This window comes from Trachinotus anak, unplaced genomic scaffold, assembly GCF_046630095.1.
Source record: "Trachinotus anak isolate AG129_WGS33_773 ecotype Australia unplaced genomic scaffold, CSIRO_AGI_Tana_v1 ptg000034l, whole genome shotgun sequence".
Lineage (NCBI taxonomy): Eukaryota > Metazoa > Chordata > Actinopteri > Carangiformes > Carangidae > Trachinotus > Trachinotus anak.
The window spans coordinates 2,702,865-2,774,953 of record NW_027273885.1 but is presented as its reverse complement, the minus strand read 5'-3'; the positions used below and the strand labels follow the sequence as shown (position 1 = coordinate 2,774,953).

At 41.7% G+C, this 72,089-nt stretch overlaps 3 protein-coding genes across 4 annotated transcripts; 1 reads left to right on the top strand and 2 right to left on the bottom strand.

Moving 5' to 3' along the window:
- Positions 1-12,507: 12,507 nt before the first annotated feature.
- zbtb44 (zinc finger and BTB domain containing 44) lies at positions 12,508-29,633 on the bottom strand. 2 transcript variants are annotated; one of them, XM_071472050.1, is made up of 6 exons: positions 29,208-29,633; positions 23,798-24,901; positions 23,258-23,342; positions 22,190-22,341; positions 19,582-19,882; positions 12,508-17,197 (listed from the first exon to the last, which is right to left on the bottom strand). In XM_071472050.1, the coding sequence occupies exons 2-6, from the start codon at positions 24,861-24,863 to the stop codon at positions 16,771-16,773; spliced, it is 2,031 nt and encodes a 676-aa protein (XP_071328151.1). In that variant the 5' UTR covers positions 24,864-24,901; positions 29,208-29,633; the 3' UTR covers positions 12,508-16,770. The 2 variants fall into 2 exon arrangements, with proteins under 2 accessions (XP_071328151.1, XP_071328152.1); XM_071472051.1 differs by having other exon boundaries at positions 19,799-19,882; positions 29,208-29,623.
- Positions 29,634-31,941: 2,308 nt separating this feature from the next.
- On the bottom strand, positions 31,942-49,122 carry LOC139614618 (A disintegrin and metalloproteinase with thrombospondin motifs 8-like). Its single transcript, XM_071472049.1, has 9 exons — positions 48,126-49,122; positions 45,697-45,936; positions 40,975-41,107; positions 40,705-40,872; positions 39,616-39,908; positions 37,154-37,340; positions 35,879-36,051; positions 35,508-35,683; positions 31,942-34,384 (listed from the first exon to the last, which is right to left on the bottom strand). Exons 1-9 carry the CDS (start codon positions 48,843-48,845, stop codon positions 33,643-33,645), a joined length of 2,832 nt encoding a protein of 943 aa, XP_071328150.1. The 5' UTR covers positions 48,846-49,122; the 3' UTR covers positions 31,942-33,642.
- A 1,281-nt stretch (positions 49,123-50,403) lies between these two features.
- On the top strand, positions 50,404-68,352 carry LOC139614617 (A disintegrin and metalloproteinase with thrombospondin motifs 15-like). Its single transcript, XM_071472048.1, has 8 exons — positions 50,404-51,628; positions 53,873-54,005; positions 55,729-55,896; positions 59,277-59,560; positions 59,634-59,811; positions 60,234-60,409; positions 61,635-61,810; positions 64,008-68,352. The coding sequence occupies exons 1-8, from the start codon at positions 50,669-50,671 to the stop codon at positions 64,783-64,785; spliced, it is 2,853 nt and encodes a 950-aa protein (XP_071328149.1). The 5' UTR covers positions 50,404-50,668; the 3' UTR covers positions 64,786-68,352.
- The last annotated feature ends 3,737 nt before the right edge of the window (positions 68,353-72,089 follow it).

Genomic DNA, 72,089 nt, shown 5'->3' with positions numbered 1-72,089 from the left:
AGAGCCTCTTTCAACACATATGTGAACTGGTCGGATCCCTCACAGCTTGGGTCAGAAAACACGCCACAGAATGTGAATGAAATGACGACGCTGCAGAGTGAGAAAACAGACCCTCGCTGTGTCGTACACGCCTGTGCCGGATGAACTATCCAGGTGTGAGTGTCTGTGAGCTCTCCGCTAAGATTATTTGGGAAGATGAGACCGTTGTTTGACGTCAGATTCCCCGTCAGGCAGAGATAGTGTCCTTAGCAACAGCTGAAAACAATAGACCACAAATACGATTTTGAGAGCAGCGCAGCCAAGGACCTCATCCCAGTATTGTTACAAGAATAACACATTCCTGGAAATTACTTTGAATAGCTCAGTTGTGAGTCATCAGTTTGATCCCTACACCCCCCCCCCAGCACTGGAAACCTCTGCTGATGAGAGAAATGCTAACAGGTTCCACTCTAGTGAACCAGACTGTTGTGGATTTGGAAGCTTGTTGTGATGCCATTTACAGTAACATTACTAAAAGCTATGACTTCATGGTCGGCTCATTCTCCTCTGTCGTTCCACAGTAACTGGAGGATCATGACAAATAACACAAGACTTCATGTAATATAGCTCATTCTCACACTGATGATACATCAGGGGCAGTTTGGGGTTCAGTTTCTTGCCCTAGCACAGCTCAAAATGAGGACTGGACGCACTGGAAATCAAACCATCGGCCCTCAGATTAGTAGACGACCCGTTCTACCTCCTGAGCCACAACCCAAGATGCAGATGTTACTGGACTCCAGCCAGTAAAGGCCCAAACAGCCCATCATCAGATGAGAGGAGGCTCTGAGACTCTCTTCTGATTGGCTGACTGTTTTCTGACTGACCTAACAGAAATGTAGCAGATTTCAGGTAAACACTCAGAGAAACCAAATCCTGCAAGGTTGGACGGTGGGTCCAGAGCAGTGACTGCTTTGTTGTGACATCACAAAGTCCTGACAGCTGGTTTTAAGGCTCAGTTTCTGAATACAGGCTGTGTGCATTTCTCTGTGGACTGAAGCTTTGATGCTTTCACAGTATTAATATAGAACCTAGATCTGCTTTATAATCACAAACACATGGACATCTCCCTTTTTGCAATATGGGACCTTTAAAATAATCCATATTCAGGTGTGTTTAAGTGCCTCACTGAGATGAAGCAGGAATTTAATGGTGTTTTCACATGTGCAGATGCCCTGAAAGGACATAAAGTGAAACCATGAAACTTTTATTTCTCTATAGCCTACAGCCTTTCCTCTTCAGCTTATGTAACTTTATGTTATTTGCCACCTACTCATGGAAACTTTCTTCTCATCACCGGTTATGACAGGAATCAGGATTGGATGTTTTAGTTTTCATTTCCTTCGTATTTGAGTTTTATTTCAGGTCCTTAATTTAATCTTGTATAGAAGACACAGCTGCAGGCAAGCAAATAAAAATAATCCTCTAGTTATGGAATTAGTTATTCAAACGTTGAGAATCTACAAAACCATTCTCAGTTGTTTTTTTTTTTTTTTTTTCTGGGTGAACTTGCCGAAAAAGAGAAAATAACTGTCAATACTTTTTTCTTTCGCATAGCAAAGATGTGACTGAATTCATGAGATTTTACTCTCACATGTGTCGGCGCGTGCCAGCTATCTCTCGTTGTGAAAACAAGTGATTCATTCTCTCCAAAATACACTGTTAGGTTAACGCCTTTAACTAACCATGAATCTCTGTGGTTGTCAAAGTCAAATAAAAGTTGTGCGTGTGTCTCTGTCCACTGTCATCAGCTCGCTCTTTCACCAGTAACACAACATGTTCTCAAAATGACCAGTGTGTTAAATACACAAACAACGGGGGATGTTTAGATATCTCATTCAACCCTGTCTGCAAGAAATTACTTGTATATACAACTAAACAGCAGCAGCCAATATGTCTTGAAGGAGACGTAATTTGATTGAAGATATGTTGTTAACTGAAGTATTTCAGGCCGTAAATATGTTGAAACTGAAATATTTAGACAAAATTTCTAATCATGCAGCACAATATCCACATGTGGTGACTCCAGCATCATTAAACTTTCCATGGGTCTGTTTAGACTCACTAAATGTGCAACGTTTCATTCACTCCAATAACATGTTGCCTGTCACCATAATCCAGCCAACCATCTTGTTTCCTACAAAACAAACACTCACCAAGCACTTTATTAGGAACATCTATACTCCTGCTTAGTCGTGTGGTTATCCAATCAGCCAATCATGTGGCAGCTGTGCAATGCATAAACCCCTGCAGATACAGGTCAGGTGCTGAAGAAATGATGTGATGCAGTCACGTCAACACGGAGCCGAGTCTCAGAGGAGAGTTTCCAACATCTTGTGGAACCTACGCACTGAGCAGAGCTGCACAAACTTACTGCAGATCTTGCACAGAGAAGATGAACCAGTGTAACCTGCTCGTTTACTTGCTAATGCTTAATGCATGCAACATCATAACTGATCTCAGAACAGTAGAAGCTGAGTCAAAGACAGTTTGACATGCACACTTTGGCTGTAGCTAATCACCAGTCAAAGATCTCAGGGTTAACCTTAAAGTGCAAACTCCAGATTAAGCTGCAGAACCAATCAGTGCAGCGGCTGACAAGACAAGCTAGCTTCCAGAGAGAATACGCTGCTGCTGCTGCCCCCACAGGTGGGCAGTAAATTACATGATGGATGCAAACATGCAACAGATCCTTTATGAGACAAAAAGCTGTTCTGAGATCAGATATGGATTCCACATCAGTATCGTTCTGATGTCTGTTTGTAGCTTCACTGTTGCCTTCTTGCCCTGGCGACTGGCCGCTGTTTTGGTTTGAAACATGACTTGAGATGAACGCTAATGTTACTCTGCATCTGCTTTAATGTAGAAGGACCAACCGCTCATATGTCTGAAGCCACAGCTAATACAGTCCTGTTTGAAGTACGACTGTGCTCTGTTTAAAGAGTCAGTGATAACAGCAAAGGTTTTAAAACGCTGACTCACCTTTAAACAGAATACTATCTGTTTCTACCAACTGTGCAGATTTACATACATTACACATACTATAAAAATCATAAATGCAAACGTGACCATTCAGACTTCATACAGAACAGGCCTGTCATACATCCCTGTGTCATCTCTACTTAGATGGTAAATAAACTGCACTTCAAGAGCAGTTTTCTAGTCTTACTGATCACTCAAAGTGCTTCATGATATTTACAGATACTTGCCACATTCACCCATTCACTCACACACTCATACACTGATGGAGCAGTCAACACACAGCCTGGAGGAGCCGGGTATCGAACCACCGACCTTGTAATTAATGGACAACCTGCTCTGCCAGTCAGCTTTGATCTGTGTCTGTTTCAGTAAAGGCCATCTGCATCCATTACTTTTATGCATCACTGCACATCGTTGCAGCTCAGTGTTCAATAAAGGGAAGAGCTTCTATGGACTGAGCTGAGACACAAGTCACATAAAATATATTAGGAATCAGGCTCATTACACATTCAACTGGATCTGCTCCTGTACTTTTAAAACAATTCTCTTTTACTTGGTCACATCACATAGGAGCGACCCTGACCTCCGCTGCCTCCCAAACAGGTGGTTTCAACATTAAATGTCTGGATCCCCAACCCCCCCCCCCCCCCCCCCCACGCCCCCAACACTATCAAGTTGAATTAATGAAGCTTTTAGGGCTGAGTGGTGAAATGTCTTCTGCTGCTGGAGCCCAGGGGATGTTTTTTTTCTTCTTCTGCACTGAGATAAATGGATGATTTCATCTAAAAAGCAAATAGTGCTGACATTAAAGATCCTGGAAAGAATTAGATGAGACAGACTACGTCTCAAAACATTGGCTTTCAGGTCAACTCATCTCCATTTCTGCAACTGTGTAGAGTAGGTACACACAAATACACACATGAACCCTTGTAAAGCTCCTGCCAAAGAGTACTCATGCCTGCAGAATCATTTTTCCTGTTCTTCTGAGGAGAGGATCTGGTGACACTTTTGCAAATGAACACCCAGAGTCATCAAAACAGAGCGAGTTCAGCATTACTCCTGGAGCAGTAAGTGGCAGGTAGTGATGTTAGGCTGCAGTCTGCAGCCAGGCCAAGTTTTGCAGAGCTCTAATGTTGACACTCTGTCTGTGTGAACCCGGTCTATGTGGAGTGTGAAGTGAATAAGCAGGCAGGCAGTCAATGAGCCCATAGCCTTGTGATGAGGGACCATATAAGGCAGCAGTCTGAGGGAATACACTGCAGGGAAACTCTGCCAGCTATAAAGGAAAGGCTCCACAAGTCACCCAAACACACACACACACACACGCACACACACACACACACACACACTTTACCTAGAAAGTCAATGGAACTCCTCAGATGAACAAGTTTTGTTTTGAAGACCCAGTCCTGTTAACCAAACTGTGCAGTGTGACAGCAGAACCATTAAAGGAGCCTTTAAGAGCCAAATCATTAATAAATCAAGATTACATAACTACCTACGAGTACTATTAGTCAGCCTGATAAAGCATGTCTTACTCTACAATACAAAAACATCACCGTAATGTTCCAAACACATCTGACATTTAAGACGCTTAAATTGCCAAACATCTGCAGGACAAAGACGAGACGCAGCAGCAGAGAATCATCCGAAGCTGAATGTCCTCAGACTCCAGAGCCACTGTCGCCGTGCTCTCCGAGGCACCAGGCCTGGCTCTTACCACACCAGGCAGTGTTTCTATCTGTCAGCCTGAATGACAAAACAGAATCAAAATGAAAAGAACACCTGAGGGTTGCATCATAGATCATCCTCATAAAATACGGCAGGTACAGACAGTGGTAGAGCATCATCATGTAGAAGTAAACAGCAGGAAATGTGCGCTTTTAAACTGAAAACCAGACTGAATGACAGGAAACTCAACAACCTGGCAGGTAAATATGGAAATAGTGTGATTATTGTTCAATACTGGAATTCAAGCAGTTTTAGTTAAATGAAAATTCTGGTTCATTATTAGTTTGCAAGTTGAGATAAAGCAGAATTATCCTTTGTTGCAACTCTCAAAACCACTTAAACAACATTTAAAGCTGCTCTAATCAATATTTTAATGCTAAGTGTTAATGTGAAAGGCGTCTGAAGTAGCGACAAACGACATCTTTCATCCTGGGTTCAGGAGGCAGACCCCCTCCACGTTTCAGAGCAGCCTTAAAACAGTCTTTTCTGATAAAGCTCATGGTTGGGTCTGGCTCAGGCTTCCCCTGAACCATCCCTTAGTTATGCTGCTATTGGCCTAGACTGCTGGAGGATTTCCCATGATGCACCAAGCTCCTCCTGTTGCTCTCTGCAGGTATTTCTGCCTCCACAGCTGTAGAGTCTGGATCTGTGACCTCAGACCACTGACTGCCCCATGATCCTGCTCAACAGCCACTGCTACAATTACTATTATTAGTCTTATCATTAGCAGTATTATTAGTTTTATTATTAGTCTTATTATTATAATAAATCTGTATGTGTATAACAATATTTAACGTGCACTGTGCTGTTCCTGCAACCCACTCACAGGATGGTTTTTATTTTCTGAACTCCAGAGACTATTTTTCCCTCGTTCTGATGTTTGACGTCAACATTAACTGAAGCTCTTGTCCTTCATCTGCAGGATTCTGTGCACTGCACTGCTGCCACATGATTGGCTGATTGGACAATTGCATGAATAAACAGGTGCTCCTTGCAGGTATGTTGATGTCACCATTCATTTGTCACAGAGGGAAAACGAGACGGCACATGAAGAGACTTCACTACATTAAAGTCAAATTTAAGATGAAAAAGAAATAGATATATGATGATCAGTATGAAAACTATAAAGTATCTCGTTCATGCTGTTTGAGCACTGCTGCCTCCAGTGACACACATCTTCAGTTTGACCAAACACTGCTGGAGACTAACTGCTCCTTCTGTAAAAACCCTGAAACACGTAGTAATATTTCACCCCATGGTTTGGGTCAGCGACAGGAGTCCACACTGAGCAGCTTCAAACTGATTCTGTGTCACATAAGTTAAAGCAGAAATGCTTTAAACTGCTGCTCTGATAGCTCTACCTTCTGCATGTGAAATGAGTCTAGGGGCAGGAAGCCAGCTTCCCAGGGTTGCACACCGTGGCTGTGCGGTGACCAAGACGTGCATTAAAAGGCTGATTTTATTATGTAACTCACTGGATGTCTTGCTGATACTGTGGAAAATGTGCTCCTGGCCTGAGCAGAGACAGGTGGGCGGATAAGTCCTGGAAACAGTAGCTGAAAAAGATTTTTCAAGTCCAAACCTGGAACATTTTCATCTAAATAAATATGTTTTACTACTTACTATCACTCAACGGTAATTGAAAGCTTTTACACTGACCATTGCAAATTGTCTTTCCCTGCATTCAGAAAGTGTTTTGTAATATTGTATAATTATATTTTTGATAAACAGAGGAGACACTGGGTATTTTCTGTCAGCGGTGTTGAGAGCTCAGAGCGAAACAGAGCTGCCAACAGAGACACAAAATACAAGAGGATAAAATCACTCGCACTGTTAGTGACAAGACAAGAGTCCTGGAGAATTCACTGACAACCAGATCACATTCAGTGACAATGTTTTTATGTCTCAGTGTATTTACTTCTCTTTAATATTTACACAGTAAGGTTGAGCTAAAAAAAACTGATTGTGACCAGAAGTAAAACTCAGCAAAAAAACTGATCACCTGTAAAAAACTTAACGACAACAAGCAACAGTTCTGAGATATTTCACCCCGAATCCCAGATTTCAGCCTGATGCTGTTGGTGCTAAAGGAAGAGTTTGTGCCAGTTCATCAGGTAGATGTTGAAATATATTATTGCATAACTGAAAACTGGTGGTGTGAGTTAAAAAGCCAGGGGACGACCAAAGTCCTGAGGATGGAACCTGGATCTGTATCACAGACATTTCACTGCGACACAAACACGTCAACTTCGTGGTGACACCAGAGGAAAATCACCAGAATCAGGAGGATCCAGTCTCTGGGAAACATGAATGTCTGTGTCAGATTTCATGACCATCCCTGTCTGGAGAGAGTTATACAACAGACACACTAACAAACCAACTCCACAACAGCTCAACAATAACAGTAACAACTCAACAAGAGCGAGCAGGATGGATAAATGAAGCAAACCCCAGACTTCCACATTAAAATCAGATGCTGCTCGGCTGATTGACAGAGCAACAACTTCACACTGATGACCTAATGATGCAGAAAATAACAATTAATCAAAAGATTATCCAAATCACAATATGGCCAAGTGCAATATCCAGATCACAGGAGCTGCAGTTTTGTCTCTAAAGGTAAAATGTGTCACAACAGACCATAAATGAAGCATCGTGGCTCCTCAGAGACGCCCCGGGAACATGCTTGTTTGGTATAAGACCCAACAAAAATCACATCATCATCATTTTTATCGTTTTTCAGAGGGAATAAAATGCAAAACAATAACCATTCCAACTGAAATCATGACTCGCATCACAATATCTGCCAAAGTAATCGCACCACTGGATACCTGTATCAAAGACAGGTCACCAGAATCAGTAGCATCCATTCTCTGGGGACCATGAATGCCTTCATCAGATTTCATGACAAGCCATCCAGTAGGTGTTATTTCAATCTGGACCAAAGTCATACAACAGACACACGAACAAACCAACTCAACGAGAGCCAGCGGAGCAGCTAAAAGAAACAAACACTGACAGGACGCCCACACCAGACTTCCACATTAAAATCAGATGTGCTGCACACTCACTGTCGAGCTCGCTTCATTAATGTGAAACTGTTTCCTGCTTCGGTAACGACTGCAAATCACGAGGCGTTGATTCATCAAATATAACATATAACATCACAGTCAGGCACGCAGCAGAAACACACAACAAGAGGTGCAGCTGCTGGTGGTGTTAATTAACCACATGGTCCTCAGAGGAAACTCGGTCTGAGGCTCCTGTCACCGTCACAAAGCAATTTACTTTTGATGCAATGAAATAACACAAGCTTTGCTTTGGCCGGTGTGATGTTAAAGTGTGTGTGTGTGGTTATTAGTCCGTAGCAGCTATAATTAGAGGGTGGAGCAGCAGGGTGAGGTATAAGCCAGTGGTTAATTGCTACAAGCCCTGAGGAGAGCCCCCTCACATGTTTACCTCCTCTTCCTTCCTCAGTCCACGACACTAAGGGACGTCACGTGAATCAAAGGAATTTACACTGGAATGAAGGCTGGATGTTCCATGTCTGGCTAAAACGAGGCTTTTCCAAAACCTGAGAGCAGATTAAACTCTGAGCTGTAGTGGAAAGAATCAAACATCAAGCGAAGTGCTGAGAAGCTCATTAGAAATGAATGGAAACTGACATAACGCTGCAGGAGGACGGCTTGATTTTCTTGTTGCTTCTATCAGCAGGTATGTGATACCACGGAGCTACTGGTGGACAGACGTGAAGCGAGCTGAGGAGAGGGGAGAAACACTGGTCGATGCTTTTCAGACGGCTGTCATCACCGTCCTTGGATCTTGGAAAATAGTGGAACAAATGTATTCACTTTTGGCAAAGCTGCAAGATGTCAGCAGCAAGAGCGGCCAGTAACATTACCCAGGTCCTGGGGTCACTTCTGAATGTCTAACTATTATTTTCTGTGGATACAAAAACCTAATGAATCTGGCAAGGATTTGATTTGTGGAATATTCCATTGAATCCAACCCGTCCATTGATTAGGAATGTATGACGTGTATTAGTCATGCAGTGTGTTTTATTTTTCCTGGCAGGGAGGCTCACCACAGCATTATCACTCTCCTCACAAACTGCTGTATCCGGTTTGTCTGAAATCCCCCTCCGGCTGTGCACATCCAACAGATAAGCCCGAAATGTAAACAAGCCATAAATGCATCTGCAAAAACACGTTTGGCTCTGCAGTAAAAGTTTACAAGGATCCAAGTAAGAGCCCAGCGTTACGCAACGGGGCTGTAATGGAGGCAACGCATGCACGGAGAAGAGGGGGTGAACGGTGGGTCCCAGAGACTCACATCCATCCACCTGGATTTTTCCCAACAGAGAAGCTGCACCTTTGTCTTTTAGACTGCAGCTGTTGAAAACAGTCGTTCCACAAAATATATTTGCACAGAAATGACAGTGAGGGATTTAGGAATATTCTATTTTATATTCATACATATACATTTCCATTAAAAAAAACAACACAATTTTACTCTCTAAATTTTCAGTAATTGTCCTCATCTTGGAAAGCACAGGTTTGGGTTGCAGGGATGATTTTTCTCTGATGGATCTACAATCTACCAGAGGCCAACAGCAACAAAGTTCTGGCTCTGTATGATGGAATAGATTAGCTTCATCTTGCCCATCATCAGTCCCACCAATCTGTGTCTTCCTCATCAAAGATTTCCAGGAATATAAAAAAAAAAGTTGAATACGAAACAGATTTACCCCAGATTTATGTCACACATGTTAATGGTGCTCCCTCAAATAAATACTCCCTAACTGTTCTTTATGAGATAAATGCTGCTTTTAAAAAAAGTGATAAATTCATAATGACTGGTTTATTTATTAATGGTTCAACTCTGTGAGTTATTCCAGACGACTGTCGAAGCAACATCAATAACTGTTCGTCTTTTTTCCGAGAGCAAAAAAACACTAAACCGAAGCACTGAAGCAATGCACTGCAAGTGAGGAAAACACAAAAAGAATACACAAAACACGAGCAAATCAACTGATCAGTGAATCAATTCATCAATTTGACAACACATGCGCTGCAAATCCTCACAACACAACCTGATACACAACCTTGCTGCAAGTAGCACAGATGACAAGTGTTTCCAGGGAACACAAAAAGGTGATGAACAACACCCGCACAGTGTTCATCGATGTGTGATAATACACCCCCCCCCCCCCCCCCCCCCCCTTACTGTAACTAATCAATCATATTGATCGATAAAAACATCAATATTCAACCATTTTCTAAAACCAGGTTATGTTCAGTGACTACATTTTTATAAATGTCACATGAGAGTATTTTTTAAATGTTCCCTTTCTGCAACATCTGCATATGGTCTGGTTAAAGTTTACACAGGTTCCATGGGTTAAGTTAAATATTATGGTGAAGGTAAAGTTAGCTTATAACACTTGGTTACTGCTAATTACAGATCTCTGAAGACAGGTGGATTCTGGTCTCCTACATGAAAACCTGATGTGCTACATGTCCATGCACCACCCATATAGCTTTTTAGCCAAATGTTAGCTCGTCAGGTGTAAGGGCCACAGACGAATCGGAATTTAAGGAACAATCTAATGAAATCCTTTTTAATATATAACTATACTGAATTATGCAACATCTCTTTTGTACCTTCTGTGTTTACAGAGACAGTAACTGTGGTTTTTTTGTTGTTATAAATTAGAGAGGAACACAGTTAGCTTTGGCGGCAGCAGTCATCAAATCAGTGAAAGACAGAACTCACATTTCATCAACAAAAATCAAAGGAAGAAGAAACAGATGTGTTGCTCACAGGCTGCTCACTGTGACAGCACACGATTCGCAGTGAAAACATTCTGTACTAGCTGAGCCTTTGTTTTACCACAGACACAGTGAAGACTCCAAAGGTAGCAGCTCTGTTTAGTGGACGCTGTCCATCTGTGGACTGCTGAGATTTTAATGCCTTATTGTGCAAATATCTAACGGTGCAATACTTTCTCATGCAATAATAATGCAAATATCCTCTTTTTCATTTGACAGCTTATTTTATACTATTTATCTCTGAATGTCTGCCCGATTTTATGTATGTCTGTCTATTATCTATTGTACTTGTTTGCTGGATTGTCTTGTTTTGCACCTAACAGATACAGCACTGCTAATGTTGTTGTCCATCCTTATGCACAATGACAATAAAGACATTCTGTTCTATTCTATTCTAATTTTGAATTTAAGTAAAGCCACATTATAGTGGTGTGCTCAAGTCACAAGTGTCCACTGCTGGACAATGTATGACTGTAGAATATAACATTATATATCTATCTATATATATATAGATATAGCTATATATATATATGTAAATTTATTTTATTCTTTTTAATTTTTTTAAGATAACATGCCATGTTTAGCTTGTATGTGAATAAAGCTGAGAGACTGTTGTGAGGTGCTGGGCCAGTAACAGCATCACAAGCCAACTGGGAACCAGCTCCTGACAGGCAGCAGCTTCAGGAAGTAAACAGACCCCTTCACTTTATTATGATCAAGATTTCATTGTCAATTGACAAATAAATAATAACAGTGACAAAGTGAAAACATGTTTTTAGAAAAGAAAAACTATCTTATTGAATATAGACTGACTGAATGTAGACTGTTGGGCAGTTTGCTCCATTTAAAACTAAATCTACAAAAACCCACCAGGTCTCCGGCGATCCGTTCACAAAGTCTCAGTAAAGTTTGGTTGTTACAGGTGTAAATGCTTCCACTTCCGTCCACGCTGACATACCACACCTGGATAGACCCGTTAGAGTCTCCACAGTTCAACTATTTTATACTAACCATGAGCACAAAAGTATAATTAGTTGATATTTATCTGCAGTGGTCTTTTTACGCAGCTGTGAAGTTGGGTTCTCTGTCCGTTCCTCGATTATTTGTATTCCTTTAGTCCGTAAAAGTCCACAGATTAAAAAAAATCAACAGGGTTTTTCATTGAAGTATTCCAAGCTGTGAACATGGTCATACTGCTGACAGAGGAGACTCTTCCCCGGCACGTCGGCCATCTTCCCTCCTCCCGGCTGTCGGGTTTGGGTTGGCTTGTTTCCGTCAGCTAATTGGATGTAAACCGCGGGTCTCGGGTGAGCACAACGAGCGCACCTGCAGCCAAACACCGGATGACCATTTTCTGCCAGTGACAAAGTGCACTGCTATCGGTTACTGCGTCTGTCAATCATTCAAGCTTGAAGCCCTGTCCAATGAGGGCAGGCAGAGAGGAGTAGGGCGCTGCTGAGCGAATGGACAAGCGGGTCCACAGCTCACATCAGGTCAAGAGGCCTGAACTTTCACTCACATGTTTTTGAGAAGATAGAAAGGACATGGAGATTTTAATAGTTCTTGCATAAAGTCTATCCTAGTTATTGTTATTAGTTATGACTTTTGTTAGGTCAGGACAAAAAAATACTGTTTTGAGCCATGTAGCACATTTTCAGAAATAATATATTTCCAAATGTACAGGAGCTCTCAGGAAAATCAGGAGTATGTAATTACAAAAATGTAATTATAAATCAACTGGAAACCTCCCCTCTACAATTCTTTATCTTAATGACATTTAAAAACAGCCTTTGCTCTGTGATGATGTGGAATATATTAGTAAAGTTGTGTATTATCAATAAAATATAAATGTGTTCAAATTAACTTTAAGTAAACTTAAATATATTACAGTGACAACAAAAACAACTTGAGACAAGTTTTAGACTTATTCTGACTTTTAGTTTTTTTATTTACATTTTATACTTTTACAAAAACGACTCTTTTTAATAACAACAGGACTGCAAAGCCAGAGCACTAGTAAAGATTCAGAACAACCATAAACCCTAAAATACAGAGTGGTCTTGTCAGTTTTTAAAAGCCAACTGTGGAATATGATCCAGTTAAAACACTCAACACCACAAACATCAGTTCTCCCTAATCACTGTGCAGGTTTGTGTTACTATCTGGGATGTTTTTGTACAGTTTCTCCAAACTACAGTTTAAATACAGTATCAAAGACACAAAATACAACATCTGTCTCAAAGCAGGTTGTAATCAAGTAGCCTACAGTATAAAGAATACGCAACATAGTATGAGTGTATATACTGTATATTTATATATATATATATATATATACACACACTGCAGACAGTCACAAAGTGAAGACTACCAAGGCCCCCATACTCCCAGACTAAGCTGTTCTATTCACATTTAACAAGAATATCCAAAGATGCCATGAAATAGCACCCATACAAAAGTCACCAAAAATATATATGCCATTATGAAGAGCTACCATGTTTTTTTTTTTTCTTACATTTTCCTACTTTTAAATAAAACCATAAGGACTGGAAAACATATACAACATCAAGTGTACATTGAAAAGGCATGTCCTGTATATATTCGAGATATTTTTAAAACATTGCACATAAAAAGGGAAATAACGTACAGAAAAGAAGAGGGCATGCTGAACAACAGATCGAAGCTATGCTGGATGAAGAGTCGTCAACGAATAAGGCCTTGACAGAACGCATCGCCAACTGGAGACATGCTCTCCACTTCACAGAACGATATGAACATGCAACTTCAGAAACAAACAGAAAGGAACTGAACAGAACCAGTCACTTGATATCAAAGCCTTGTTCCTTGTTTCACAGATCAAATGGGGTCCTTGCCTACCTTCAGTCACATTTGAATAAAACAAAATGATACATTCTTTTTTTATATATATATGTGTATATATATATATATATAAAATTCATCATTCCAAAGACAAAATTAAAACTTTTAAAACACCACCTGTCCATTTATTGCACACCATTGGTTCACAAAAATATTTTGGGCACTTTGCGTTTCAACAAACAGCAGCATTTCATTATAAAAACGTTTGAATACAGACACCGAACACAACAGATGAAAAGCATGACGTACAAATGGAGAATAGAAAACTTTTTTTTTTTTAATTCAGATATTGTGCAACTAGAGTTAATAGGTCCATTTACTAAGGCTAGCCTCTTAAATGCACAACATCATACAGTGTTTTCAGGGGCGAGACAGCGGGACCCCTTTTGCGAAATAGCATGGACCACTTAAAAATGATTATCTCTTTATTTTATTATGTGCAGTTACTGATTGCCATGGCAAATCCCCAATGACATAGAGGACATTTGGTCCTGGAGGAAAAAAGCTTGATTTGTACCCAGATAAAAAGGGCAAATGGCACAACTTTGAAAAAGTGACTGATCAGATGGCACGGGGGGAACACAAGCTCTTAGTAAGATAGCTCTCAGTGGATTTCAATGATCAGGACAGTGCAAGATCGATGCCCTTATCACAGCAATTTTCATCTTTGCATTTACAATCAACCCTGCGTGTGAGGGCTTACATCCTGCTGTTGGGACATTAGTACGACTCTCGGGAGGGGGGGTGACAGAAAATAAAAAGATTTCACTGAACGAGAAACCCACTCACAGTCAGTAGCATTCAACTCATGGATCATCACCATGGGTATCATTATCTTCTCAGAAATACAGGCACAACAATGTCCAAGTACAAAATTACAACCATGTTGGCACAACACAGGAAACAGGAGTTGAAGGTTTGACCCAAAAATCAGCTTTAAAAAAAAAAGTCAACGAAATTAGTAACAAACTGCCAAACTGTGTTATCAGCTCTTGCCTGAAACAACAGATTTAAGTTCTCATTTATAATGATTCGACTCACAGTATTTGCATTCACACACGATCATGCTCCCGTTGCTTCCAAAGCAATATTAACACATAACACCCGACGTCTTCGTAATCTGCTCTGACTGAACACCGGCCATCACAGACAGCAACCGCGATGTGTTCCATTCACTTCCTGCTTCCCTGGCTGCAGGAGTACACTCGTTTTCAAAATTTAGTCAGGGAAATCTTCACAAAATAGCTGTGACGTTTGCAACAACTTAAAGTGACAGTTGGGGTTATTTGAGGTGGGGTTGTGTGCGGTGTTTTACCTGCAGTAGATTCAGATCAGCGCGAGAAGCAGCAGGATCATCTGCAAAAACATGTTTTAGCCACTTTTAAAAAATGATCCCAGAAAAAAACCTCATGTCAGTTTAAGTATACGCTTTATTTTGAATATTTTCGTCACGTTATTTTGCCATCAAACAGTGCTTTTCTTTGGAACTACAGTTTGTGAACTGTTGAACTCCTGAATTACTACAGCAAAGGTGGAACTACACTAAGCTGTTTGACTCAAACAGCTGTAATACAGTACACGTCGTAGTTGCACTTGAGGGCAGCAGCTATATGGTAGTTCAGCGGCTGACAAACTGTATTTCCAAGGCAAAGTTCTGTTTCCTTTGGAAGTGGTGAAAATACTCAGAATAAAATCTACACTTCAACTGATATTAGCTTTTTTCAGCTGTATTTTTAAACTGGGAACGCGCAGACCTGAGTCTACTGCAGGTGATACACTAACTATAGATAAGTACCTCACATAATCCCAGGTCAAATAACCCCAACTATCACTTTAAATAAAAAAAAGAAAACAGAGAATGCTGGTGGTCAATCCACACTTTTGGGGTAACGTAATATTCTTGGTTTATCACCCACAAAGTCTCACAAGGGTAAAAGGTTAGAAAAGACAATCATGGTGTACCGAAATGAAACATCACTGTAACAGTCATGCAACATCAGCAGTGTACCTTGGTAAATCAGACGACCAGAAGTTGAAAGCCACGTCAGATATCAATAACAAAGCAGGCCTAACTTCAGCTTGGATGAGATGCTACATTACCATATCTTAGAGCCCATTTGGGACGACAACACTGCAGTTGGGAGGAAACCTTATTACTTCAAAATTTAAATTTAAATTTATTTATTTATTTTTTTTTAGATAAAATGTGGCTGTATTTTCGCATTTATCTATTTGGATTTTTTTTTTTTAAAGATGCATCAGTGCTGAGTTATTCTAAACTCCTGGAGTTTAGCTTTGATGTAACAACAGTGTTCATTGAAAAAAAAAAAAAAAATACTTGTCAAAGGTCAGAAAAATCATAAACTGCACAAACATCTAAAGGGAAAATACTCTGTCAATATAATTTCAAGTTTTAAACATTTAAAAATGAAATGTACTGTGTTCATATTGATAAAAAGAAATGCACACACACACCTGACGTATCATATTTCACAACACCCAACTTACACAGCATTCAAATAGTAAAACTACAGTACAAGCTATTGCAATATAGATAATATTGACATTTAACAGTTTGCCTATAGCGACGGCACTGAAGGAATAACACAGTCTCTGCCCATACAAACTAGCATTATCACTACAAATGAAATACAAGTATTTTTTTTTCTTTAGCTCAGTTTGCAAAGACTTGATTTGTCACCGTTGGCAAAGTCTAGACCTCTTCTTCCTCTACAGGTTACTTTGTTAAAATGGGAACTCAGGCACTTTCCAAAAATAGGACAAGGCTTGGATTTAACAGACCTCAAATTGGCTAAGACAGAAATGACTTTAGCTAGTGCTGCATTCACGTCATATGGGAAAAAAACAACCTTCTGAAAAATTACTCTTAAAAAACACTGTTCACTTGCTTTTCTGGGTGAGAAATACTTTGAAATTCAGGTCTGGGGATGAACTGAACCCAGATTTTATGATCTTCTGAAATCTCACGATACTGACAAGGAAATCGCTTCAGTCAAGTTCAAGAAATTAGAATATAACCGCAAAGAAAACAAAGACAATTATTATTTACTTTGCTTAATTTGGTTTGGTGTAAAACATTAACTCAAATAAGTGCATCTGAGTTGCAAATGGAAAGCAACACTAAGGCAACTGAAGTCTTCAGGTAACTTCAATCATGGCGTCTTGACGGCTTCACGATGAAGCTTCAACGTGTCCGAGTCATCACTTTTAGCTGTGATGGTGTTCCAAATGATATTCCCATATGACATGGCTGCAAAATAAGACATGATGGGCAAGTACAAGACTTGAATCATTCTATGGTAATGGAAACCAGCTCCTTGGCCTGGGCATGCTGCTGCTGCTGCTGCTGCTGCTGCTGCTGCTCTTCTTCAAACACCTCTGGGGAACTGCCCCCTACACTGTTGTCCATCTTGGTCTCCTCTGTCATGGCTGCCGTCTCGTCAGCGTCCATCTTTAGGGAGGCTGGGGCTTCCAGGGGATCCAGGGGCTCAGGTGAAAGGAAGCCGGAGGAACTCTCGCAATTCTGGGTAGAGGAGGAGACCTGGGAGATGACGGGCATCTGGACTGAGGAGGAGGACGAGGCGGCAGTGGTGGCGGAGGTGGAGGTGCTGCCCGGGTAGACGGGGTGATGCTGGGACTCCTCCAGCTCATACTGAACTCCCAGCACCTCCTCCTCCTCCTGTACCTGGCTCAGGTAGTCGGGCACGAGGAAATCACTGAAAGGACGAAGAGAATATGTTCAGTTCATTGTCCTTTTATTTGGTGCCTTGACACAAGTTTTGAGTTTGACCACACATGACGTCTGAAAGACGTCATATTAGGCAAAAAGAGTGAAATTTATAGAAGGTATATCAAAGTTTGGGAAGTAACCAAAAGCATTTATCAGATTATGACGATGAGTTGGAACTTTCCCTGATCATGCCTAACCTAATTAACAGAGAAAGAGGCTTTACTGCAACTAAAATATGATTTTCCTGAGTCAAAAAATGAATCTCAATTAAAATGATTGACTGAACTGTTCAGAGGCAAAGGTTAAAGATGAAATGATCAGTGGATTTATCAATTCATCAATCAACAGAAAATTAATCTGTAATAAATCTACTGCTGAGGATTTATTGCTGACTTTGTTGTAGCTGCACTGACAATATCTGAATGCCATATCTACGGAAGCCCAAAGAGGACCACCTGTTATAGTGTTTTCCTATGACTGACATAATCAGCTTCTTACAAACACAAGTTTTTTTATTTCATTACAAAAACAGTTTCTTATTTTGTTTCCTTCCCCAATTTCCATACTGAAACTGACACAGTCCTGCAGAGTTTAATGAGCACAACAACAACAGTTTTTGTGATATCTGTCAGCATGCTGGAGTGGATTTTTCCTCGATAAGTACAGATGTAAATCATTGCCACAATAATTTGAATCATATCAGATTAGATTTCAACACTACCACATTTTCAAACTTAATCACTACTGAATACTATTCAGTCGCTGATTTAATTCAAATTATTTTGGCATCGATTTGCTTCCATAATAAGTTGCCTCAAACTGTTGTTTTTAAATGCAGTAACATTTGGTCTATACACCTGGGTTTTCATTACAGAGAAGTACAGTTGGATCTTCTCACAGAGGCTCTTTAAAATGTGTGAGTGCACATGTGTGACCGTGGTTGTAAGTAAATTTATCAGAGTCGTCAGTCATAGACAAACAGAGTGAATAGAGCTTATTATCCAGAATAAACAGTTATGGTTGAGTGTGACAAAGACAACAGCTGAATCTGACAAACTGGGCTGGAAACAAAAAAAACACAGTGTAGTTAACATATCTTTTTATGTGAAGACTGAGGATGGCAGTTGAGAGACTGTCTGGATTGCCAGAGAATTTTCCATACTGTCAGGATCTCAGACGTAGACCTTCTACTATAAAACTTTTGAGGAGTCAATGGCCCGTTTGAGTTCTGCTGACCTGTGAGGACTTGAGTTGATTAAGAAGTGGAAAAGTCTGGGAAGTAAAAACACACTTCGACTCTATAAAGACACTGTGTTCAGACTTTCACGAGGCTTTGTGGGCTGGGCTTCTGATAAAAACAAACAGCCCACTCTATGTGGTGAGGGAAAATCCAATCACATGGACACAAACAGAGATGACAGAATGATCAGAGTTGTGTTTTACAGGGATGATCAATGATCCCAAGAGCAGGATTATAAAATGAGTGATTTTAAATAACACTGAAGTTATGTACGGTGCTTTTATTTTGGCAGAACTGAACTCACTTAATTTTTTAGCCTTGATTACCCACTTCATCCTCACCTCATGGAATTTTATCAATAAACATCCAAAACGTGCTTGAGATATTTACCATCTCCTCTCAATGATGAATGTTAAAGGAGTAGTTCAACATTTTTGGGGGAATGTGTTCATTCGAATTCTTGGCAAGAGTCAGAAAAGACTGATACCACTCATGCCTGTGTGGTAAATATGGAGCTACAGCAGAAACAGGGGAAACAGCTCATCTCAGAGGTAACTAAATCCACTGACAGTCACCTCTTAAGATCACAAGTTAACACATTATAATCTTGTTTTTTTTTTTAAACCGAAAACTGAAGCATAAAAACACCTATTTGCCACATAATGCAGAACGATGAATTGGCATTTTTACATTTTTTAATGGATCAAACATGTTAATTAGAGCTTTAAAGAAGCAGGTAGGCAGAGTTTGTTTTTGGTGGCTGTTTTCCTGTTTGCTGTCATAATGCTACTGCTGCTGCATATTTACCGGACAGATATGTGACTGCTACCAACCTTCTCACTCTTGGGAAGAAAATTAATGAGCATATTTCCCAAAGTTCAAGTCTAACTATTCCTTTAAGTAAGTGAAAGTCAAACTCCCCAATAAATACCCCAAATACTTCAGGTACACTTGATCTGAGCATTCAAATCAACTGCAGTCACCTCAAAAACAATTCTACACAACCAAAGTCAGAGAAGGCAAAAAAACGATCAAATGAACCTCAGGTATTAGAATCTAAACCGTAGGTATTTTCTGATCCAGGTGAGATCTGAGTAAATGATGGGGGTCAGCGCCCCCGGACTCCTCACCTGCTCTGGAAGTAGTTTGCTAGTTCGGATGCCTCATGGTTCAGACTCCTCAGGTGTACAATTAAATTGCCAGAGTTGGTGAACATGGCGCCGCACGTTTTGCACTCGTAAATCCGCGGCTTGCGGATTATGTGTCGGGAGACCCTCATGTGGTGCTTATATTCACCGAAGGACGTGAATGTGGCGCTACAAATCTGGCACCGGAAACAGCGTTTACCTTCGTGCTTCAGCCGATGCATCTTTAGGGAGTAGGCCCGTGTGAACTTTTTCCCACAGCGGTCACACTGGAAAGGCTTAATGCCTGGGGAAGAGGAGAAAACAAAAGATTAGCTGTACATTGGGGGGGGGGGGGTTATGACAACCACAAAGTCAGCCTCAACTGTTTTCCAAATCAGTGTTTCCCAGTTCATATGTAAATCCAGTTCCAAAACATTAAAGGTCCCATATTGTCTAAAGGTAGATGCCCATGTGTTTGTGATTATAAAGCAGGTCTAGGTTCTATATTAATACTGTGAAAGTATCAAAGCCTCAGTCCACAGAGAAATGCACACAGCCTGTATTCAGAAACTGAGCCTTAAAACCAGCTGTCAGGACTTCTGGAACTTGTGATGTCACAACAAAGCACTGCTCTCAGACAGTGTTTACCTGTAATCTGCTATATTTTCATTCAATCACTCAGAAAACAGTCAGCCAATCAGAAGACAGAAATAGTATTTAAAAGTGTTAATATCATAAGAAATAGTCTGTCCCACACATTACCTTCCAAAATAAATTCAGTGAAGGACACGTTTAAACTTTTTCAAGCCACATTTTGAAGGACAAAATAAAGATTTACATGTTTCTAAAGGATTTCCATGGTGTTGCATCAGCTAATCACAGTCATGCTGAGTGCATCAGACTGACTCATGCTTCACTTTGTTTATACATTTAAATCTGGTGAGTCGTTCTCTAAAAACCAGCCTCTGAACTCAGCAGAGTAAAGATATTCAAATTATATTCTTCATTCTTCTGAACAAGCTGCTTCGTGACATTGACTCCTTTTGTTATGAATGAGTTGAACGGTACAGTATTAATTTCACTGCCTTTTAAAAAGGAAACATCCACATTAAAACTTCACCCATAAATTTTTACACTTTTCCCACAGTTTATTGTGTTGTAGCTGATGGTAAATTGTCGATCCATTTATTCATAGACCTTTCTTGTGAGTTCACTGAATAAACAGAAGCCAGTTTCCTAACTCTACACCACAGTGACAAAACTCAGACCTATGCTTCAGCTCAATCTTGAAAGGTTTGTGGAGAGTTCAACAGAACTGGTGCTTTGCTCCGATGTGCACTTCAAACTGTCTGGATTTTCATAAACAGGTTTGTCTCTTACTCATTCGGATCAAATGATTTAAAACTTCCACAGAAAGAGTCCAGTTAAAGTCTGCAGACATCTCAGAGACGATCAAAGGAAAGCAGGTTTCCTTACATGTATTTACCTGCTCTGTTCTTTTTACTGAACCAAAAGTCACCAAATTAATTTGGGTTGATTCATACGTAAAATATAATTCCAGCTGATTACACATGATTTATCCACAGTGTAATTAACACTGGACAGTAAAGGATTATGAAATCAATCACTGTAAATCTGAAGTATTATTTGAAGATAGATCTGGCTTTTCAACAATGGACGACTTATTATATTGTGAAACTGAAAACTGGAACTGCTCTTTTCACAAGTTGTAAAATACTATGACATGGACAGGAATAACAATAAAACAACAACAAAGACAATGTCCTACAAACAGAAACGTTTCTTTTCATTTTGTACTTTATCTATTCCAGGCTGCAAATTCTATTTCAGGCACTTTTTTTTTTTTTTACAGTCTCACTTAATAACGTCTGATGTAACTAAACATTTGAAATGAAAGATTGAATCCAACAGTGTTGTCATCTGAGTGAAGAGTGCCAATAATGCAATTTGTACAATTTCTACATAGTCTAAAAATAAACGAGGACAGAACATCCAAAACATCTTAAAACAGACAGTGTTTCAAAACTTTCCTCTGAATTTCCTAATATGTAAGATAAATGGTTTCACCCTTTTAGACGTTTTTTTAAATACTGACTCACGGTGGATGTTATTTAGTTTTTTTTTTTTACACTAATACAAACATAACAGCCAAAATTATTTTTACCACAATGCACCTTATAGGGGAAACGCCAGTAATTTTATTCATCAAAGTGTGTTTGCAGGTGTTGGACAGGCTTTATACAAAAACGTTGAATGAAGCCTGCCGTGGCTCCACAGAGAGCTGCACAAAATCTGATAAACTGTCCTGAGTGTTTGCAAAGTGAGTTGATCGCAAAAAAATCTAAGGAGTTCCAGAGAAGTGAGCTCACCAGACCTTCATCTCTGTTTGAGGCTAGTGGCTGGAGGCTACGTTAGCTTCTGTTAGCACGATACAGCAGTTTCTCAGACAGTAATAAAAGGGTAAATCAGTGGAAAACTCTCAGTGTCTGTTTAATATAGTTTCTGTTCATCAGTGTTAAAAAATGCTGAGTTACATCAACTGTGAATCAATGTTGTAACACAATGAAACTCAAAGTTTCATTTCACCTACCGGAGTGTATGAGCATGTGCTGCTTCAGATTTTGAATGCGGGTGAATCGGACTCCACAGGTGGGACACTGAAAGGGCCGGTCAGGGCCATTGGTGCCGGGTCGGGCTGAAGGGCTGATGTAGAGGTGGTATGGATACTGAATACCTTCCAACCTGAAACACAGAAAGGGTGAGGACTAATTTATCAGCCTTGTATGTGCTCTTATACTGAAAAAAGCTGTCCCCTTTTTGAGTACATAAATGACATCAACATGTAGTTTCTTAGTTTTGAAAAAATAAATAGTCAAGATTTATTCATGTCAAGGTCGTGATAATTTAAAGGTGCTGGTCCTTGGATGTTTTTGGCCATCAGATAGTTGAAAGTGTTGATCTCCATCAGAAAATATATTTGTGATTTTAAGAACCAAAAACCATCTCAGTGTAGTTTTACATCTCCTCTCTCAGGCTTCTCTCTGGAGCTCTAGTAACAACAGGTCAGAAGAGAGACTCCGAGGCTCTGTTCTGATTGGCAAACTTTTTTCTGTGTGATTGAAATTTTTTTTTTTTTTTTTTTTTTTTTTTTTTTTTAAATAGAGCAGATTTGAGGTAAACACTCAGATCAAAACAAATCCTGCAAGGCTCGATGGTGGCTCCAGGTGGGCGGGGCTGAGGCTGAGATTAGTGACTGCTTTGTTGTGACATCACAAAGTTCCAGAAGGCTCAGTTTCTGAATACAGGCTGTGTTCATTTCTCTGTGGACTGATGCTTTCATACTTTCACAGTATTAATATAGAACCTAGACCTGCTTTATAATCAGAAAGACAGATAAATAAAATAAATCTCACTTTCTACAATGTGGAACCTTTAAAAACTAATCTTAAGATTGTTCAACTGGAACTTTCAGTTGTGTCACACAGTCCTCCTCAGCAGAAGGATTTTTCCCAATTGTTATGCAACTGTGGAGGTTTAAATTTCCTTTTTGTTTGGCACTTTTACTGTTTGACATTCATAAATTTCCAGTTAAAGGCCTTGTTTGCTTTCACATAGAAATTCTTCTCACCACGCTGCAAGTTGTAACAAATCGTGATACCTTTCATCATCTTCTGCATGTCCTCCAGCGTTAGAGGTGCTCTGCATTGATGGCAAGCCCTCAGACACTCCCTCATCCATTGAGCCTGAAAAGAAGAAGAAAAAAAAAATCATATGATGGCTGTCCTCTGAATATCTGACCAAAGAATAAAGCCTCGAGCATGTCATCTTGGATGGGGTTAGGCTAATATACTGTAGGTTTTTGAAGACTAATCCTTTAAGGATTGATGCTGCTGGATTGCACTGTGCTATTCAACAATCTGTGAGAAACTGACCAGTGTTTCCATTTTCTTTTTTCTACCAGACAATAAAATTTGTCAGCTGACTATACAAATAAAAATCCTGCTGGTGGGGAGGCAGTTCTGAGGGCAGGGTGAGGCAGGTTTGATTGTGTCTTACAAAGCAGCACTGTGTAAACTGGGTCAGGACACAGCCTCTATTATAACAGTGATGGATACAGTAACGCTGTATATGTCATAAATATGCCCAGGCAGAAGTAATTCTAAATACTGTGGACAGTACATTAGGGAGAACAGCCCACCTATAGAGGAGGACTGTGGGCTGATGAGGAGCTCCTCCTGGACCTGGTCACTCCCTGGCACCGTCTGCTGGTCACTCATCGAGCTCTGGGAGGCACTGACCGGTTGAGAGGACGCCTCTTGGACCTCCTCATCGCTGAGACGCTCCACCTTCACCCTCACATCTTCCTCTTCTGCCGGCACTGGCGACGACACCGCCTTGGAGCTCTCGCACGTCAGGAAGTCGCTGAGCCGCCGGCCAACCACCACCTCTGAGGTCGCTGGAGTGCCCTGCTCTAAACAACGCGGGCTCTCCGGGAGCTTTGATTTGTCCGAGTGGAACCTCCGGTCGATGCCAAATGGGAAAGTCCATGGGAAGGCCAGGGAGGACTCCACAGGCTGGGCTGTGTTGTCTGAGAATGAGGGGGATGGGTTGGGGATCTGAGGGGAGGTGGTGACGATCTGTGTAGTGCATTTGAGCGGACTCTCTGGTGATGCCATTGTTACAAAGCTCTTGCGTTTCCGTCGTGATTCACGGCATATAGGAACGTTTCTCTCCATCACGCTGCAGTCTGACGACACAGGCGACACGCTGCCGTCCAACGGCGTCAGGGCGCAGTTTGACGAGGCGCTCTCTTGTGCCGACTCGTGCGGTTTATCTGCTGTCATGTTGTTGTTGTTGTTGTTGTTACCCGGGCTCCACAGAATACTTGACTTCATGAACTCTGAACACGTGCTCGCCACGGCAAACATCTGCATGTAACTTGCAGCTGCCAGGACGTCGATGATGTTCTCCGTGCTGATGGAGAGGGTCGACGTGTAGGCGTATTCCAACAGAGGAGCAAAGCCACTAACAGTCACATGATGGAGGTCCAACACAAACTTGTCCTCCTCCTCCGGCCGGCCCACCAGTTTGGAGCGGAAGAATTCACTGCAGCAGGCGAGGACTACTTTGTGGGCCAGGAAGAGCTTGTCTTGGACGCGAATGGTGACATCACACAAGTGACCCTCGTTGCGTAAAGCGTTCAGCTTGTCCAGCATCTCCTGGCTGTGGGAGGTCGAGCTGTGGGTGAAGGTTTTGACCCCCATGTTGGAGTCAGGTCCTGACTGTGTACAGGAAGTGTGTCCTGCAGGGGGAGAGGGGCAGTGAAAAAAACAACAACACTGAAGTTCAGTTTGCAGAAGCTAAACCATATGAACTGTATCTCAGGAGTCAAAGATCCATTTCCGGTGGGAAAAGAGTCAAGTACTTCACATCATTAGTGTATATCGCAATACCAATGTGTCTCATGATTACCTAACTAAACAGAATCCAGGCAGTGGACTCCCACTGAACCACTCCATTAGAAATCACTAAGTTCAAAGACAAATATCAGATGTCACACAGCACAAAACACCAGTTCCATGGTTAAGAAAGTGTGAAAAAAGTCACTTCACTGTGGAAGACAGTGGGCGTAGGTAGGGAGAAATACTACGGTTCTGTCTGAGCTCTAAGGGGAAGGAAAGGTAAGGGGAGGGGGGGACATGGAGGACAAAATGCCAAGTTATGTAACAACAATCAAAGCAGATGCGCAGCGATGCGAGCCAGACCCATGTGGAGGCCAGTGCACTACAGGATGCTCAGCAGCTGTCTGTGAGACATGTGGATTCTTTGAGGCATGAGATTTTCCATCAAACAAAAGCTCAAGTGAAGGGGCTCTCGCAGGGAGAGCGCACTCCCCTTTAGACACACACACACACAGACTAAAGGAAAATACTCTTGGGCTATGTTGGCCCAGTGAAGGCAATGTGAATTATAGACCTGGGCTGTGGTGGTGCAACAAGAGAGTTCCTCGTCTGAACCAGCAAACAGGGCTGAAAGAAAAAGAGTCCACTGTGGGGCTTTAATACTGCTACACTGTCTCCTGAAGGAGAACTATTTATCTACATAACCTCAATCAAGTTCTTCCTGATGTTTGTAAGAGTGCATGAAATTGAGAAAGGGATGACATATAAAAATCAAACATGTCACATTGTTTTCAATAAAACTTTGACCTCTGACATCAATCACATCTTCAAGAGAAGATTCTACAATTCCTTTGTGAACAAGGTCAAAACAAATGCGTTTACTATTGATCTAAATGAGTGTCTTTGGTAAATCCTCGGTCTAACATTAAAGTCAAATTACATGTTAAACGGCCATATAGTGGCTAAAATATACACATGAATAAATGTATCTCCTACCTGCCTCACTAAAAGGTTCAACGACAGGTTTGATGGACAGAAACTCCCAACAGTGACTATTTTAATCAAGAAATATAAAAACCTTTTCTTGTTTTGAGATTCTCAAATGTGAAGATTTGCTGACTGTTTCAGTTTCACTTCATTGTACACTGAGCAATTCGCTTTCTCAGACAAAATAAGCCATTTGAGGACATCCCTGGGCCATTTCATACACCCATAGATCAACTGATTAATGAATAATCAGTGGTTATGTAACTAGAAGTCTAAACCTACTCAAATTCACCACAAAAATGTTTATGATGGCGATAGAGCAGGAGCCTGTACCACGAAGCAGGATTAGTGGCTTATCCAGCTGTTTTTGGGCTTATCAGTGGTTTTCAAGTATCACTTTTAACCCAGGTGGATCACCATGGCATCTTATTCTGCAGGTACAACTTGCTTCAGAGCAGGTTAACGTTAGAGGATCAGAACCTGTCAACAGCCCGGCTAACAACCAATCAGATCGCCAGAAAAACTGAGTAACAATTCCAACAGTATCCCATAGGGACAAAAGAGTTTACAATAGTGGAAGTGACAGATAATAAAAAGCACTTAAAAATAATTTATGTATAAATAATATATATATATATATATATATATATATATATATATATATATATATATATATATATATATATATATATATATATATATATATAATGAATTCAGTCTGGTTTTAAAACAGAGCTTCTGACAAACAGAGCCATAGTTTATCACTGAATGTCTTCATAGTGATGATCACTGCTGCATTTTCGTTACAAGAAGATTCTTTCATCCCTGACAGTTTTCCTTAATAATATATCTTAGCTTATTTGGGCTAAGTCCAGAATCAATTAATGTCAATTTAATTTGATTCTTGATGTTTCAGTTACATCAGTTAAATACCAATATTGTGTGAAGTATTTCCAAGAATGTATCTTTGGAACTTAAATTTCTTCCATGTTCAGCAAGTGAACCACACTGTTGCTTCCTTGAACATAGACTGTGTAAAATGCACAAATTTCCCGCTTATAAAACAGTGGATCAAGGATTTATTTTCCTTGGCAAATACAAAACAACTGAAACATGACACATTTAGCATTTTTAGGCCCACATGTGAAAAACCGTTGAGCAAGAACAAAAAAAGACTTGCATTACTTACAAGGGCGTCGTCATGCATATTTTTTAAAATAAACGCTACAGCTGCACATGGGTTGTCAGCAGATGCTTAAACTAAGTACACCACATTCACTTTAATGATCGCTTTGAGCACAGACAGGTCAGGAGCCCAGAGTCTGCTCACTAATTCATCTCCACTGTTTGTACTGAAGAGACATCAGCCAGACATCTGCACACAGCTGGCTAGCTAGCCTTATCTACTGGGCAGAGACAGATTGAACAAAGTAGAATCCCACACGTTGTTTAGTCCACTTCCACAGCATCATCATTAGTGAGCAGAGTCTTTTTTCAGTCTATCCCTCTTGTAGATGAAGTCTCTAGAGTTGCTATGAGATTGTCAGAGTCAGCTGACCAGCAGGGCCTCCACAGAGACTGTAACTATTTACATCACAGTACACTCAGGTTGGAGGTTACGCCTCCTAAATGGCCTGAACCACAAGGTGAGCTCAGCTTGGTCTGGCTCTCTTGGGGTGACCTGGCGTGACTGAGCTAAACATTGGTCGTCCTGGATAACCCTTATCACGAAGCTAGTTATCAATTGGCTCAGTTAAGTCAGAGTTTACCTATCCAGTTACGAGGGCATTCATGCAAGCATAGTTTATTTATATACCACTTTTCACCAGTACTAGTCACAAAGTGCTTAACAATCAAAAAAATAAAATCAAATGAAAGAATTAAAATAAGGATACATCAAATAAAAGGAAACTATGCAACACTAGGAATAATCTCCAAATATTAAAGTATAAGTAAGTTCAGGGAATTATTAGGCTACATATTTTTTAGTATAGTATGACACTGTCTGTGGCTAATAAAAGACACAAGAAGACATATCATTTAATTCCATCATCATAATGTCACCTCAGGTTATTCAGAGCTGCAGTGATGGAATATGAATGTAAAAACATCCACACTGTCAGAATCCTGAGTGGAGTGAAAGAATCTTTGTGCAATTAACTAGTTTTGCTTGTTAGAAGTGTTTATTATCTACTGCTTCCTTGTAATCCCTTTTGTCTACGGTGGGATCCCGTAGGAATGATGAATCAGTTTTTCTAGTGATCTGATTGGTCAGAAGTCAAGCTATTGACAGGTTTTAATCTGATCCTCTGAGGTTAGCCGAGCATTACAGGTCACCACGGCGATCAGCCCCGTTCAAAAGTGATAACACAAAGCCTGAGTTATGCCCAACGACGTCTGGATAACCCGCTCATCCCGCTTCGTGGTGCAGGCCCCTGGTACTTTTACTCTGTTTACATCACCTATTAGCAAGTGACCACAGGCAGTTGGCAGAAACAGATCGCAGACAGCTGAGAGTCAAAGTGCGCACAGAAAGAAGAAAAGCTGTACGTATATGAGGCATGGAGGCCAGACATCTAACTGTCGAGCTGCTGAACAAATATGTTTCAACAACAGTCGGTTTAGCAGTGGCTAACGGCGTCAAGTTGATAGGTCAAGTCTTTCAAGGGAGCCGCATCCGCTTTCAGCTGTCAAAATAAAAGACGAGTCAACATTGTAACGCATTTTCATTAGTAATTTACTTTTATAATCATATATTTTAATTGAAAACACATATTAAGAGATAGTTGTCACCAACAATCTGTGTGGTATTCAAAATTAAGATAAGACAATTAAACCCATCATCGCAACCTGCCGATTCACCCGCAGTGTTATCTTCAAAATTAGCTCTATTCCTGCACTGTATAATGTCCTGCATTGACACAAAACAAAATCTTTTTATGACCAAGTGACAAACTAAGTAACTCAATTGACCCCATTTATTTTGAAGCCGATTCAGCCACATCCCCGGTTTGACCGTGGACAACCCCGCACACATCGACGCAGCTGCTGCACATTAGCTAACAACCGTTAGCTCCCAAGCTAGCGCTAGCTAACACAACACGGCGCTATTCGTCGGTGCCTCTGCTCTTACCGATGCTTAGACAAGAAAGTAGCCCGACACTAGCGTACACAGGCGGGGTTGCCGTAGCAGGGCAAACCGTACGAAAGGGGATTTACCTTCTGGGATGAGGTGTGTGATAGCGGCTGGGCCTCGGGATGCAAACAGCTCGGCTGACAAAAAGCAGCGACGGTCGGAGGCAGCGGTTCGCCCTGCTGCTCCTCTCCGCTCACTCACATTCCCTGCGCTTCCCCGGGCAGTTGTCAGCCTGCCATCCGCCAAACCTCACAGCTCAAACACCGCTCGCATGAATTCACATCACAACCCGTCGGCATTTAAAGTTTTCGAGGTGTCGTTTTAATTCCTTTGTGCTCCCCGCTGTTCTTTCTGCGCTGTGTTTGTATCCCCACAATGCACCGCGCACCCCTCACTGTACTACACTACTGTAAGAAACAGGAAGTCTCACATTCAGCGACATGTACAGCACAGCTCTGCACAGGAATTCCCACAGTTTATATTAATTCACACTCATTTTATCTGACCTTTCATGTTCATCTAATCAGAATATGCACATGTCTGTGATATGTGCTGAAATACATTTACATACATACTTCTGTGTTATAATGGATTCTGAATTTTATATTATTATTTTTTCATCCATCTAAACTCTTTGACATTCTAGAGAGGGGCTGCCTCTGGATATTTTGGTCCCCTAGGCAAGACGTCTGCTGCCCTTGTGGGGTGTGATTTCTTCATTAAGACAATTATCATAATTTTAGAATACTTATTATTTCAAATCTATTCATCTTCTATTCTGTGTCATGTCCACAACATCCACTCCCAGTTAGTATCTCTTATTTATATGAGATTTTGTCCTTACCATGTATTATAATACAATATTTTATTTTTAATTGTGTTTTTTCCCCTTCATTATGCAACTTTCACTACACCAAGGTAGATTAATCTTTTGTAGCTCAAAGATCTGGTCAGGATTTGGACAGACATTCATTGACAAAATGCCAAACTAACAGTAGCACTGTAGAAATGTGTTCACCTGCTAAATATATTCTTGCCTGCACTCCTGGCTGCTTGCTTTCTGTCATAGCCAACATTTAGGTTTTCAGCAATTTGTGCTACAGTTCTGCAGGATCGGACCAGATGGGCCAGAATTCACTCCCCACGCAAATCAGTGACTCTTGGGTGCACATAAAGCCTGGCACCAGTTTTCCAGTTGTCCTTCCTTGGACCACTTTTGGTTGGTACTGACCAGTGCATCCTGAGAACACCCCACAGGATTTTGGAGATGTTCTAACCCAGTTGTCATGCCATCACAATTTGGCCCCTGTCAAATTCACTCAGATCCTTATGGTCGCCCATTTTTCCTGCATCCAAGACATCAACTTCAAGAACTGACTGTCCACTCACTGCTTAAGGCTAGTATTGCACTTTCCACATCCATGAGTATGCAAAGGTCTGCTGGGCTCTGTGCTGACATTTGTGTACCCTCTAATTTGGCTGCTATGCTACAAGGGCACCAACTGTGCATGCATCCTCCAAGCAGATTCCAAACGGACTAGAAAGTAGTATAAAAAGACTAGGGTTACACTTTCTGCAGTCACAAGTATGCAAGGGTCCGACTGACGCAAATTTTGTCATCAGAGGGTGGACACAAGGCTCTGTGTGGAAGTACATGTACCCTCCAGATTGTTTGATTGTGCAGACTGTCAGCATGGACACTACCCTACAGGGGCATCAACTGTGCATGTGTCCTCAAAACTCCAAGCAAACTAAAAAGTAGTGTAATAAAACAACTACATGTCCACAAGGGAGTTTAATTGAGGCTTAATATATCCCACCACTTAACAGGTGCCATTGTGCCAAGGTAATTAATGTTATTGACTTCTCCTGTCAGTGGTCACTCGGTGCACACTAGGGAGCTCATGAGGGAATGGGCAAAAGGTGAACAGGTGAGCCGGGGGCTGGGGTCACTGCAGGGCAGGTGGGAGTGGCCGAGTCTGATGTGACGAGACAGTAGAGAATGAATGAATGTAGTCTCCTCTCAATATCAAGTGTATGTAAGGGGTGTACTGAATGTCACTGACAGACTTAAGATAACAGTAGTAGTAGTAATACATCAAACCCCTTTTCCCTTTTCACTCAGCCTGGAAATACCAGAGAAAAAAGGATGGAAATCAATTTAAAGTCTGATATGCTGTATTTTATAAATAGATTGGTACGTTGTCAGTAATCCAAACCAAACCAAATTCTGTGAATGATGTTACAGCCACGCTTGTATTTGTATCCCATTATGATTTTCACATCTACCGAGCTCAGACAGCTGCGAATAGAATACGACTGACATCAAAAATGGGACATTGCTAAGTTACAGCTGTTGCCTGTTAAATGGAGGTTCCTCCCTAACCACAGCTACTGAGTATTTTTTTTTACATGGCTCTCCTTATTTCAGATGTCTGAGCAGAGAAACTATTCCAATGTGGGATGATTTTACTGAGCATCTTAAGGGGTTTCAGTTAGTAAAACGTGCAGTGAAACCTGCCTCGCCCAGCTGTTGAAAGCTGTTGACCAACCTACGTAAAAGAATTCCATTAGTCTGGCCTTCGGTGGTCGGTTTTAATGTCCTGTAGCGGTCTAAAAAAGTTCTCTGGAAACCCAGGAAAAGTTGAAGTTTGTTTGGAATTTATCACCATGTGTACTCAACAACTCTGAAACAAGATTCACCAACCAAGAGGAACCAACCAGAGGGTTTTTACACTGTTTTGGCTGCAGACTTTTGAAGAAACGTTGCCTTTTTTATGTCATGGAAGATACAGATCAGTAAAAGAGAACAACATATTGACATAAATGTGTTTATTTGACCATTTTTATGACAAAAATCTCAAAAGACAGCAGCATTTGCCATTTTTATTACATGTCCAAGGTAAAAACTTTACAAAAATAAATAGCTTAAAAAGGAAGCTGTAATAATAAAATAGTATGGTCCTTCACTGAAGGGATATAGGCCTAATACTTCATCTCTTTTGTTTTATAACATACCGTAAATTAACAACAGGAATGAAGAAATCAAATATACATACCAGAGTCCGAAAACAACTGTGAGGGTTTGCATAAGATGCATTAACAAATAAAAGTCTGAAAATGAATAAAATCAATGTTATTTTTCATATACACGATATATAGTATGCTAATAACTTAACTTAGTAACAACACCTCCAAAGAAACATTAGTTGCATTGCAAATTGTTTGTACCGCTGTTCCTCTCAACTGCATTAAGATGCACCTGGGAAAAGGCTAAAACTAAACTACGGGGCAGAGGGAAATTCTCTGTCGTGGGTTTTTCTGGTCAGGAATGACCAATCATTATCTAAAAGGCTAAAAACTTTACACAGCATGTAAACTCAAATTCTATTCATTTCTATGCATTTTACATGTGTAGTTCACCACTGAAACATTTTGTTTTGACGTAGGCTAAAACTGGCACATTTTAAAATCCAAAATATTGTCAGGTTTAGTGTGAGTGAAAATAGTTTTTGCATAAGTTTCAGGATAAAAACAGGACATCTTCTTCACAATCACATTTTGGTATGTGTGCATAAAAGATCAAAGGAATCAAAACAGAAGCACATTTCTGCAAGGCTTGAATCCCGACGCCTCAATCATATGGACCTACCTCAATAACAGGTAAATGGCTTGATCAAAGCTTTATAGGGGACTGAATGGAGGTATATTTACACTGTGCTGGTGTTTGACAGCAGGTTTCGTGCCATTGTTCTAGCCCCACTTTAAACGACAGCTAACTTAGAGAGACAACTGCATTTTTACCAAACCTCCTCCATAAACGGTGTTTGTGTTAAAAGCAGGACTAGAAAACTTCTCTTTCAGGAGAAAACACACACACAGCACCTTCATCTAGCAACTATACAAACATCACATGAGGTAGATTTCCATTGTTTCAAATTTCAATAGTGGTTGTCAAATGTCAACAAAAGATGACAAAGCAAAATTCAGGCAAATGTCCTTGATGTGACTTAACGCGACCAGTTGGCAACATAGACGGATTAAGAGACAATGGGACCCTGGGCACAGACTTGTAAAAGGCCCCCCACCCCCCAACATAGGACTCAGAGGTGTCAGATGTTGGTGATTTTTGTACCTCTTTGTTATCATATTCTGTCTCTTTATAGTTATTTTGTGTCTCTTTGTACTAATTATTTGACTTTTTGTGATTGTTTTGCATCTCTGTTGTTATTTTGTGTCCTTTTGTGGTTGTTTTTTTGTCTTTTTGTAGTCATTTTGTGTATCTTTATAGTAATTTTGTGTATCTTGATAGTCATTTTGTGTCTCTTGAGGTTGTTTTGTGTTTTATTTTGTTGTCATTTTGTTTCTTTTTGTCATCATTTTTTGTGTCTTGGTAGTCGTTCTATCCCTTGACCCTTGGGCCCCTGTGCCTGTGCCCAGTATGACCGTTCATTAATCCATCCATGGTTGGTAAGTGCAGTCAGACCAAAGTGGGAGAGTTCACTGTACTCATGTTCTTCATAAGCACTCCTGGTTGAGACATTCTCCGAAGACTGGCTCTGGGATTTTGTTCGGGTCACACTTCTCTGGCTCAGCAGTCTTCCCAGTGTAGTCTATGCAGAAGACGCTGCGGCGGCGCTCTCCCTGGCCACAAGTTCGTGAGCAGGCGGACCAAGGTCCCAGCTGCCATATGGGACACGGCACGTCCCCACAAGCCCTGATGTCTACAGGTTTCAGGTCTTTGTCGCACTGGCTGGAGAGGAAGCCTCTACTGTCTTGGCACTCAACGTTCCTCCTGGACCATCCAGAGCCGCAGCTCTTGGAGCACTCAGACCACTCCCCCAGCACCCACTCAGGCACGCCGAAGGGGTGGATCATATGCAGAGACAGTGATGAGCCCTTCTTCTCTTTGGATTTATTGAAGGTCACATCTCTAGGGATGAAAAAGGTATATTTGACCTTAGGGTTGGCGTCCCCGGCAGTGGCCAGGAGCTGGATGGTGATCGCCTCCTTCAGCTGCCTGAAGCTCTGGATCCTCTCCAGCGTGGTGGAGGAGCCGCTGTACTTCAGCACAGCACCCAGCACAGGGATGTCCTGCTCCACCGTGGATACAGAAAAGTTACCGTTGAGGATGTAACCACCGCTCTCTCTCTTTATAGCCAGGTAGTTCCCATCGTGTTTGATCCCTCTGTGGCTCCGCTGCTTGATGTCGATGTTAGTGGCGCCAATGGGGATTGTCACGATGTCACTGTATCCATATCTGGTAGAGAAAAGACAGAACTCGATTTTAATCATGTATAGACTTTCTTTCAAGAGACAGAATAGAATATGGATACAACTCCTGTCTGTTTAAGTATGCTGCTGGAACTGGGAGGAAGTTAGCCTAGCTTAGCATAAAGACAACAGTTAGTCTGGCCTGAGTTAAAAAAAAATAAAATGTAGCCACCAACCAGTTCTCTATTTCTCCAACAGTTCAACATATGGAAAATACAGTTATAGACAGAACAATGTTAGCTACAAGATAATCAGCGACATTCACCTCATCTGTGATTGCTCATAATGTTTGGGTTTGTCTGTGTGAGTGCTGCAGGAATCAGTCCTAAAACCCGGAAATTAGTTAGGGTTTTAGCACTTCCTGTTCCCTCGTCCTGAGGTCTATTTTTTTAGTTGCATAGCTGAAATAAGGTCTGTGGTTAACACAAGCTCAAGACATTTTCATATTCTATTATACACAGTAAATACCCCAGGCCAGTCCTGATTTATTTACACTTTCATGTCTCCTAAAAAAGGCCGGTTGCTAACAAGTGGCTAAATGAGATTACACTACACTACCTTTACAGCCTCGTTGTGTTGCTCTTACAAACTGTTTCTAACTTTGTCAGAGCTAAATCAAACTCAGAGCTAAAACAAACTACAAGTTGAAGTTTGGTGGCGATGACGTTGAAGTCATGTGACTGAGGTGTAGTTGGTTTATAGCCTAACATTAGCTTTGTACTTCTGCTGATTGTATTTAGGCTTCAAAAATTTTTTTGGAAACTGGAAACTTTTGTTTGTCACAGAGTTTATTTTCTGCAGTAGAACAAAACACAATGTAAAAATCCCTCTGGCTTTTTGTGGAGGGAATCAGTTAAGATTCAGGTCGGCCAACAAAAACATGTCATCCCTGCTCTCTGTAGTATTGCAGTAAGATCTCATAGCATCAAGATAAGCAAGCAAAAGGAAGTGAAGGTTTTTCATGCTACAGTCTCTGATCCGATCTCTGATCAGATTAGCAAAACCCTCCAGTCTTTCTTCACTCTGTGATTACAGTGTGAGGAAATGCACAGATACACTGAACTGAATATGAACCTAAGAGTAACTACTTTTTTTTTTATACCACTTACGTTGCTTTGTTGTAGGAGCCAGTGATCTTTCTACAGGTGAGGCCACTTCCTCCACACACTCCACACTTATCCACTCTCATGTTGGAGCCGATCACCTGGTCGCAGCCTGCCTTCACACACTGGCCTTGGACACACACCGACGTGGTGTCAGGGCCACAGGTCGTCCCGTCAATCACCTGCATTGACACAACAAGCAGGTGTTGATTCTACACTTACAGGTGTAAAGTTGTCACAGTGAAAACTGACAAATGTAACTCAAGGTCTTTTTACATGGTATTCCCTGAACTTTCAACAGAATATTACAGTCCTGATGAAGGTCACAGGTTGAAAGATTTACATTTAAGCTGCGATGTTGAGTGCAGACACTGTACCTTGGATTCAAACACCTTGAATTCGCTGCTGCCTCTGGCCCTGCAGAACAGCTTACACCTGTCTCTGGGAGAAACTCCAGCGTATTTTGGTATCCACTGCTTCATGTTCCCGTTGAAGTCCAGGTAGTGGAGGCTGTTGTACTTCTCACACTGCTCCTCTCTGAAACTCTTCCCTGTGGGTCAAAGACAAGGCTGTGTGCAACAGATGTCGACCAATCTGATAACAGGATATAATAACAAATACTGTAGTAAACTCACAACCTACCAAAACACTGTCTCTTTAAAATAGCCCTACAATCAAATAAGTGAATAGTATAATTTGGATAATATATAATAATTATTATTAATATATGTTAAAATGATTAAGTTAATAAGTATATATTTATATTTCTATATTGGTAAAATATTTGAATGATGGTGTCTAAGTGATTAATTAAACTTAAATACCAACATAATCTAGTTCCAGCTTTTCAGTTGTGAGATTTTTAATGTTATATTGGTTTTAAAGGTGGAAAGTTAATCGATTCCAGGAGGATATTTTGGTACATGCATGATGATGATGATGATGATAATGACCAATAAAATGCTGTTATCATTGAAGAGTTTTTGACATTGTTCCAGACGTTATTTCTGTCTTGCCAAAAGAATAAAAGTCTGGTCAAAACACTGAATATTTGTATTTATTTTAAAAATTGCATTAAAAAGGCCCATTTTTTAAATTTTAATATATATGTATGAGTTGATATTATTGTAACCTTAGTTATTGTACACTTTTGGGTTACTTTAATTATAAGTTTACCAAACTAATTTGTGCTGTTTATTAAGTGGTGCAATACTATTTGAGTTTATTGAATTATTAATTAATGTTACTTCATTGAGTCTATGACATAATTTAAAATCAGTTGCAGCACTGTATTATTTTATATTTATATCAAATCATATATATATATATATATATATATATATATATCCTATATTATGTCATAGTAGGTCATATTTAAATTACATCCCCCTTTGGTTCCCACCTGCCATTGTTTACAGGGGGACAGGGGTGAATGTGACGGTCTCTGGGATGTCTGTGTTCTGGTCTGAGGGCAGAATAAAGTTGTGTGAACTGTCCTGTTGTGTTGGTGGTGATTATAGTAGACAGCCTAAAGAAAACTGTACCCTGCTTGTCGCCGATGGTCCAGAGAGCCTGGAGAACGCTACATGAAATATTACTATGAGCAGCTTCAGGAGTTTCAGCTGTGAAACCTGCACAGTCCTGATTCTCACCTTCACTGTTCTCGCAGGGCTGCGTGTTGCAGGACTGGTACTGGACCCTCTGGCCCTCACAGTACTTCCCTCCATTCTGAGGCACAGGGTCAGTACACTCCCTGTAGGAGAACTCCACCCCACCCCCACATGTTCTGGAGCACTGCTGCCACGGTCCCCACAAGCTCCAGCCGCCGTCCACAACCACCTGTGGTAAAACACAAGCAAGAAAAGAGGGGGAAAAAAGAGCAGTCAGAGTATTTGGTTAGAGCTCGGTGCCAAAGGCAATCTCAGCTGTGCAGTCCAAACCACAGTCTGGGCTTCTGGGTTTGAGGCCGCACAGTGTGTTGGCGTGCCGCGCCTCCAGCCCAAATCTGTGTTGAAGTTCGGCACGCGCCTGCTGTCTGCCTCTGCCCATGTTCCTGCCACATGTGTCACTCACTGCGAGTGGAACCTGCCATGCTGCAGCTTTGTAAGGCGAAAGTATGAAAGTGGGTGTGCAAATATGTGTGTGTGTTTGCTATCGTGGGTGTCCTTTCCAGATGTTTTATGAGTTTGGAGCAGCTAACATCACAATTCATAAACAGATGTGTCATTATAACACAAGGAGAAGATATCAAGGCAATCAGGCTAAAATGAAACGCTGAGATGTATAAATGTTCTTTAAGGAAGCAGCTGCATTTAAACTCCCTAAATTCCTACGATGCTGTAATCTGTACTTTTAGCCTGTATTTTCATTCATGGATTTCTACTTAAAACTGCACAACCCTGCAGCACTGAAAAGGTGTCTTTTCTCCACTAACTAAAACAGTTCATTCACTCTACAGAGCTTTGTATTGATTACTGTTTTTATGGTTTAAAGTGGGCAGATAAAGTTTTTTTTTTAATCTAAAATGCAAGATTTCTAATAGAGATTTTGTATTCATGCAGTGGGTTGTTGATTAAAGGTCCCATGTATAACACTTTTCCTGTGTTTTGTTTTAAGTGTTGATATCCATAAGAAGATATATATTACTGTATAAGCAGCTTTTTAATGTTGTAGTTACTGACTGAATTTTAACTACTTTGTCGAGGTGTCAGATACTGTGCTGGAGTATAATTCAGAAGAGAGGCTCTGTTCTGATTGGCTGACTTTTTTCTGAGTGATCAAAAAAAAAAAAAAAAAAATTTCAGGCAAATACTCAGAAAAACTAAATCCTGCAAGGGTGGATGGTGGGTCCAGGTGGGTGGGGCTTGGGGCGTGGCTGAGAGAGGTGACTACTTTTTTGTGACATCACAAAGTTCCAGAAGTCCTGACGGCTGGTTTTAAGGCTCAGTTTCTGAATACAGGCTGTGTGCATTTCTCTGTGGACTGAGGCTTTGATACTTTCACAGTATTAATATAGAACCTAGACCTGCTCTATAATTAAAAAACACACACAGATAAAATAGATCTCACTTTCTACAATATGGGACCTTTAAAAAGGAAAATAAAGTCTGAATCAAACAAATCTTATGATTGTTAAACTGGATATTTCACTTGTGTCACACAGACCACCTCAGAAGAAGGAATTTTCCCAATTGTTATGCAACTGTGGACGTTTAAATTTCCATTTTTCTTGGCACTTGAAAGACTTCTCATCAGTATTGGCTTAAAAGTTGAGCTTGAAAGTTTAAACTTGAATTCAGAAAAAAAGCAGTTGAGAAAACAGTTTGAAGTCAAGGTTCCTTTCAACCATATTTCACAACTTCAGGAATAAACTTTGACTTTGTTGAGGAAGAAAATTTACAATTTAAAATAACAGTTTTAAACCACATATTGATCTGGGCAGAAAGCTAACTCACAGTTAATTCAAGATAATGGCCGGTGTCATTAATGCTGAAGAACAGAACATGAAACTCACTCAGGCTTAAAGAAATCAAAGAAACCTGCTGTGGGAGTCTCAGAAGTTGCTGACTTGTGATTGTCAGGACTACAAGTTTGTTTGTTTGGTTGTTGCTGAGTAAATGAGGTGTGCACTTCAAAGGAAGTGACTCAACAAAACCTCCGGCGGTTCTCAGCACTGAGCAAGTGCAAGCAAAAAGCACAGTGTCAGCATGCAGCACCTCACAGGGCTTAAGTGTACTGACATCACACTACAGGGTTTCAAGGCTAATGTGGACAGAAAATCACTGACTGATTGAAACTACTGGATAGTGCTGGTGTAAATAAGAGCGTGTAACATTTACAGGCCACCGTGTTCACAATTGACATTTACAAGAAGTGACAAGTCATAAAGTCAGTAAACTGTCTCATTAATGTCAGTTACACAGCAACGTTTGCTAACATTAGCTAACACTAGCCACTGTAAGGCACTGGTCATACCAGACCAATGGAGGCTGCAGCAACAAAACCCCTGAGTGAATGAGTTGAATAAGGAAGCGTTTTATTGCCAAACAGTTAAACTTTTGATTTGCAAGAAGAAGTTTAGTAAGTAAGTTGAAGAAAAAGATGATTTTCTCACCAGTGGCTGCATCAACTCTTGGGTTGACATGCATGCTCCATGGAGACAGGTCCCGCTGAGGCCACAGGGGGTGCCCTCGGCCCAGGGCAAGCTGCCGTTCTTGGTGGTGCACTGTGGCGACCCGTCCTCCTGACACCACAGCTGGCTGCAGATGTCACTGTCTGAGGTGTTGGGGCAGTGGATGAACTCCTCTCCAAAGGTCTGCTGGCACTGCTGGTCCAGGCTGTACTTGGTGCCTGGAAACTCGCTCGGTAATGGCATGGCACTCTCCGGGACGTCCAGCAGGCAGTCTCCTGCGGTTTCAACACAAAGCAACACTGTATGAGACGAATTATATTGTGGTTTATGGAGACTCTGAAGTTGACAATGGCAGCACTGGGACAATAGTAAATGTGTTGCTCTTTGTGTGTGGCATGACAACAGTGGAAAAGTATTCGGGCAAAGTTGTGTCCTGACTATAAAAACGAGTAATTTAAATTTAACTAATGCAGCGAACTTTTATAGGCAGCCTTGTGCTCTGATTCTGGACATTTGACAGCTATTCTAAATCTGAATTTATTCATTGTTCCACTAATGATTCTTTATTACATTCAATAAGCTCTTGTCTGGAGTTGTCAATGACATCCACAGTTCGGTATGAACATTCTCAGCCACATGAGTTTTCGTCGGAGACATTTTCCAACTGATAAAGAGCATATTTTGCTGACACCAGCTGTTGCTTTTGGCTGAGGAGGTGGAGAACAGGAAGAAGTCCATAGTATGACTCAGTGGGAAAGAAGGTTCACTGATAGGTCTAGCAAGGGTACAAACAATACAAGATGCATGACACGAGGTGGGGAGCGACGGGTGGGAGGGAAAGAAACACAAGGGAAAGAGTGAGAAGAAGAGGATGTGGAAAGAGAAGAGGTGGAAATCTAGGGCAAGATAAACCATCCGTGTTACCCATAATTTGAAGGGAGTGACATGTTTAAGCAGGAAAGCTGTAGTCGGAACATGAGAGGAGGAGGAGCATGTTTTATTCATCTCTGAACCAGCTCATGGCAAACGTCTACCTTGGCAAGTTTCTGCTTTGTGTGAAATGTTTCCTACCATGTCCGTTGTCGAAGAACTCGGTGATGTAGAGAGCGCTGCAGGGAGACCAGGGTGCAGACTTGTTGAGGCTGACGAACAGAGGAGCCATCAGGTAGTGTCCTCCCAGATCCCCAAACAGCCTCTCGCAGGTCTTGGAGTCGTCATGAGGCATGCTCAACACGTGACCTGCAGCAGGAGAGGACGTGATAATAACAATGTCACATTTGTTTTTCCATAAATCCGACACCCACAGCAGCCCACCCACAGGACAATAAAACACACTCTGACCGAGCTCGTGTGCAGCTGTGAAGGCAGCTTGCAGCCCGTTGTCTTCAATAACAGAGCAGCTTCTCTTGGGGTCGCACATCGTCCCGACATCGGCCACACCCAGCGTGTCGCAGCTCTTCTGTCCACAGATGTCCTGCAACACAAACACAGCAAACACTGAAAAACTGAAAAACCAAGGTCACGGTGATGATGATGACGATGTGAGCTTTGAAAGGCTTTGAAATTAAACGTGATCATTTTCAGGCCAGAAAAAGTGTGTTTCATATCTCATGTCACTGCAGCTTGTCACTGCACACACCTCTCAGGAGGCATGACTGGTTATTAGTGATGGTTTTGCATTGAAATAAAAGCCAGTTTCAATGTGAGAGAGCTTATTGTGTGTTTAAAGCTATTCAATGAAAGTTGCTAATGTTTTCCAGCCTGTGTGTGTCTGATGTGTTTGGAGCCTCAGTTTGTGACAGCTGACAGAGAAGCAGACTTATTGCTTTGGATGGAAAATTTATCACGTTGTTATGGCTGTGATTTTCCAGAGTTTAAAAAGACTTGCAGTCTTATTTTGAGATCCTGCGTGGCATATCACTGATACTGATTAAACCCTGCGCTGATACAGTTTGTCAGGGCCTGATGACGCTGCAGTCTGCTTTAACATGAACGTAACACAACTGGCAGGTATTTTTTAATACTGAACTTCATTGTGTGAGGAGGCTCCTGGGCTTTTAGTTTAGTTGTTGGTTGTTTCCAGACACACAAAGGTCATTTCTTGCTATTTATGGGTTTGTATAGCATTATCATTGCTACTAGCTAACTTTCTCACATTAGCTAGCTGACAGATGGAACAAGGTTAAAAATAAAGAAGGTGTGCAATGCTGCCAAATCTGCCACATACAAATCTGCCCCTAAACAGTGATTTTATGAGTTTCTAGCAAACTGCTTTATTATAAAATAGTGTATATATCCACATATAAACTACTATGACAAGCATAACTGTGAGTGCTCATCCACTTGTTTATAAGCAGGAAAACCATGTACACATTAGCTCTGCATGGCGAGCTCAAGGATTTAGCCTTTGACTAATGTTAATGTTGTACGCAAATGGGTGTTAACTCAAAATGCCATTTCATTATTTTTTTATCTATTTAATGTAATAAGTATGTACGTATATGCCCGGTGCCCAATTCTAGGACACACACAGAAAATCCTGCAGCTGTCAGCCAATACCAGAGGACAGCAGCTGGACTCTGCCCAGATGTGCAAGTACATGGGCCAGACTTGGGCCGAGGACCCGAGCAGATGTTTCATTTTGCTCTCTGGGAGACCTCATTCCCCCAGAGTCTAATCCTGATGCTAATGCTAACCACGCTACTGGCCAAAGTGGCATAGGCTACTACTAAGAATCAGCATATGACTGTAAAACACTAGTGGCACACGATTAGTATGTGACAGTGTGAAGTGGTGTCTGCTGGCGGAACAGCACTGGAGCATGAGACGTAGTCCACCATTAAACCTAAGTGAGCCAGTAGAAGGGCATTTTAATGATCAGCAGTGACATACCACTCAGAATCAGTAACAAGAGCTGCAGATACTCAGCCACTTTTTAATCTCTGCACTGCTGCCAAACAGCTTTAATGTCATGGAACAATAAACTTTTCCACTGAAACTAAAAAAAATTCATACTTGTAGTCGATCCAATCAAACTATTTCATTCAAATCAAGTCAGGTTAAGTCCTTATGTAGAATCAGTGGAGTGTTATTGACCAATTCCTCAATGAGGCTGTAATCAAACAAGAACGCTGTGGAGAACAGACTGGATCCAGTGTTTAATACATGGAAACATAGTGTCCGTTTGCTCAGAAACATCTGGCAGAGTGGACCATCAAAGAGTTAAAGACATTATTCAGTCATATAATAAATATAGTAGGTGTTTGGGCAGCCCTGAGCGACTGTTATATTAATCACATAGGATGGCAAACTGTCCCCGTCTATTTACTGTATGTCCAGTTGTTTTTCTGCCATTTTTAAAGAAACAAATCAAAAACACTTTGCTCAGTGTTTCCGTCGTAAAACACAGCAAATAAATATCCGCAGCATGCAGCTGTCCGGAGCTGTGGTGTGGGAAAATTAATAGTGTGGTCTATCAGAAACCTTTCCCTGCTTGAGAAGACGTCTGGCTGTGCAGGACGGAGACGGACACGTCCGTGGCTTCGCCGCAGCCCCGAAAAAACCACAAGGCAGAGCCCTCTGTGATTCAAAACACATCTGGACTTGGAGCTGCAGTTGAATGCAGCCCAGCGTGTGTTTGTACACCACGTTCCACAACAGCATCTGTCACTCATGTATGCACAAACACACACACACACACACACACACACATAAGTGTGGGTCAGAGCACAAGCCACAAATGGTGCAGACAGACATGCAAACACACACATACAGTATGTGACCACAAAAATCCATGAGAAAAATGTTTCCACTACATGCACCAGAGGGTAGACTTTGGCTTCCACAACAGCCAGCACCAGCTGCAGCCTGTGACTGCTGGAATACATGGCACACGCTTTCAACTCTAACCCGGCTGCACACTCAACCCCTGACCATTTAAAGTGTCTTCATCATGTCTGGGGCTGATTTGTGGGGGCACTAAAGTTAGCTCATCCACAAGGAACCATCCATCGTCTACATTTCAAAGCATATCTCCGCGGAAATGGAAAAACAAACACAAACCAGGTTGGCGTGAATCATGGTTTCCCCGATCGAACGCTCCTTCAACAAATCCAACACTAGACAGCAAAAGCCCATATGTTCTAATCATCATTTTCCCTGATCCGGGGTCAGATTTACACGCTAACATCATTCAGCTGGCCAGTGAACATCAAGCCGTAACCAGGGCACTTACCTATAAAAGATGAATCATAGAGAAGTTACTCGCCTGATGTATTGTCTGCTAACACCTTGTCCACATGCACATACCAGATGAAAGACGGCAGCCAAACACAGCAGAACAAGCCAATCAAAATTCACACCCTAAGGACTTGTGAACTTATTTCCTGTCGAAGCCTCCATAAAGCAGTTTGTTTGGACCCTGTTGACATTCCCCCTGCTTGGAAAAGATTACAACGAATCCATCTCTACAATCCATTTTCTGTACCTCATCTTGTTTCATCCTCTTTTTTTCTAATCTCACACATTCTCCTTAAGAGCAACATACTCCTTGAAAAGAACCAGCTCATTTTCAGGCTCATTTTCAGCTGGGACCCTCCACATTACAAATAAACTGCCTCTAGAATTCACCTGTGTTACTGTAAAACACTTTGGTTTCCAGAAATTGCTGTGTGGTTGAGTGTGATGCCTCAGAAACCACAGCATGTGCCGCAGCTGGCCTGACACTGAATTCCACCAGGGCTTGAGTCATGACTCATCCTTGCTGGGTTATTGCTCTGAATGGAGAACAGAATATACCAGACTCTCATGGGTGAGTGGATTTTGAGTGCTATTAATATATTGTAAAGAGCTCAAAGCATCATATGTTGTTTCAGGCTCTGAAGAGAAGCCTGATTATCATAATCTATCATAGTCACTGTCCCTCTTGTAGCCTCATACCAGTGTTAAGATATTTTTGTGTTAGTACTGAATAGTTTTCAAGCTGTATTAATTTTTTTTCTTTGTTCTTTCTGCCACTTTGGGCCAGATCTCCACAATAAGATTAAGACTTTTTATAGCTAATGTGTTAGCCGAACTAAACTGACTGAGAAACATTAGCATTCATTTGGAGTTGTGTTTCTGGTGATCTGACAAATTAAGTCCAACACCCCCCCCCCCCCCCCCCCCCCCCCCCCATGTTTACAAACTAGTTACTAATTTTGCCTGTCTTCCATTTGGCAGGTTGTGTACAGATAATTTATGAGAACTTTCTCGCTAAAAACAGGTTCTTGCAGCTGCCGAAAGTGGAGAGACAAAACCGAAACAGGGCCTTTTTTCTTCTTGACCCATTGTTTATATCACAAAATCCATTAGTGCAGCTCTAAATTTTAGTTTCATGCCCAAATATTATAAGAATTCAGCATTTCCCTGAGCCAAAACTATACAATAAAACCTTTCATAAATGTGGTGTTCCTCAGGGATCCTGTCTGGGGCCACTGCTTTTTTAATTTGCATGAATCTTTAAAATTTAATTCAAGGTCATTTTATGAGGTTTTTCCAGAGATTTCAACATCATCTCACAGTCTTCCCCCGTCGATGGAGTTTGATCTTTAGAACTGAGATGGCTCAGTTGTTATCACGTGGCCTCAGTATGGAGGACAACAGGTGGTGTCTTTGGTTTGATATGAATGTCCCTGTAATTCTTCTCCAGCCATCCACTGAAACCTGGTCCATGACCTTTGACCCCTTCTTATTTTGGTTGTGGTCTGGTATGAATCAGTTGATGTTGTCAGTTTCCAGTGTTCATTCGGTCTCTGTCCAGGCTCCGGTGATGTGGTCTCCGTGACAACTGAGCAAACTCCATCCAAGAAGACTGTGAGCTGCAGATGAAAGCTCTGGAAAAAGCTAATAAGCGGACCTTGAGTTATAAGTTTTTTTGTGAAGCTGAAGCTTTTATTCTCAAACTCTGGCAAAAGTCTTACATCATGTATTTACAACATTATATGCAGACGATGCTGTGTTTTATTCGACAACCATTCTGCCGCTGTGTGAAGACGCTGCAGCGGAACTGTGCTCGTCTCTCACCTCTCTGGTGAACAGCATGGCTGTGTCATAGTGCTCTGGGTGTCTCTGGCTTGGTGGATTGAAGAGCTGCTGCCAGGAGCAAAAATTCCTCAGAGCCACGCCTCCGTTGCTGGAGACCTCCGGGCCGACATCCTCGTCCTCCACTATCAACATCTTCACCACCACAATGTTAACTGAGTTCTTTATGCTGGGGTGCTTATACAGCTGGCTTGCCATGGACATCAGGGTCAGAATGTAATGCTGTGGAGGAGGAGAGAGGGGACATTTAAAAACTTTAACGTACACCAACTTAAAACTTCTGTTCTCAAGACATTTAAAGAGCTTGGACGCAGCGGAGCGTGGACAGAAGAGGGCAGAGTTAAAGCCAAATGGATGTTAGCCATGTATTACAGATATCTGGTTTTCTATTACACTATGCCTGTTTCTACCTGCACAGACTAACAGATTAACTGAATTTGATTTTTGAGGCCAAAATCAATTTTTAACATTCTCACATTACATGAAAAACATTGTCTTTTATTAACTGTGACCAAGATATGTCCTAAACAGGACATTTGTGTTTCTGACAGTGTTTGTAAATAATTCAAAACATGTCTGATCTTTTCATGTACTGCAGTGTCTTGGCCACACAGATACACACAATTTCTGCAATAAGCAAGACGGGGCCAGAACAGCTGATGTATCAGCTGGGCTCTATCACACACATCAGCTCTTATCAGAAACACAAATGAAAGGAGCAATTTTCATGGCTTTAGTTGGCAGAGATTCATACTGCAGATTGTGTTTTTCACTTTAATAACTATGACTGTGTAACAGCCAACATTTAATCCCATAATTAAACAAAAATAAAGATAACCAAGTAATTAAGGAAACACATTACGGTGTACTACAGCAATGGCTAACTCGTGTATTAGTCATAGCCCAAGAGCACTATTAAAATTGCCTTCAGAAATAACTGTGTGCATCATTACTCATGCAGAGGAATTTCTGTGCCTCATAAAACGGAAACTTAACTCAAAAAGGGACGTCATTGGCCCTTAAAGCATGGACTGCTGCATATTTTTGTCTTGTAATGTAATATTTTGTTATTTTGCATATTTGTGTCTTGTGTCTCTGCTGCTGCTGCAGAACAGCTTTCTGCCTTCACTGTGTGTTCAGTACTGACACATTTCACCAGGACTGCGTATGAGTTTTAAAATTACAAAAATTAGTCGGACAAACTCGCTTGTACTTTAATCATAAATTTGTAACCAGTTTCAGGAAAACAGAGGCATTATTTTATACTCCACTGTCTCTGTGGAGGGTTCAGTAAAAATTCCTTTGCTTATGTAAAGAGCTGCCTGATGATTGTGCTGTGGGAGGCGGGGATGGGCAGGGTTTTTCATGGTGCTGTCTTTTTTTTTTTTTTTTGCCTAAGTGGACAGCTCGTAAAAATCATAATAAATGTGTGTGTGTTTGGGATGAGGTTGTACCATGCAGTGTATTGTAAAGTCTTCCAGCAGCCTCTCTGAAATCTTTTTTTTTCTGGGATGATATTCTCCCGTAGAAAGATTTTCCACATATGCTGTACACACACCCGCAGAGCAACGTGTTGGTTTTTCCCTGCAGCCTCCAAATCACTCAGAACCATCCCTGCTCATAAAAAAAACAGGATGACATGAATGAAAATTTAAATAAACCTGTCTGTCAATTTTTCAGCTTAACTTTTGTCCACTTGTCTCTAGTGCCTGGTTGCCTGTGTCTTACTGTGGTTTAAGGCTGAGTGTTTGGCAGTGGAGGAGCTTTTTAAGCACAAGCAGACTAGAATCTGGCTGCTGCAGAGTGTGGCAAGATCATGGATTGTCCTACTTTTTTAAGTAAATAAATATCTTTGGTTAGAGCCAGGACTGATATTAGTTATGGAGGATGATTTCAGGGGATCTGTCATTTCAAGACACCATCCATTAACTTCTGCTGAATTAAATATTGGATGTTTGCAGCAGGAAAATGCTCAATTTAATGGCTTTATAAGACACAGTAGAACAGATATTGTAAGCCTTGTGAATCTTCCCTGGATGATGCTGAAGATTTGCTGCCAAATCATGACCAAGTCCTGAGGAATGTGGTTCAGCATTGCTTGCATTTCTGTTCCCTGACCTCTTTCTCAGCCTGTGGAAAACAGGGAGCTCACCGATTTCCTCCCAATCTCCCTCGTTGCCTCAACATTTTTATGAAGCAGCAAGGAAAAACAAACCCCTGCCTTTATATTGCCTAAGCTATGAATCCTGACTTAGCAGGCGGGATGGTGGAAATAAAGAAAAAAGAAAAAAAAAAAAACAGATGACGTCTTCGGGAGTTTTTTTTATGGGACAGTTGCGAAGTTAAACTAAGGTGTGTTCAGGTTCCTATCAACTGTGTGTGCAGGAAAGAATGATTTCATCGTGTCTGACCTTTATTTCATCTCCATAGAAGTGGGTCATGGTTGAGTCAGCTACCACCAGCGTCTCTATGAACCGTGGCGCGGAAACGAAGCGTCTCCGGCGAGGTTCCCTCTGTGCGTCACTGTCGCCGTGCGTAAAACTTTCCCCATTGTGCTTCTCCGCCGCATGATCAAGCAGGAGGGGAACACCGGGGCGTTTGGTGAATGTCCTCCTCCTGATGACATGCAGCTGCTCGGCAGAGTCTGGCCCCAGGCTGCCGCTAAGTTTGGGCTCAATCAGATACTCTTTGCCCTCAGTTATGAAGGAGCCAAAGATGCCGGAGCACAAACTGACAGCCACAATCGAGTTTTGATCGTGTTCTACGTTCCCAGAGTAAAAGCAGCTCCTCAGCTGTCCTTCACTGTCCTCTGTCTGGCTAATGAATTTCTGGAGATCTGTTTCCGGGACAGGTTTGGCACCTGAAGCGCTGCGTAAAGCGCCAACATCTCTGTCTTTGATGCGCTGTATGGTAAAGGAAGGAGAGATAAAGCTGGTGTCTGGTATAAGGGTTAGAGTCAAGTCTTTGCCAAATGCGCTGAGGACAAACCTCGGCTGCTCCTCGCTTCTCTTCCAGAAGCGGCCGCTGACTCTGATCCGAACAGGTACAACCTCCTCTGATTCAAAGGGAGAGCAAAGCGCCGCGTTCATTACGCACATGGATAAGAAGATCAAACGCACAGTGGGACACATCTTCTGCTCAGGAGGTTGATCCCAGTGTATGTCCTTTATCTCTGGAAAGTGGCGCGTCTTCCCCAGTCGAAAGAGAAAAGTCTCAAAATCAGAGATCTCTTCAAATTAAAAGTGATTTCCCGGTGCTGTAAATACAGTCTCAGTCAAAGCACGTCTGGTATTTAATTTCAGTCTGTCTGAGTTGTCGTTTCTAATTCCCAGAGCCAAGCTAAGTCTTGTACCACTCACCAGCACCGCTGCAGTCTGGACATATCGGTGGTATTTATACTTTCTGCTCTTCCTTGGACATGAGGGGGTTTATTTTTGATATCCTGGAAATTCTCCTCCCACTCGCACTTCAGGAGAAACTCGCGGATAAAACGGATCCAATGAGAATAGGTCGACACCCCCCCCTTCCGAAATAGCCTGACAACCGCGTTCCTATTATTAACCCAGCGGGCTATATGGCAGCGGCGGGACATCAATACTATGCATAGCTGGAAGTCCGCTACTCCGAGTTATTTCGGAGTCACACACACACACACACACTGGGCGATCTGCTTTATCCCGCACAAAGGACCAACCGTTTGACAGAGAAAAGCGCTGTGTGAGAAAAGTATAATCACATTAGAGCCAGACTATGAGAAGAATATGATACTTTAATTGTGTGTTTTTGCTCAACATGGAGAAACATATTCAGCAGGAAAAGATCTGTTTTCCCTGCGTGCTCTTTACCCCCCCAGTGTACTTAAAACTACACTTCAAAGAAAAGGAGAAATTACTCTAAAACAAAAAAACAAAAGAAAGAACCAGTGTGTCCAGTTTTAACATCACATTTCCTATTGCAGGTTTGAAACTTTTTTATTTTCATGCATGGTTCTCCTCAGCACACGAGAGGCTGCAGACGGTGCCGCAGAAACTTCATCTCACAGGCTGAAGACCGGACATATGTTCTGTCAGGCGCAGTCTGAACGGCTTTATTAAGGCTGTGTGCAGGATAAGAGCGGGAACCCTCCGTCCTGCAGACGATCCCGGAGCCGCAGTTTAGCTCGACGACCGGCTGATGGCGCCAGAGCATCACGGACGCGTCCAGACGCGCAGACGCTCCTGCAGCTTTCAGGCGCAAACAGGTGTCGCTCTTTGCCTTCGCTTCAGGTTTGTCTTCTGCAGGAGGATGTGCAGAGAAAAATACATGTTCGCCTGTGCGTCAGAGTTAGACATGGATTTTGATGAAATGGTACAAATTTTGTGTTTAAGGAAAAAGTTTAATGGAGGAAAAAAGAGGAAGAAATATTTACAAAAATGAAATGATATGAGATTTTTGGAGATGTGTGTAACTTCATTAAGTTTACAGTTATGAGTTTATTGTGCAGATGAATGAGAAAATGTAAGAAACTTCCAAATACAACCCCTCTCTCTCTCTCTCTATCTCTCTCTATCTCTGTGTGTGTGTGTGTGTGCGTTGCCTTTTGCTTCTTGTGTGTCCGCCTCGCAGTGAGTCTGGGCAGTGGGAGGGGGGATGATGCTCCAGTTCCTGTCACACATGCTGTACAGTAACAATAATATTTGGAGAGTTACAAGTGGCTGCAGTCTGCAGCACAAACCGAGCCGCTGTGACCAGTGAGCCCCCAACCAGGGCTCAGAGCACAGTGATCATCGTCGGTGTTTATGCGACTTTAAAGCTCAGCTGCTCAGAGAAGTTGGTGTCCAGAGTGGAAGCGGTGCAGGATGGGGCAGAAGCTGGGCGCCAGTGAGGGTGCTTAGTTCTGTGAGGACGCACAAGCCATTGCGCACAACTTCTCCCTGCAGCTGAGCTACACTGAGGACTCTGAGCGGGAGCAGAGATGGCTGCACTCATTCATTCTCTGATTGTTTTGATCAAATTCCTTCTTTTTTTGAAACTCACATTTTGCGTGGAGGTAGATTTCTTCATGCCTGTTCGCGTGGATCACCAAGAGGATGGAAAGCATCTGCACATGCGTGCGGAGCAGATGAGTGAAAGACAGGTTGTTTTCCGAATAAATGCATTCAAACAGGAGTTCAACCTGCACCTCACTCCGGATTCTAGTTTCCTTGCACCAGGCACCTTCCCCCCTGAGAGCGGCTCCTCAGCATCCGATGCCTCTGCACCGGCTGACCTGAGGGAGTGCTTCTACTCCGGTGATGTCAACGCAGACCTGGACTCCTTTGCCGCGCTCAGCCTGTGCAAAGGTCTGCAGGGGGGGTTCTACTATAACGGCATGGAGTATTTCATCAGCCAGGGCAGGACTGAAGACGCAGGATACAGAAACTCTCTCGACAGGACGCACGTCATCCGCCGCAAGAGACGCGCCGCGCACTCAGGCGGCAACTTGACCAGCAGGTGTGGAGTTACACCTGAGCCCAGCGCCGCAGCTCCGCTGGAGAAATACAAGTACATGAGTGAACTGGATACTGACGGCTTGACTGAAACTGTGCTGAAAACCTTGGGGAGGTCCAAGAGGTTCGCCTCCATCCCCAGGTTTGTGGAGGTGCTGGTGGTGGCAGATGAATCTATGGCTACATTTCACGGGGATGACCTGAAGCACTACCTCCTGACCCTGATGTCAGTGGCAGCCAGGCTTTACAAACACCCCAGCATTTTCAACTCCATAAACATAGTGGTGGTGGGCTTCATGGCGCTAAGTGAAGCCGACAAGGGACCCAAAATTTCCAGTAATGCAGCCCTGACTCTGCGCAACTTCTGCTCCTGGCAGAAGAAGCTGAACAAACACAGTGACAAGCACCCTGAGTACTGGGACACTGCCATACTGTTCACCAAGCAGGTAAGCAGCAGGGAAACTCGGCTCTGATGTAGCACATTGGTGGTGCAAGGAACAGGTTAGACAGACATGTAAAGGGCCCCCCTTACAAAATGACAGTCTTTACAGGTGAACCAGAAGTCTCAGACATGCAAAAATAAAAATGGCACCACTTTGTTTCTTTGTTGTCATTTGTTGCTTTTCTATGTGATCATTTTATGTTTTTTGTGTTCATTTTGTATCTCTTTGCAGTCTGTCTGCATCTCTGCGGTCATTTTGTTTTGTCTTTGCGGTCACTTTCTCCCCTCGACTCGTGCCCGGTGCACAGATTCAGTAATCCACCAATGAACTGGTCTGTTATCTGCACAGCTGTGCAATGCCTTTCATTTACTTCTGCATTAGCTGCTCCACTGAGTCACTGGAAAAGATCAACTGAGCCAGTTCTTTCCATGAGAGACCTCACCTCTGCTTCCACAGAATAAGAACCGGGTCATTGTCTGCCTACATAAGGTGGCTTCATAAAGACCAGATCATTTTATAAAAGTCCAGCTGGAATCCAGATTTCTCCTTCATTCAAGCTGATGTGAAGTGACACTATCTGAAGCACTCAGCATAGCCACCACTGTTAGATAATCCACCAGAGCTGTGACCACTGACCAGTAAATCTTTCTCCATAGTCACTAACTTCTGTCTCTCCTGCTCTGATGTCTCGTTGCTGCTGCCTGCTTTCAATTAGGTCCACTTTGGCTCTGACTCACCATCTGATACACAACCTCTCGCCTTCACTGCACAGCAACATATAAAAACACTTCAAGGTTGGAACGAGAGAACAATCATCCCAGTGAAATATCCCTCATTTACACTGAGGCTACTTATATATAGGAAAGTCCATGTCCAGTGTTGTTGTCCTTGTAGGGCACAGCTGCTGCGTCGGAAAAAATCTTGTAATAGGTTACGGAGAGCAAGTGGTGTGGAATACACATGCCTGGCAGAAAGCGCTTCTGGCAACGAGTTCATCATTCACAGTATATTCTGATTTATTTGGAACACTACAAAGGCACAAGAAAGTTATTTTGATATAACATAATAGCATAATCCCTGACCAGAAAGATCCAAACAGGAATATAATTAGTGTAAGATTAATCTAATGAGTCTTGGGACGGAACAAAGCAGCAGTCATCCCTAAAACCAGTGAGTCACGGCCAATATTCCACTAATAATGCCTTGTGTGAGTGGGAAAAGGCTTGTAACTCTTCCTGTAATGTTGAGTGACAAGACTGAGAGTCTACAGCCACGCTAGCTGCTTGTAGGCTGCACATGTACTTAGGCACCCTGCTGCTTTCAGCTAAATGCTAACATCAGCATGCTAACAAGCTCACGAAAACTATGCCAACATGCTGACGTTTAGCAGGTGTAACGCTCATCATATTAGTTTAGTGTGTGAAAATGCTAACACTTGTTAATTAGCACAGCGGAACCTGATGGGACCGTCATGCAGGTATTTGGTGCTAGATAAAAAGATAAAGGACATAAGGACACTAAAGTTATGGCAATCAATCCAATAGCTGTCACGGCATTTCACTGAGAACCAAAAAAAACATCAACTTGATGGTGGCCTCGTCTGGGGACCATGTTTGTAGAGAATGTAGAAAATTTCACTGGATTTCATCCAACTGTCGTTGAGATATTTCAGTCTGGACCAGACCAAAGCAGCGAAGCAGTCAACCACCCAACCAATCGACATTGCCTTACCAACAGCCATGTTGCTGGGAGGCTTAAAAGATAACTGCAGGGCCACGACATGAAACCTGGTTCTGAACTTTATGTCTGACAAGGCCAGATATAGACAATTAGAAAAAGTGGAAGTGCCGCTTGGAGAAAAGAGGAAATAGCAATAATTAGTGATTAACTGTTAAAGAAGAGGCTAAAGTGGAGTTGACATGGTTTCACTTTACCCTGGGCTGCAGGTGGGGCTCATCTAGACCTCCCAAACTATCTCCTTACATCTTACCTCTTACCCAAACACCAAGGGGAAATCAGTAATGGGCTATCTCCCCTGACCCTCTGCCTCAAAATATTTTGAGAACAGAGCAGCAATAAGCAAACCAGGGTCCCATGTGCTTTATATTACTGCCTTCTACGGTCTCTTTATGCTGTAACCACACAAAACATGTTTGGAACATGAGTCCTCTCTGGTTTTTCATGCTTCCTATAAGAATAAAGAAAAAGGCTTTTGCACAATTAACCCTTAAGTCTCTGTGTCAACAGGATCTTTGTGGGGCCACAACCTGTGATACACTGGGGATGGCTGACGTTGGGACCATGTGTGACCCGAAGAGGAGCTGCTCCGTCATCGAGGACGATGGCTTACCCTCCGCTTTCACGACTGCCCACGAACTCGGTTAGAAAGTTGGCCTAACGTTCGGAGCATTTGAGTAAAGTTTAGTTGATTGGCAGGGACTGAACTTTCATACTATGCATTCTGGATTTATGCTAATACACATTTGGACTGTATCAGGCCTCAGACTGAGATATGCTCAAGGCAAAAGCTGCATAACCTTAATTTAAAGTGGCAGAGGAATTCTGCAGTCTGCTTTGACAGATGTATTCACACATAATCAATGTGCACACTGGCCTGCCTGGAGGGCTTTGCAATTTTCTTGGTGATCTATATGGCTGTGGTTCTTAGTCCTGTTCTGCAGTTTCAGTCCCGACAGCTATTTAATTGCATTCAATTGATTAATCAGTTGTTTGTTTGTAAATCAGTCTCCCAATTAGACAGATTTGGGCAGAATCAAAGCTAGCAGACAGTTTAGATCTCATGTCTGTGCGTTAATTAAGGAGCAGCAGCCAGGACATGGTTAGCCTAGCTGAACAGTGTGTGTTATCACTGTGTTATCTTATCCAACACCTGGATATGTAAAATGATTGTTTATGGTTTAAGGGGAGGTTACATGGCGTAAGTATTTCCTCAGAAACAACAGCTATGTCTGGTAACTGTGCAGAACTTATCAAGTCCTGATGTCCCGGTGAGGTTGCCAGGTTTGGCTCCACCAAGAGAACAAAACCAAAATGATGCTAAACAGGACATAACAGGATGAACAGATGGATAAATTGTTGTTTATCAAGAAATAACTCCAACACCTACCTGCCTCTAAATTGTTATTTTATAGGTTTCACCCTGCCTCCAGTATTTGTGCTAAGCTAGGCTAACTACGTTCTGCCCACAGCTTCTTAACCCCACAGACGTGAGACTGATATCAGTTCTCTCATCTCACTCATTTCCTAAAGTGCTGATATTTTTTAAAATTCCAAATCAGTTTCTCATGTCGTTGCAAACCAACTAGCTAAAATTACAAAGTTTTATTTAAATACACTGAGAATGTGTAAAACATCATGAACTGACTGGATCTGATGTACGACCTCCTGTGGATGCAGAAGTCTCCTGTGTAACATAAACAATGTTAAAATGGAAAAAGAACTGACACTGTAGTTTAGTTTTACTCTCTCCTAACGCGAAGGCTAATCCTGTTAATAATACCAGTGACTGGTTCCTTCATGTTTTCAATAATCAGCGGTTGAGGGGGCTGTAAAAGAAGCAGGACTTGTGCCTGACACCAGATGCACAAGTAACTCTTGAGGCCCCCAGAGAGGCATCGATTTACACTAAGCTCGTATGTTAAGTAATTACACAATTTCCCCCTAAAATGATCCTGTCCTATGATTGAACATGTTGAAACCACAGTTTATATATATATTTTTTGGAAAGTACTGCATGTTCATATTTAGGGAAGGAAAAAAATTCCTCGGGGACTAAAGTCCCCCGTCAGGCCAGCTTTGGAACATGGACCTGTGCCACGCTGTATATTCCCATGCATACATGCATTCCTGTCTGCTATGACATCAGCCTCACATCAGTCCAAGTTCAGTTCACTTTGCCCGACATAGAGTTAAAAGATTCATATTTCACCATCTTTGCCACATAAACTTCACTGTGTCTACGTAGCAACTGTTACTAACCACTTATTGTGTTTTAAATCATTGCGCGACTGTAAATAGAAGTACTTGACTCCAACAACAGCCGTGACCTTCTGTCTCTGTTCCCACCCCACCCTCTCCCTCAGGCCACGTCTTCAACATGCCCCATGACAATGTGAAGGCATGTGAGGAGGTATTTGGGAAACTAAAGGACAACCACATGATGTCTCCCACACTGATTCAGATTGACAGGAGCCGGCCCTGGTCTGTGTGCAGCGCCGCCATCATTACCGAGTTCCTGGACAGAGGTCATGGTTAGTAAACACTTCCTGTATATGTCTCAGGACTCAGATAGACCACTAATTCTGTCCAGGCTTCACGCTGTCAGCTGGTAGTAATCTAACCCACAAGAAACAGACCTTGGTTGTAATTTATCACAGTTATGCTGATTATTTCAGGAGTATGACTGAAGGACAAAAATATTTCTGTTCTAATTTTCCTTTTTTTTTTTCATTATTTCGTCTCTTTGACTAAAATGAAGTGTAGCGTTTGTTCAGGTAGAGCAATAAAGTCACACTGACTGTAGTATCACAGCTGTGTAGCTAATAAACAGCTTGTTGAAACAAGCTTGGTGCTACCCAAAGGTTGGGTTTAGAATATTTTCCTTGAATCAGGACACTGTTACCACCCTGTTATCGGAGCTACCTGAGCTATTCAACAGGCTCAGAGTTAAGGCCTCACACCAAATTACTTTTTAAGTGATTTTACCATCACAAACAAATTTCCAATGTCAGAATAAAACTGTGAAAGTTTTGCTGGAGTTGCAGAGCGTTCCCGTTTATCACCTTTATCATTTGGTTCAAGGTGATCGTCTGAGCTCTCTTAAGTTAAGGAAAATAATTTCAAAATAAAACAGGAAATCAAAAATACTAAATTATAGTGTATAAATATAAATATTCCTAACTTTATATAATAATATATAATTATATAATAATAATTTATAATATTTTTTTCCTGTAACATGGGAACTAGGAACATGGGAAATAATAGTGTAATAGTCTTGCAAATAGTCACCCTGCAAGATCCCCAGGCTTTAAACTTATGACCAACTTATGACACATTGTCTTTAGATGTGAGACGGTGTCAGACTTTAGTCTTTTCAGAGTCTTCTAGACCGCGTAGGCATTACTTGAGCATATTTCCCATGTACTCAGGAAACTTTGGTTTGTGGGCACCTGTACAGCAGTCGCCCTGCATGTTCATGGTAAAATTATTGAATAATCAATCCAAAAGCACATTAGAACTTATGCTAGTGTTGATAAAATAGATTACATGGAATCAGAATTCTTGATCCCTATCTAGAAATCCTGTTTTCACTCCAAAGGGATGCGGTTCCAGCTTCTCTAGTCTCTGAAGCAGTGAAGTGTTGGAGAACAAATTAATAGACTGGTTCATGTTGTCTGCTGGTCAGAGCTAAAAAAACAAACAAAGGCAGCTATAGTCGAATATGTGAGTATATTTTGCTGTATTTGATGTAGCTGCTTCCAGCATCTGCATCAGTGGATGGGAGTAGAAACATACAGTATGTGTTTTCTGAGACAGTAAATGTTTAGAAGAAGAAGAAGATTAGACACTAGTTTTAATCAGCCTCAATGCATCAACAATAAAAGCAGAAATGTTATTCTATCTATGATGCACTTTTTTATGATACACTCCTATGAATGCACTGAACTGAGGAGGATCTCCTAATTTCGTTGTATACTGGTTATTCAATGACAGTAAAGGCTATTCTACTCTATTCTATTCTATTCTATTGTAAAAAAAAAACACTTTATGGCAGAATTACACTGAAGTGTAATGGAAGAAACTGAACAAATACATCCAAGTATTTTTTCTTAAGATGAATTTGCAGATGCTGATGATGAGTGTAACCACTTCCCCTAATAAGTGTATTAATATATCATTCAGCTTTTTCTCCTCTTTTACGCCAAGTTTTTCCTGCCTGAGTGTAAACTCCCGTAAGTGACTGCAAGTGGATTGTGTGTAATAGACAGAATTAAACACCAGTTTATCACCTCCTCTTGACCAGACCTCTCACACTGTAGAAAGCAACACGACTGTCTGTTCTAAACACTATAAGGTGTCTGTATTCTCTCAGATAGAGCTACCTCTGCCTTTCCACAGGCTGACGACAAAGTTATTGATCATACAGCACCAACTGCTTTAAACTCATCCATATATTATTTATATGTTGGAATAATTTCTGTCATTTATCAGATTTTGCAGTCACTTCTGAATATTGCTTTAATGTTTGAATCTGTTGTTTAAAATCATAGACTTGTAGTCATTACCTTACATGACCTTACCTGAAGTGCATATTTTCAGAGAGCAAAATTGATTCTGAGATATGATACGAGGAAGATGATACAGTTCACGTTCTCCCCATGAGACAATAACAAAAGTTCACGTTACCCTTTTAGCTGATTCATATTATTTTCATGTTGATGGACTGGGCACGGTGCACAAACCTTTTAAAGTTACTGAAGAAGCTACTAAGAAAAATCAAACACCAAAAGGGAAGAGACAAAACGAAACTAATTAGACTAATGGGAGAAGTCTCTGATCAAAGAGACTGAGGAGCATTGAGGAGCTGAAGCAGAGAATCAATGACCTGAAGGATGGTTCAGTGACCCGTGATGATTTGTTAATAAGTGGACTTACAACCAAGCGATTGGATCTGTTTAGTCAGTGAGGTCAATGTCAATTGACAATGTAAATATTTTTAGTATTTTTTTTTTATTAAATACTAACTTTCAAGGAGCTATTTATAAGTTTTGCCATTGCTACATAGCTAATGTTAGCATAAACAGCTGTTTACTCACAAGTCTGGAAGAAACATTGCAAACTTCATCGAGAGCCGCAACGATGAACAGATGGATATTAACCCTTGTTTCTGTCACATCTTTTTTTCTACTGAACTTAGCATGCTAACCAGCTAGCCCCGGCCTGTCTCGTCATCTTCAGATAGCAAAAGCTAGTCACTTAAAAAACTTACAAAACTTAAAAAACTTGGAAAACTTACAAATGGGCTTTTTAAAATATTTTATGTTAAAAAATGTAAGTGCGAAGACAAATTCCGAAAACAAATCAATATTTGATCAGTCATTTCTTGTGATATGTTTTGAAGCAATGCAAAGTATCCGTGTGTATCAGTGTGAACGTGCACGCAAGTCTGTGTGTGTGTGTGTGTGTGTGTATAGGCCTACACATAACTACTGATTTGGTTTTCGTCTGGACTGTGTATCTTGTACGAATTCAGATTTTGTTCAATATTATAATCTGTTTTTGTTTTTTAATGATTTATTTCCTGAGGGACGTTTCTTGCTCTTGAGCTGCTCACACTGACTTCGTCCGCTGACAGGTAGCGTACAGTGGGTTTATTACAGCCTCTGCTCTGAAAACTGAAAACAGCTGCTGCTGGAAACAAGGTCGATGCTGAAAATCAAACCAGTAAAGTTTTCATTGTTTAAAATGGCTGATCAGCATCAACCAAACTCTGGTCATGGCTTCAGTTAGAAGGATATTTGAACACACTTCCAGACTTTTAGTCATCAAGTCACCTCAATTTTAATATCCATATGAGGGAATGCAGCTGCTGCCTGATTTATGGTGGTGCTGGTGGTCTGTTTCACAGGAGACTGCCTGCTGGACCAGCCTCAGAGGCAGCTGTCTCTCCCAGATAATCTGCCTGGCTCCAGCTACAGCCTGCACCGTCAGTGTGAACTAGCCTTCGGCCCCACCTCCAAACCCTGCCCGTACATGCAGCCCTGCTCCAAACTGTGGTGCACCGGGAAGGCCCGTGGACAACTGGTCTGTCAGACCCGACACTTCCCCTGGGCGGACGGCACCAGCTGTGGCAACGGCAAGGTCTGCTACCGAGGAGCCTGCACTGATAAGAACACCACCATGCACATCAAGGTGAGTGTCAACACATCAGCCCTTCTTGGTCATTTTTTTTAAGGGCACAACTGATGGATCATTGTGCTTCCAGGTGGATGGCCGGTGGGGGAAGTGGGGTGCGTTTGGAGACTGCTCCCGAAGCTGTGGTGGAGGAGTTCAGCTCGCCAAGAGACAGTGTGACAACCCTGTCCCTGAGAACGGAGGCAAATACTGCTACGGCCTGCGCATCAAATATCGCTCCTGTAACCTCAACCCCTGTCCTGATACAGGTACGGTCACTCTTTGGAGGGAACTTAGTTTCACAATGTCATGTTAAATTCATTGTAAAACTGTACTTGCAACATGTATTAGATCTATAACAAAGTCAATTTATTTGTTTGCAATTAAAAAAAAAATCTAATAATAATGTGGACGTAAGAGACAATGTGTAAAAACTTGTTTTTGTCAATCTATGAGAAATCTATATATCAAAATCTCTGAAGTTTAGGTGGTCGGCTTACATGTAATTTACCCTCCAGCTTCCAGTCAAAGTTAACCATAACATTTGCCAAACACATTGGTTGGATGCCTTTTACATGCCACTGTTATTATTGTAAAATGTATATGTAGGAGAACAGAAAGCTTGATTAGCTTTGCCATGCTAACTTGCAGAAGTCCAATCGCTACCCTGTGGTTGTTTTTACATCTCCAGGTAAGAGTTTCCGTGAGGAGCAATGTGAGGCGTTCAATGGCTTAAACCTGAACACCAACAGGCTGGGCTCCTCTGTGGTCTGGGTCCCCAAGTATTCAGGCATCTCTCCCAAGGACAAATGCAAGCTCATCTGCCGAGCTAATGGGACTGGGTACTTCTATGTCCTCGCTCCAAAGGTGTGTATCCAACTTACTATTTATACTACATCCACTATTTATACTGTATCCACACTACTACGTTTTAGTTTTAAAACGCATCTTCTACTTTCGCCTGCTGTCTACACTACTCAGAAGTTTCGAACGACTAAAACTGAGACTTCTGGACTGTTAAATTCTGCATTTTAACACTACAATTGTCTTTGCTGTTCGTCATTCGTAGTATTTTGTGCAACTAATCAACTGTAGAGTAGATAAACTGCTTCCTGTTTACTCCGGCGCGAGCGTGCCCAGTGTACATGAAAGGTCATGTATGTATGTGTCAGTACGGATGAACATCGTTTCTGATGTTAAACAGTCGTCTGGACGGAGATTAATTTCATTTTAAAATGAAAACGTATTAGTGCAGAATCACTATTCACTTCTTCTAATCACTGAAAAAAAGTGTAACTATTTCAAGAACACTAAGTGTATCAGACAAACCCCGTGATAATAAAGCAGAGAAAGGCAAATGTTACATTCACTGCTTTCACATTACCAGCGAATCATAATTACCCGATTCTGGTTTGAGCCTGGTAATCGCTGGTCGTGTTGTGAATGTGGCTGCAGCCTGTCGACAGCAGCTCTGTCGGCTTCCATCATGCTGCCAGGAATAAAAATGTCCTGTCACACTTAGATCTGTCTAAAACCATGAGCCATGACTACAGGAAATTCTCCTAATATTCTGAGCTGCTTTTGTCCTCGCTAATGAAATCTGACCCCTTGTCACTGAACACCTCGTCGTGAGTCAAAACCTCATGGGAGGTGAAGTTGAAACATTCATTGAGCCGCTCTGTGTTTACAGAAACTGTTTGCCTAGTACGATTTGGCTCTCATCCACAATGCAATAAGTAACAGTCAGCTCCGTCAGCTCCGTCAGCGGCGCAGTGGAGAGTGGCTGCTGCTGCAGGATGGATGGAGCGGTGAGAGAGGGAAACATGCAGGGATAGTATCACTTCACAGCTGCAGCTAGTCAGCTACTATTTATGCAACCAGCATGAAAATAAGCTTGTAGCAGCAACACAAGGCCACATCTCGTTTACACTGAAGGACACTGACCCTCCCTCTGCTGTGACTTCTGTTTTTTATTTGTATCGTAAAGACTGGAAGTTACAATGTCTGTCTTTCTCACTGTCTCTCCTACTCACATGTAACCCACTGACATGATCCCAGCAGGATGTAATCTCTAAAACCTCACACCCTGCAGGTTGTGGATGGGACGCCCTGCTCTCCTGACACCTCGGCTGTATGTGTTCAGGGGAAATGCATCAAGGCAGGCTGCGATGGCAAGCTGGACTCCAACAAGAAGTTTGACAAGTGTGGTGTGTGTGGTGGGGACAACCAGGGCTGCAAGAAGGTCTCAGGGATGTTCACCAAACCTGTGTAAGTATGTTTTATTATTAGGCATATGTTTAGGGTTTTTCTTTTTGGTAAAAGCAACAGGATTTTAAAATTCTGCAGGTATAGTCCCACAACAAGGAGTGAGTTCAGAGAGGCTGGATCTAAAGGGATACCTCGAGTCCAGTCGTAGGTACAGTGGCAAAGTATTAAAGGTCCATATTTTACCTTTTCCCAGTGTGTTATCTGAAGTGTTGATCTCCATCAGAAGATATATCTGTGGTTTTAAGAACCAAAAACCATCTCAGTGTAGTTTTACATTTCCTCTCTCAGGCTTCTCTCTGGAGCTCTAGTAACAACAGGTCAGTCAGCCAATCAGAAGAGAGGATCTGAGTCTCTCTTCTGATTGGCTGACTGTTTTCTAAGTGATCAAATAAAAGTATAGCAGATTTCAGGTAAACACTCAGAGAAACCAAATCCTGCAAGGTGTCTCATTGCAGTTTGATGCAATGTATAAAAATAAATGGTATTGATTGGATGCTGAGGGATTCCTCCACTGGTTGTGAACGTCACGAAAGTTTCTGAGGATGCAACAGACATCGGCCTCTTACAGGAGCAGAAACAGGGTCATGGTGCCAGCAGTCATTCCTTCAGCTTAATGTTACCAAAACAAAGGACATGATTGTTGATTTCAGGAAATCCCCCACTGTCCTACATGAGCACAGCGCTGAAATCTCCCTGGTCAACAGTTACAAACACTTTGGGACAGGTATTGACAACAGACGGGATCTGTTTTATCTTTTAGCGCTGGAAAGCTCTGTCTGTCCAGTAAAAGACTCGACCTGTCCAGACTCAACAGTCTTGTCAAAGTCAAAGCTTTTTGCCATCTATAATCAGCATGTTCTTAGGAAGGCTGAGGCTATTCTGGATCATTGTCTATAAATGGAGATGGTTTTGTTCTGTGGCTACTTTCCCTTGAAGTGGGCGCCCGGCTAAGATGACTCAAAGACACAACTCAGAATGATCAGTGAGGTAAAAATGAAGCCCAGGGTAACAGCTAAAAGCTCAAAGGGATCAGTGGAGCTGGTTAACACCTCGTGTCACGTGGGTCAAACATACCTACATACACGTGCATGGTTGCACAGGACACCACCTTGACGCTCACCAACACTACTGGAGTGTTTTCTGGGCTGATGAAACTAAGGTTGAATTGTTTGGGAAGAACATGCAGCTCTGTGTATGAGGATCTGCAGACCACCATGAAGACATCATCCCACAGGTGGAGCAGGGTGGAGGGACCATCATGATCTGGGGCTGTGCTGCCTCCGGGCCTGGACAGCTCCACATCATCAAGTTTATCAAGGTCTCCTCAGGATGATATAATCCTCCAGTAAAGAGGCTGTGACTGGTCCAAAACTGAGCGGGTCTGATCAGCAGTGAGGTTAAATCAGTTATAAAATCCAAGGATTCACTTTCTTTCTCCAGCAACTTGAAGGGAAAACTACGGTAGCAGAGAAAAGACATACTCACAAATATTTTTTTAATCCCGTTATCTCGAGATAATTACTCAGTTTTAAGATGATGGATCTTTGTTTTCTGGAGATGACGGGATAATTATTCCTTTATCTCTACATCACAAGGCTCCATTAAGTGTGGTCTTTCTCAGCTTCCGTAGAAAACACATGCAGCTAATGCTGACCCATCATAGTTCTTGGTGTCTCTGCAGCCTGATTTGCAGCTACATTTTTGGGAGGCGTACATCAAGTAGGGCAAAGCCAATGGAGTCCATACATGTTAATGCAGAAGTATAAATTAAGCTTTAGAAATAGCATAAGGCTAGAAAACAGAGGGAAATGCTTAAACCATATTTTGGCATTTTTTACAACTTGTTTTATAAGTATGTACTGATTCCACTATATGGTTGGAAATAAATTATCCTATGGGGTTCAAAATGATAATGAGAAATGGTCTCAGGAAATTTTATTAAGCCTGGGTCTGGCTGTGGAACCATCCTAATGCATTTTGAGGGAAATTATCTTCATTGCTTTATTACATAAAATGATGCATGAGGTGATAATCACAAGATTTTGCATCCTCGTTGAGTTAGGGTGTGGTCGCACTTTTAGTCAGACATACACAGAGTCCTGAGGGTATAATGTCTACTTTTATTTTGTCTTGACGCATGAATGCTGATGTGTAGTAGTGTATTTGTGTATTTTACATCTCCACTCTTCCTCTCCAGTCATGGCTACAACTTTGTGGTGATGCTGCCAGCTGGAGCCTCCAACATTGACATCCGTCAGCGCGGCTATCGAGGAATGGTCAGTGATGAAAACTACTTAGCGGTGAAGAATCGGCATGGCAAGTACCTCCTCAACGGCAACTACGTGGTGTCAGCCGTGGAGCGCGACCTGCTGGTGAAGGGCAGCCTGCTGCGTTACAGCGGCACCTCCACGTCCGTGGAGATCCTGCAGGCCACCAGACCCCTGCAGGAGCCTCTGACTGTGGAGGTGCTCTCTGTGGGGAAGATGACTCCTCCCAGGGTGCGCTACTCTTTCTACATCTCCAAGGAGAGCAAGGAGGAGAAAACTCTGCAGAAAGAGGAGCGAGGCATCAAGACGCAGAACAGCGTCTTAGCGGACAGCAACAAAGTGGAAGTTAAGAAGCAGGTGACGGGTAAGAGGTCGGCTAGTCACTGGGTGACAGGAAGTTGGGATGTTTGCACAGTGACTTGTGGCAGCGGCCTTCAGAAGAGGCTGGTGCAGTGCCAGAGCGTGGAGGGGCGTCCTGCAGTGGACTGTGACAGCGCTGACAGGCCTGCAGCGGTCAGAGCATGTGGGGATCCATGTCCCATGTGGGATGTAGGTACCTGGTCTCACTGCTCCAAGTCCTGTGGGAGGGGCTTTAAAAGGCGGCCAGTGCGCTGCATGACCGAGAATGGTGTGAATCTACCCAGAGACCACTGCTCTGGAAGGAGGAAGCCTCAGGAACTGGACCTCTGCAACCTAAAGCCATGTTAGAGGAGAACAGACACAGCCCATGGACCTATCTTTGGAAGTCAAACTGATGATTTGGCAGGAACTTTATTCCAAATCAGAAAGACAATGATTCTCCCGCTGTGTTGGGTGGAAATACTCTCAACTTCAGTCTGACTGTGGCTGCAGGAGGCGTCTGTTCTGCAGAAGAAAGGAAAAAGAGGATCCTCTTCAACTGTTTGAAAAGACAGATCTGTTTACATAAAGAAGAAAAGCTGCCTGCTTGTAAACTGTCAAACCATCTGTGGCAGGTTTGACTTTCAGTCAGTCTACCTCCAACAGGAACGACGACACAATGCCTGTGCGAACTGCAACAGAGAGGAGGGATCCAGAGACAGTGATCACACACATCTGCAAACACACAAACACACACACACACAAGTTCTAAACATGCAGAAGATGAGATTCTGAGTGTTTGTGAGACTCACACTGTGCTGTAATCAAAAGCAGAGATCTTTGAACTGACATTTTTCTCATTTCACTGAGGAACTAATCGATATGTGAAACACAGTACTGTATCTGCCACAGTCAGGACCTGACTGGTCCGTGAAGTTCCTGCAGCTTTATTTTATTTTTCTTGATTTGGTGCTATCGGCTGAGGTCTGATGTAGGAACCTCAAGCCATTCAGAGTCAGTTCATCTTAACAAATAGCTTGACACGCTTCCAAAATGAAATACAGCAGGGCTGGGTTGAAAAAAAGTTGAAAAAAATCGATCTTCATTTGAATAATCCGATATAGATTCATAAAATCTGGAGATCAGTCTTTTATTATGTGTTTTTTACAGTCTCGTGTGAACGTGTGAAGCTGTAACCCTGTTAGTTTTGTGTGGCCACCCTTCTCATGCAACAAGATCTGGTTACGAGACAAAAACGTGGCAGCCACGGCTCCACACAGATGTGTGGTTGCATTTCGATTTCAAAATGATGAAGACAATGAAGAGTTGGACAAAAGCGAAGCCATATGCGAGATGTGCAAGAAGAAGCTGTTCATACACACTGTAGCTGGTGCACGGGGGTATATCAGCAATGCACGTTACCTACCTGCATATTATTTCTAGAGATGTGTGTCTAAACTGTTGGTCATGCTAAATAGAAAGTGCATTAATGTAACTGCTTTGAGTCCATTCATAGTGTAAACATGTTTTTAATAATGCACCAGGTCAGAGGATCTAACTTAGAGAGAATCTCAGTCATATCCAAGCAAAATTGATATTGTAACAGAAATATCTCTGAATGAATCGTTATTGCATCAGATCGGGAAATCAGTGCGACACCCAGCCCTGAAAAAAAGTCAACATTATATCCTACACACTTGAAACAGTCTTTATCAATTGGATTAATATCAAAGAATCCCTGGATTTACAAGTGACCAAAAATCTAAAAATATTTTTTATATAAAAAGAATTCGTAGAGTCAGAGCTAAGATGTTAGCATTGTCTATACAGTAAATGTAGGTTGTTTGTATGGTGCAATCATAGTCTTCGCCTGTTCTGCTCAGCTCTTTGTTCTGTGTTGCCAAAGAGTTATAACCTTCAACAAAGCCTTAGTACTGTGAGAAACACGTCTCTGCATGAGCCGGACAGAAGCATGGCTTTACTCAAAGAACCATCGCTGTACATCTCAATCATCACCTTCAAATGTTCCTGACTGTTAAACTCTCTCCTCCTGGAGCTGGAGGCTGTGAAAAACCTGAAACAGTCAGTCAAACAATCCATCAGTCCGTCAACAGGAAATTCATCTGCAACAACACTGATAATCGGTTGGTGGCTTTAGTAAGTAGCGTCCAAGCCAAAACTTCACTGGTTCTCACTTCTTAAATGTGAAGGTTTGTCGCTTGTGTCTCTGATGGTTAATTTAATATCTTTGGGTTTTGAACTGTTTGTTGGATAAAACAAATAATTTGAAGATGTCATGATGGTGTCTGGGAAATTCTGATAAAGAACTTTGATACTTTAGTGGTCCGACTGAATTGGTTTGATTCTATCGAGGATTGAAAAACACCTTTTCATTTAACCCCACAGAAAGTAAAAGTAAAATCTGGACTCTATTGTAGTTTTCTTTTTGTTAAAAAGAAAATTGGTATCGATATAGATTTCTCAGGCCACCTCTGCAGCATAAACCACTTTACTGAGTAGCTATATGTTCAAGAGGCTAACAGTTATTGGTTATTATTATTATTATTATTATTATTATTATTATTATTATTGTTACAGAATATACAAGTGGCAAAAAGCTTATATTACCCTTCAGACATACCCATGGTGGTCTTCAAGGCAAAGTCCTTCTAAAACACACTCAATCACCAACACTGTTGTTGTACTTTACATCTTTGTGAAAGATGTCACGACACCAGAATTTTGCTTGTTGGTACCAATACATTGAAATTCCATGATTCTTGATAACAAATTCAATATCACAGAAAATAACAGAAAATAATAACAGCAGCTGCTGCCCACACAGTGTGCTAGCATGTGTTAGCATGCATGCATGGACACACACACCTGTATGGTCTGTGTGCAACCAGTAGTTTAAACTGACTGACAAGGAGACAGACCCATGGTGTGAATGCTAATGTTGCTAATGTTGCGAGTACGCAGCTAATGTTATGAGCTGTTGCTACATTAGCCCAAACAAGCTAACGTTAGCCTTTGTGAACATTGTGTGTGGAGCTTTGTTGCTACAGGTGCCAACTGTGGTAATTCACAGCCAGCAGCAGAAACGTTTCAGGACACGAACGTGTTGACGACTGAAACTCTCTCAGCCTGAACTCTGCACAGATCAGCGTCTGTGTTTGAGCTGCTGACATCAGTTTGAACCGTTTACATGGTGACCTCTGGTCGTCTATAACTGATGATCCTCCTCAAATACTAAATATCTCACCACACACACTCCGTACTGCCACTCCAACTGTTGTTGTTATTATTTTATTTGCCTGCTGCCTTCTTCTCTCCAAGTTTGATGTCAGACTAAGACACGTGTAGTGTTGTTATACTGCCCTCATCAGCCCTGGAAGAATCACATCCCGAGTACCGACGACATCTACGGTACCTGTGGCACCTGAAGTACTATAGAAAAACAAGTACCTTCAGATTTTCAGTATTTTGGTACAGAAGCATCTGTTCTTGTGACGTCCCTACTCCTTGCATTTTGATGTTTTGATGTAATTGTTACTGCATTTCCTACACAGCTGGAAAATATGGAGTTCAAATGGATCGACAGTCTTAAAAATATTTGGTAAGAGTCCATCAGACATCACAGAGTGATGATAGATAAGTCCTTGTCTTTAAAGGTGGAATTATCCTTAAACCTGATGAGCAGAGCCTTAACATGTCCTTCAACACAAAACTCATTTCAGTCTTGATTCCCACTTTGTTTTGGTTCAGAGGGACCAGGTACACTGTCTAAAAGATGGTTCTGTATAGTTAGTTTTTTTTTCCTTTCGCATCATGTACAGATAATGTTATTTTTATCAGTTGTCTTTTGTATTGTATACTATGTATACATTCATCTAGCAGCATAAAATAAAGTAAATAAATAAGATTATAACCAGACGCTGAATCATTATTATTCATCTTTTACTTTAAGACAATAAGGATGTTCGACTTTACAGATATCTGTTGTCTCCTGGACGTCTCCTTTGCTCCTGCAGTATCTGTTACATCAGATTTCTGCTGTGCCTGCAGTTTCCCTTTACATAAGATGAGAGTCTTGATATCTCAGCTCTTCTCCAGCTGAAGCATGACCGATGAAAACACAGTCATTCATCCACTTTGGTATTCTGCTGATTCAAGCTCTGTTGTCGCAGCTGTACTGTAATAACACACCCAGCTTGGCCAGCGCCTGCCCTGTGAGCCTGACGCATTGTTGGACAGATGTCTTTCAGACTTGGATGCCCTCACCCAAAGGATTTGACCTACGTGAGAGCTTAAAGGTACTAAAATCAATATTTGTGGTGAGAAGATGTGGATGAGTCATTTTCTCAGATGACACAGAGGACATGTAACTGTTTCCACAAGCTAGAGAGAACTAATCATTACCTGTAAAGTGATCTTCATATATTTATATAAAATCAGTGCCGTGCCTCTTTAACTTTATAACCCCCTGATGAAAGGTGATTCAAAGGCCACATATTTGCAAAATTATACTTTTTGTAAAACATCTTGTTTAGATAATTGTAACCTGCTGATTTACAGTCAGATAAACAGATTAGGCCTGAATCTCAAGTGTGATGAAAAAGCTCACAGGTCTGAAAAAAAACCTCTGTAGGAAGATCCAAGACAGTTAGAGTTTTACAGGAGCTCTTTGTTAGTTTTGTTATTGCTGCATAGCCAACTTCAGCATTAGCGGCTGTTTACTCACCAGTTTAGAAGAAACATTGTCAGTTCAGCATCGAACTTCATTCCTTTACTTGGAAAATGCTGTCTCTATCGATTCAAAGCAACACCAACATTAACTCTTGTTTTGCTTCTATTTTTATCACTTTTTTTTCTTGTACTAAAGTTAGCATGCTAACCAGCTATCCCCGGCCCAGTTGGCCTGTCGAATCACTTTCCGATACCGAGTCACTGAAGTGTCCGGTCTGCCCTGAAGAACTAGCGCTGCTCAGAGGATGTATTATATATAACCTCTTGCAATTAAACACAACAACGGCTGAAGCTCTGGTAATTAAACAGGTGTTAATGCTAACATTAGCTATGTAGCAAAAGCAAAACATACCAATAATCACTTTAACTTGTAAATGGAGCATTCTGGTCCACTCTGTGATTAAGGAAAAGATATGTTGTGCTTTTTTTTCACTGCAGTAACCTATCTTGGTCTGAACCTGGATTTGTTTGGCACACATTGGATGAACCTTACATACAGAAGAAGTAGTAAAGGCACAGTGACCAGATGTTGATCCAAATTAGCTGTTTTTCTGTGCATCTGATGTCAAGAAAAGTCTTTTTACATTTCCACGTCTGGAGAATCTGTTGCTCTTTGTAGTTTTGATGCTATTTATTATTATTCTAGCAGCCAACTTAAAGGAGAACCCGCTGATATTCAGTATTTTCCTCACTTAAAAGTCCAAAACCAAATGAATTAATTCTACTTACAAGTTTAATCTGTGTAATTAAATCTTGGGTGAGAGACAGATTTACATATTGTTGGTTTTTGGTGTTTTCTTGTGAGTTGTTTACAATAATCTCCAGCCGGACGCTCTGTCTCGAGCTCACTAGCTTTTTGTAAATATTTATCACCATGTGAGTTTACAGCGTCCTGCCCTGTAAATGTTCAACTAAACCAAATATCCAGATGCTCTGAATTCCATGAAATCTCACCTGAAAAGCCTGAAACTCCGAGCATGTAAACCAGATGTGTTTTGGGCTTTTTTTCGAATAGTTATCTAAAACATCCAGTCAGTCAGTGCAGCCTGTGCAGGCAGTTTGCCGAAAACACAAACACAAGTCCCTCATCATCGTGATAATTATCCAAAACACAGTTGTCAGCCTGAAACACAAAGTAACAGAGAAGAGAATCCAATCACTGCTAAATGAGATGCTGCAGATTTGCGTAAATGAAATTGTGTGTGCGCACGAACAGCAGCGGTGACTCATCAGCGTTAGATCTGTCTTTTGGTTTCCCTCCGGTGTCCTCTGGGACGAAGCAGCACAGACAGGCTGGGTTAATAAATATGAGGATGACTCTGTGCAGTTTAATGATGACACATCCCATAACTCCTGGTTGCAGAGTGGAAGATAAAAGAGCAGACCTCATGTGATGGGTTCAGTGATTTGTTGGCGCATCTTTCTGGGGGAGGTTGAAGAGATGAAGTTACATGATGACATCCTGGGTGGGTTGGTTAAACATGGCGGGGGGGGGGGGACATTACTTTCAAAAACAACTCATCAGATGGTTTTCTAATGTTTGGTTAACTTCAAGCCCTCAAATCTACTTAGTTAAGGTTAGTTAAAATATTAACTACTTCCTCAGGGCAGATGCGAGGCTACAGTGATTGGAAAGTGACGAGATGGGCTGGTTAGCACGCTAACTTCAGGAGAAGAAAAGATGTGTCAGAGACAAGAGTTAGAGACTGTCCTCTTGTCAAGCCCACAGGTCGTCTGTCAGCAGGTTACTATGACCCGTAGTTAGGTCATGTTGCTAGGCGACAGCCAGTAGTCGTAGTAATGATGACAGGAGCAAAGGGAAAAGTGTGGTGACGTAGTTTATAGAGCGACAAAGTCCACGTCAGGAGGAGGTTGGGGTGGATGGATGAATATGACCCAGGAGAGCGGTGTTCGATTCCCATGTGACAGGAGCAGTTGATGTTGTTTCTATTATTCATGACCGTTCACTGTTATTGTTGTAACCACGACAACAAAGATCATCTAAAGTTGAGGAAGTACTTATTTTAACCCAAATCACCATCTTTTCCTAAACTTCACCAAGTCATGACTGTTATTATAGTAATCAGGGCGACAACGGTAGATACGCAGCTGTTGGTACAGTCTGCATGTTTATTATTGTAACCATGACAACCCAGGTCTGGGACGCCTGCCACCGTAGGGGAACTCCTTCATGAGGCACTCCTATGGGTCGTATCAGGGGGTTGAAAAAAACCACCTGTATGGTTGTCCAGGTTAGAGGACTGGTTGTCCAGGTTGGTAAGCAAACAGCTGCTAATGCTAACATTAGCCATGTAGCAATAGCAAAACCTACAAATAGCTCCTTTAAACATCTCCACTAAAACATTTCTGTGGTGTTACGTGGCATCATTACACAACTTCCACCCATAAAAATGTGCACGATGCTATAAGTTATAATGTGTTTCAAAAGTGTGCACCACAGCACGCTGGCCTTTAAAACTGTAGCTGTCAGTCTGGCACCAATCAGCTCCCTGGAACACTCAACACACTCAATCACACAATCATTCACTCAGCCAAACAGAGAGGCTCACATGCAGCTCATTACACACACACACACACACACAGACAGACACACACACACACACACACACACACACACAGCAGATTCACCAGAGAGGGAGGGAGAGATCCACAAGCACACACAAAATACAGTCATATATACTATCACAAAAACAAGTGACTGCTTTAAAAGAAAACAGATAAATATATTTATAAATTTATAAATATAAGTGTTTGAACACATGACCAAAGCTACAGTCTCCTCTCTCTCTCTCTCTCTCTGATTGGCTCCTGGAAAAGAGAGAAATTACGTGGATGGAAAACTGGGGGAGTTGGGTGGAGAAACATTCAGGCTGGAGAGACTGAGTGTATTTATATGGTTTTAA

What these genes read in the sequence shown, in the direction of transcription:
- LOC139614617 (XM_071472048.1), top strand. Translation starts at nt 50,669, where the DNA reads ATGGCTGCACTCATTCATTCTCTGATTGTTTTGATCAAATTCCTTCTT. An exon ending in CAACCCCTGTCCTGATACAG is followed by an intron (nt 59,812 to 60,233) that starts GTACGGTCACTC and finishes TTACATCTCCAG; the next exon opens with GTAAGAGTTTCCGTGAGGAG. An exon ending in TCTATGTCCTCGCTCCAAAG is followed by an intron (nt 60,410 to 61,634) that starts GTGTGTATCCAA and finishes CACACCCTGCAG; the next exon opens with GTTGTGGATGGGACGCCCTG.
- LOC139614618 (XM_071472049.1), bottom strand. Translation starts at nt 48,845, where the DNA reads ATGTGTCCCACTGTGCGTTTGATCTTCTTATCCATGTGCGTAATGAAC. An exon ending in CACAGCTGCACACGAGCTCG is followed by an intron (nt 40,873 to 40,974) that starts GTCAGAGTGTGT and finishes CTCCTGCTGCAG; the next exon opens with GTCACGTGTTGAGCATGCCT. An exon ending in GTTCTTCGACAACGGACATG is followed by an intron (nt 39,909 to 40,704) that starts GTAGGAAACATT and finishes TTGAAACCGCAG; the next exon opens with GAGACTGCCTGCTGGACGTC.
- zbtb44 (XM_071472050.1), bottom strand. Translation starts at nt 24,863, where the DNA reads ATGGGGGTCAAAACCTTCACCCACAGCTCGACCTCCCACAGCCAGGAG. An exon ending in CATGCAGAAGATGATGAAAG is followed by an intron (nt 22,342 to 23,257) that starts GTATCACGATTT and finishes TCTGTGTTTCAG; the next exon opens with GTTGGAAGGTATTCAGTATC. An exon ending in GCAAACTACTTCCAGAGCAG is followed by an intron (nt 17,198 to 19,581) that starts GTGAGGAGTCCG and finishes TCGTCCTTTCAG; the next exon opens with TGATTTCCTCGTGCCCGACT.